Source organism: Cervus canadensis, chromosome 27, assembly GCF_019320065.1.
Source record: "Cervus canadensis isolate Bull #8, Minnesota chromosome 27, ASM1932006v1, whole genome shotgun sequence".
Classification (NCBI taxonomy): domain Eukaryota; kingdom Metazoa; phylum Chordata; class Mammalia; order Artiodactyla; family Cervidae; genus Cervus; species Cervus canadensis.
The window spans coordinates 49,287,203-49,359,291 of NC_057412.1; positions in this window are offsets into that span (position 1 = coordinate 49,287,203).

The window sequence follows — 72,089 nt, forward strand, 5'->3', positions numbered from 1 at the left end:
GCCCAAACACAGAGAAATGAGAGGAGCCCAGGGGAATGCTAGGAGGGAAAATAAAGGAACGGAGGAAATCAGCTGAGCATGAAAAACAGCTGCTGGCCACACACTGTGACTTCTGGGCAGTAATTTTCAACCTTGGAGAGATGAGTGGTTTCCAAAGTCCGAAGTGCCCTGGTTGCAGCTCCCACCAGTTACAACAGCCTCTCTGGAAAGAGGCTGCAAACAGTTTCTTACATCCCCACCAGGTGATTCCAGAATACAGTCAAGGCTGAGATCCGTAGGTTAGACAGCACTACTCCAGCTTTAATCTGCTCATGAATCCCCTGAAAGTGAAAGTCACTCAGTTGTGTCTGACTTTTTGTGACCCCATGGACCATACAGACCATGGGATTCTCCAGGCCAGAATACTGGAGTGGGTTGCCGTTCCCTTCTCCAGGGGATCTTTCCAACGCAGGGATCAAACCCAGGTCTCCCACATTGCAGGCAGATTCTTTACCGACTGAGCCACAAGGGAAGCCAAAGAATACTGGAGTGGGTAGCTGTTCCCTTCTCCAGGGGATCTTCCCAACCCAAGGATAGAACCCAGGTCTCCTGCATTGCAGGCAGATTCTTTACCAGCTGAGCTACCAGGGAAGCCAAGGGTGCCTAGGGAGCTTATGAAAATGCTTTCCAAGTGCCGCTAGAGGTAAAGAGCCTGTCTGCCAATGCAGGAGACACAAGAGACACGGGTTCAGTTCTGGGGTTGGGAAGATCCCCTGGAGGAGGGCATAGCAACCCACTCCAGTATTCTTGCCTGGAGAATCCCATGGACAGAGAAGTCTGGCGGGCTACAGTCCATAGGTCGGAAAGAGTCGGACACGACTGAGCGACTTTGCAGGCACGCAGGATCCAGTCTAGGGCAGGGCCTGACAGGAGTCGGGCATTTCCAGCCCAGTCCTGGGGAGTTACCCATACTGGGAGGGGGCCCCCGGCTGATTCTGGGCCGTGACTTGACGGTCCATCATTAAACCAGGGCTCAGTATTTGAGTGCCGGACCTTTTGAAATAGAAATCTTGAACATCCCATTAAATTTAGAGTACATTCTAAACTTGTGACTCTGGCTTAGGAACATTTAGTGCGGTGGCGAGGATTCAGTCCCTGGACTCGCCTCCCTCTCCGGACTCAGCCGGCTCCAGCGGCTCTAGGGCGCGGTGACTTTGGCAGCTCCTCCCACGTCTGACCTCTCTTTTCATTCCTGCTTTTCTCTTCACCTCTTGGAGAATAGTAGCCAGGAGAGAAAAAGCTGCTGTCTGGGCCACCACTGCTACACGCCCAGCCCCAAGAAAAGAGCCTCCCACACGGAGGAATATACACACGAGGCGCCAACGGAGGGTAGGACTATGGGGCGGGGGCAGGGATTTTCAGTAACTACAAGCAGTTATTGAAGAGATCTTAATCTGAGTCTCACTGACAATGGTGATAATATAGTAGAAGTGTGGTTGAAACAGCACCATCGTGAGCCTAATCTTGGCTCATGGGACTTCTAATCCATATTTTTAGGAAAAAGAAGTTGCAATTCACATTTGCATCAAGGAAGAACACTACATAGTTTTTTTTTTTTTTTTTTTTTTTTAAAGACTGCAAGCATAAACTGAAGCAATATGCTTTTGTATTTTTCAGGCCTTTTGTCTCAGTGAGAACCATAGTCCTGGGAAATGATTGCTGAGCCTGGCTTCTTGGTGTGAAAGCTTTGGCTCTTAGACCAACTGGATACTCAGGAAACAGTCACTTTGGCAAATTACAGGTAATAAGCAAGAAAGACATGTCTGTGATTAGACTGGAAGGTTCAAATTTTTTAATGGTTTTTTATTGCTTTTATTTCTACTTGGTCTTCACTCAATTACTTCTAATTGAGTAAGTGCTCAATTGTACTTAATGTACTAGAGTTTGTGCTCTTAACACTGTGGTTTTGCAGTTTGTCTCTATTATTTTCATAGTTATACCAAAGTGGTTAACAGACGACATATTCACACTGTGATAAATTCAGTCTGTACAAAGAGATACACAATGAGGAATAACCTCCTTCTCATTCCTGACCCTAGTTAAAAATGGTTAAAGACAATTTAGGTGCTGCAAACACTTTAACACGACCCAAAGCATGCAGGCTGTGTTCCCAAGGGTCCAGAGAATGGCGAAGTGGGGTCAAAGGTAGGAAGCTTTTATGGGAAAAGAATAAGGAGCAAGGAAGTAGGTAAATAAGAGTTGGCTTGGTGTTTGGGGGTTGGCTGATTGCACACGCTTTGTTCCTGGTAAAGCAGGGCGTTTATAGTACAAATAGCATCTACCTTTTGGTTTGCCAAGCTGCGGCAGGAGGGGTGCCATCTCAGGGCGAGGCATTTATTTCCGTGTCTTAGCCCCTGATTCCTCCCCAGGAGGCCCCCGCTGTTGACAGTTTCCTGTGTGCGCTTCCGGAATGTTCTGTGCAGCGTCTGTGCTTCAGTTTATCAATCTGCAAAATGGGGTGGTCACAGGGCCGAACTTACCGGATTCATATAATTAAATGCACTAACACATGAGAAGCACAAGGGTACCAGACATACACCGAGAATTTTACGATTTTGAAAAATTGTGACGTGTATTCTAGCATGAAGTATGTCATTGTTGCCAAGATAGAAATATGAAGTGACCCACATAGGTAATTTTAATTTCCCAGTAGCAAGATTAAAAAAATAAAAAGAAACAAGTGGAAAGGTTTTAGTAATGTATTTCATTTACCTGAATATCTCTGAAACAATACTTCAACATGGGATCAAGGTAAACATATTTTAATATGATAATCTACAGTCTTTTTTGGTATTAATTCTTTGACATTTGATGTGCATTTCATGCTTACAGAATACCTCAGCTGGGACTAGCCCCAGTTCAAGTAACCCGTAAGCTGCGTGGAGCTGGTAGCTACTGTATTGGAAAGAGGAGGCCTATGCATATTAATCTATAAACTTGTCAGTTTTTTTTTACTCTCCAAATAATACCATTCCTTGCTCACTTGAATTCCATTGCAAAATATTAATATTTTGGATGAATTTGGAGAGAAGGAATATAAACTAATGTGGTTTTAGAATTTCAAATGCCTGCAACAAAAAAAGATTTCTAAAAATACTTAATGTGGTGCAAAGAACAAGGGCTTCTCATTATTCTTAGAGAAAAGACTAAATTCCTTACGCTGACCTGCTTCAGGGACCTGTCTGCCTGGCCTGCCCCCTGCTGGTTCTGCGTCAGCCTTGCTCCTGGCTGCCCAGGAGTTCTCCTGTGGGCACTTTCTCTCCTGTGGGCACTTTCTCTCCAGCGAGCCTGCTCAGCTCCACGGGGGGCTGCTGCTTCTCACTGACCCCCAGCATGCACGCACACTCCCTCCTTTCCTCATGAGTAAAGAAACAAGTCACTTCAAAGGAAAAAAAACCCCATATATTCAGGTGTCCAGCTATCAGTTTAAATTATTTTATTACACAATAAAATAGTGCGCACATAAAATTAGATAAACCGGGCTTCCCAGTGAAAGTTACTGGGTCGTGTCTGACTCTTTGAGACCCATGGACTATACAGCCCGTGAACCTCTCCAGACCAGAATACTGGAGCGGATGGCGTTTCCCTTCTCCAGGGGATCTTCCCAACCCACGGATCGAACCCAGGTCTCTGCATTGTGGGCGGATTCTTTAGCAGCCGAGCTATGAGGGAAGGGCTTCCTAGGTGTCTTAGTGGTAAAAAATCCACCTGCTATTGCAGGGCAGGCAAGAGACGCCGTTTCAATCTCTGGTTCCAGAGGACCCCCCCTGGAGAAGGAAATGGCAACCCATTCCAGTATTCTTGCCCGGAAAATCCTATAGACAGAGGAGCCTGGCGGGGTACAGTCCATGGGGGTCACAAAGAGTTAGATACCACTCAGCGCGCACACACACAGACACACACACAATTATAACTCTTTATGTCATATAGAACATCACATCTAAAATAAAAACTAAAAAAGAAAGATATTAATAATTGCTAAAAAACATACAAAAGGGTATGTAATAAAAATTAATTCTTGGGCTTCCCTGGTGGCCCAGCAGTAAAGAATCTGCCTGCCAGTTCAGGAGACGCAGGTTCAAGCCCTGGTCTGGGCCACGTGCTGCGGAGCAATTACACCTGCACGCGGCAACTATTGAGCCTGCGCTCTAGAGCCCCCGAGCCGCGCCTGCCCAGCCACCTGCTGCAGCTCCCGAAGCCCCAGCGCCTGGAGCCCGAGCTCCTCAGCGAGAAAAGCCACCGCGCTCTCGGCAACCAGAGGGAACCGCGTGCGGCAGCAAAGACCCAGCACAACCCAAGATGAAAACTGAATCAGTAAATCCGTGGCTGATTCATGTCAATGTGTGGCAAAAACCACTACAATATTGTAAAGTAATTGGCCTCCAACTAATAAAAATAAATGGAAAAAAAAAAAAGAAAACTGAATCAATAAAAGGATCAAAAAACAATTCTCCCTCCTACCCAGTCTCAGCCTTGCAGTCCACCTTCCCAGTATATATGTATTTATGTATCTCCAGAGATATATAGGGTATGTAGTCTGAGCTTATTTTTACAGAGTTTTTGCATTCTTTTGCAAGTAACAATTCGCATTACTGACTTAGGGGGGTAGATGATGGCTGTTGAAATCCTACTGGCACCGCGCCAGCGTCTGATCCCCGCGGCCCAGGTTTTTGTGAGCTCGGGTTGAGGGATGCTCAGGCGCTGCGCCAGGACCCGCTTCACCCCCCACTGCCCTGGGGTACGTGAACGACCGCGAAACCTTCATTCTCGTGGTGTTTGCGGGAGGCATTTGATCTTCATTTGGCAGGGATGCGGCATAGACACATGAAGGCAGTCTGCCTGAGAAAATTAGAGCAGTACTCCTTGTGGCCAGCTCAATCAAAGACCACACGTCCAGAGGGGTTTTGAAGCTTTGGGCAGAACTCAAGCATTTAAAAAAAATGCAGAAAATGTTCCTTTTTTCTTTTTCTGCCATTCCACATGGCTAATGGGATCTTAGTTTCCCAACCAGGGAATGAACACTAACCACGGTAGTGAAAGCACCACATCCTAACACTTCACCCCCAGGGAACTCCTGGAAAATGTTTCTATTAATCTTTAAGGTTGTCATCAGAATGAAAATAGGAAATTAAACAAAGTCTTCCAGAGGACCTATGGGCCCAAGAATATCTTATGTTGAAGAACACAAGTCTAGTTAGTTCTGTATGTGTACTCTTCACCCAAATAAGATTTATGCGACAGCCCTCAACTCCCTCCAGACTAAAACATGTCCCCCAGTTATTTGAGTATATACCACCAGATTCTCTTTTAATACAATCTGCTGCTAAGTTGCTTCAGCCATGTCCGACTCTTTGTGACCTCATGGACTGTAGCCCACCAGGCTCTTCTGTCCATGGGATTCTCCAGGAAAGAATACTGGGGTGGATTGCCACTTCCTTCTCTAGGGGATCTTCCCCACCCAGGGTTAAGCAATTAATTATATGGGCATGTGTTTAATCCTATCTTTCCTATTACAATGCAAGCTCGTGTCTACCCACCACTGTATCTCCAGTTCAGTTCAGTTCAGGCGCTCAGTCGTGTCCAACTCTTTGCGACCCCATGAATCGCAGCACGCCAGGCCTCCCTGTCCATCATAAACTCCCGGATTTTACTCAAACTCATGCCCATCGAGTCGGTGATGCCATCCAACCATCTCATCCTCTGTCGTCCCCTTCTCCTCCTGCCCCCAATCCCTCCCAGCATTGCCTAGCAAAATGCTTTTCACATAAAAGACACTTACCAAGTAGTTTTGAGTGATCAAGTAAAGCAGCTATAAGTCAAGAGACTAGGGTTCAAGTCCTATCTCTGTCAGTGTAGATTTGACCAGTAATTTAATGTCTTTAGGTCTCAATCTCCATATTTCATGAAGTGAGACATGTAGAATAGAATTCTCAAACTTGGCACCACTTGGAAAGCCTTCTGAATAATATAGAATGTATAGTTCCACCCGTAGCCACTCTGATTTGTTCTTGGACAAGGCTAGATAACCTCTCTTAAAAGTTCCTGCAGTTACTATATGCAGCCAGGGTTGGAAATCCTGAATTGGTTCTAACATCCTTAAGTTCTTTGTCTGTATTTGTCCTTGCTTGAATGTAGCATATTGTGACTGAGGGGCTAATGTATACTAAATATTACTAGCACTGGGGCTAGTATGAGGGCTATTTAGATTTCCTGTCATTGAGGACTTGTTGGCTGAGAGATACTTAGGCGGTTTAACAGTTTTTGAACACATTGATAGCACAGGATGGGAAAACAGCAGGTGAAACACATTCTTTTCAGTCTGAAGTTTAGGGAGTGATAGCTCAAGAGGTGAAGCGTGGGTTTATCACTGAAGGTTGGGTAAGAATTAACCAAGAGGGGAAAGTATATAAAGAGAGGTGACAGAATGTGCAGAAGTTCGAGAACATGAGAAAATCCAGATCTCTAGTCTCCTATAAAAGATTCCCGAAGTTGTAGCAAAGTCAGAGGTGGTGGAGTTTAGGAGGAGTCTCTGGAGAGAAGCAGCTAATGGGTTCAGCTCAGTGGCTGAGAGCAAAGGTTTCTTGAACTAGAAAAATTTGGTTTATATCTTGGTTTTGTCACTCTTTTTCTCTCTCTGTGACCCAAGAAGATTAACTTGTTTACACTCTATTTCCTTGTCTGTAAAGTGAGGACAATAATACCTGTCTTGTAAGATTTCTACAAAGGTTAAATGAGGCAAAATGAGGCAAGATATGTACAACTGTTAACACACTGTCCGGTAGATTTTAACCAAAAAATGTGCTGAAGAAGGGACGTTCACTGCAGCTTTACCTTTGTGCTTGACAACACAGTACCAATATTGTATTCAAAGCTTTTTAAAAAATAAACATTGTAATTGTTATTTTCACATACAGAAAATTCGAATAGTATAAAATGATGTTTAGGGAAAAGTAAGCTTCCTTCTCAAAGCCAGATGTCTACCCTGTGATTTGTACGCGACCAGGATATACCAATTGTTCATGTGCCCTTCAGAGATCGTCTAAAGCACATTTAAAACAGCCAAGAAATGAGAAATCAAAATACTCATCAGTGTGGGAAATGTCTGTGGAATAGACACCCTTGGGATACTATGTAGCAACTTAAAAAAGCAAGTTGCAGAATGATGTGCTCCTTGTGATATCTTCCTTTTAAACACACATAATCACGTTACATATAAATGCATATACAAATACATATAAAATTTCCTGTCTACAATCAATAAGTAATGATTATGAATTAGGTGCTCTTTGTTGTGGTATTTCCACAGTCTAACTTAACCTTTTAAATATTTATAGCTCAGTGATATACCAGAGTGCTTAATGAATAAACGTATTTTCTTGTCTGCTAACTTGAGGTGTTGCTCCGAAAAGTAATTTAGCCACTGTGACAGGATTTCTGACTAGGTCTGTATAAGTCAGTTCTCATAACCTTAGACACCAGCACATCATTTGAAATTCTATAATCGTCTCGACAGAGTTATAGAGTGGCTATGGATATTCTGTAATTTTATTGAACATGCTTCACGAGCAGAAACAGGTGAATGCTTTAGGTATGACAAGACATAACCTACTTCCTTTGATATCCGTGATTGCAATGTTCATCTCTGATTTATACATAGCTGTTTTTCTTACATACTAAACATACATATCAACTGTAAGATGCATTTGGATTTAGAAATGATCAAATGTGAACAAAGTCTTAAAATGATATCTAAAAGACATTTATGTTTACTTTGGTAGGGAGAAATGATGAAAGAGGGCGGCTTATTATACTATGGAATCTCACAGATTTTCCGTTTAGTCTGGCTATTGTTTCACAGTGCCATATTTTTATTTTTTAGTCACTTTTTAGTGGAAGAGAGCGTTGTTTGCATGACTTTTCTTTGCTTTAATAGGTCAACAGTCCTTAATTTCCTTCAGGATTTTTCTTTTTAAAAACATCAAAACCCACATGTGTTTACTATATTGCAGATTTGTTATATATGCTACACTACATGCATGACACATCTAGGAGGTCTGGGATCACACAACTTATTCAAACACTTTAACATTTCACCAGCAAAATATATTTATTTATTATGTTAACATAATAAAATATACTTGCATAATAAACAAAGACTATATTTAGGCTCATACAGGTTTTCGGCAGCTCTTACTACCAAATAAATGTGTCAAACTTAGAAAATATATTTTATTTTCTTACAGATATAGGTTTCTATGACCATAATATACATACATATATGTGTTTGCATACACACAGACATACGCACACCTATATATAGTTCTTATATCAATCCAAAGATGTAAGATTTAATAGCTTCACTGTTTAATAAACAATTAGATTTAACTCTATCTTCATTCACATACTTTGCTTGACTGTGTGGAAGGCATTTTTTTTCCCTGTCAGGGTGCAGTGTGGGAACCTCTGTAATTTGAAGAAATGACTGTTTTCTTTTTCTTAGCAATTTTATGATGTCAGTAGGGAATGGAAACAACAGTTAGGCACATTCCGAAAACATAGGCTTTGTATATAGAGTTCAATCTGAATCCCGGCTCCACCATTAGTTGACACAATAATATCAACATGAATTCATGTAAATCGAACTTGGATTCATGTAGACCACAAATTGTTAGAGGTTGGGTAGTGGGCAACTTTGGGGCAGATAAAAGAAGTAGTGGACTGTAAGGGCAAAAGGAGGCCATTAGATGCTAGTATTTTATTTCTTATTTCTTTTTTGATTTTCAGGTTTCACCACACAGCTTGTGGGATTTTAATTCCCCAATCAGGGGTTGAACCCAGGCCTGGGCCACTGCAGTTAAAGCGCTGAGTCAGGGAATTACCAACATTTTATTTCTTGTTTATGGTGGTTGCTACGTAATTGTGTTCATTTTGTGAGAATTCTTCAGGCTGTACAGTTATGATGCCTACATCTTTCTGCATGTACTACTTCTGTAAGTATATTTAAGTGCTTATCAGTAAAGAAAAAAGTGGGTTCTAAAATGTAGTGACAGACTAACTTCCATAATCCACAAATCCAAAGGGGAAAATATTTTATAAAATCCATGCATACAATAAAAAACATTGAATAATGTCACAGATATTATTAAAATTAGATAGAAAATGCAAAAAATTAGTGATTATTAATATGATGATATATCTAGGCAGTAGTTAGTAAATGTTGTTTAGGGGCCAATATGCAGGATTGAATAAAACTCTTTGATTAGGAGAATTTTTCTGCTACCTCTGGAGTTCTGAGGTATAACTTACCAATCCTTTGGTGTGATTATCCTAAAATTATAAACATGATTGTGTAAATGGCTTAGTATTTTTATTACATAAGAATTTTAAAAATAATTCAGAGGAAAACTTGCATCATATTTTTTCTACTCTGAAGACTAGTGTTTTATGAACACAGTTTGGGAAATGTTGGCTTAGATTTTAATATTGTGGTCAATGGAAGCCATTTAGTATTTTAGGAATTTAGTATGTTAGTCTCATCTCTAGGAGTGGAGGATGTGAAGACCAGACTAGAAGAGAAATTAACAGGCATGGGACTGTTTCAGTAGTTAAGGCAAGATGATGAGAACTTTAATTCTATTGATTAGAGGGGTCACTTGTGAAGAGAGAATGGATACGAGAAATTTCAAGGTGGTAAAAATGGACAGGCTTGGTTACTGTGGTGGATACTGGGACCCAGGCCCAGATGCCTCATGAGTGATGTTCAGTTGATTGCTTTGCTGGGAGTGCCACTGGAAAACAGCCTTCAGCTGCCAGCCCCTTCAGGGATGATCTCAACTGCAGAGAGACCTTGCCTCCACGCGGTGACGAGGACCAGTCTCAGCTTCGTGAAACTACAGTGCCTCTCAACTGCAGAGAGACCTTGCCTCCACGCGGTGACGAGGACCAGTCTCAGCTTCGTGAACCTACAGTGCCTCTCAACTGCAGAGAGACCTTGCCTCCACGTGGTGACGAGGACCAGTCTCAGCTTCGTGAACCTACAGTGCCTCTCAACTGCAGAGAGACCTTGCCTCCACGTGGTGACGAGGACCAGTCCCATCTTCGTGAACCTACAGTGCCTCTCAACTGCAGAGAGACCTTGTCTCCACGCGGTGACGAGGACCAGTCCCAGCTTCATGAAACTACAATGCATCTCAACTGCAGAGAGACCTTGCCTCCACGCGGTGACGAGGACCAGTCCCAGCTTCGTGAACCTGCAATGCATGCAGTTACACGGCACCCTGAGCACAGTGCTTGGTTTAATGTTCCGCTGTTACCCTCTTGGAAACCTTAATTTTTAAGTAGAGTCTTGCATTTTCATCTTGCACTGGACTCTGCAAATCATGGTATTGATGATGGGGCATAAAGGCCTTGCCATCTAAGTCGATCTCAGGTAACTCTGAAAAGTCACTTCTAAGTATCAGAGCTCCCAGTGGAGTCAGCTCAGGCCCTTGTTGGGACTGCGTTAAAGCCTGCCTCCTCCTGCTTAATCCTGCCTGATTCCCCTTCTACAAACTTGAAGGACACTGCTTCATTAGCTTCCTACCCACTAACCTCCGCCTCAGAGCCTGCTTCCTGGAGAACTCAGCCCGCACGAGCGTGCCATTTTGAACGTGGGAGAGCGGGGAGTCAAGGCGAAGTCTAGGCTGGTTTCCTTGTCTCAGTGGATGAGGCTGCTGCTCATAGGCGGGGGCTCCCAAAAGGGGAGGAGCAGTTTGAAGAGGACACGTTTAACGAGATATTGTCACATTAGAGTCTAAAATTTCAGTTTTGTACTTTTAATTTTGATGTGATTGAAAGACATCCAGAAGGAGATGACTGTGCGATATTAACCTAGAGCTCTGCCCAGAGGCGGGCTGGGGTGATGGGCTAACTCGACAGAGTGAATGCCACTGTCCAAGAAGAGTGTTGTTACATGGGGAGAGGGCTAAAAGGAGACAACCACTGTCTCAGAGCTGGGCAAAAAGTCTGGCCAAAGGGAGGAGAAAGAAAGACCTGGGAGAAAGGAGAATCAGGAGAGCATGTGTGTGAATCAAAGCCTGATGGAGGTGAGCTGACATGTGCGATGTTTGAAGGTAAGACAGGGGAGATCAGTGACACAAGCCATTTCTTCCTGAAATGTAGTTGTGAGAGGAAGGCAAGAGATTGGGACAGCTGGTGGAGGTAAAAGCTCAATGAGAAGATTTTTTTTTTGGTAATTTATTTATTTTTAATTGAAGGTTAATTGCTTTACAGTATTGTGTTGGCTTCTACCAAACAGCAACTTGAAGACTTTTTTTTCAACAATAGAGAATATTTATTTTGCTAAAAAAAAAAAAAAGAATTTTATTTTGCACACTTTTTTCGGGAAGAAGGATGCTTAGGTTCTAGAATGACTGACATAAAATACAAAGGAACTGTAAGGGGCTAAAAATAACTGCATGTGCAGTTGGGGAAAATTATGGACAAAAGATACAGAAAGACCAAAAAGTGCCCAGAGCAAAAACAGAGTGTTGGGAACAAAAGCAGGGTATTGCGCATGCCCCCTGCACTCAGCATTGTTGGAGGGGTGGGCACAACACCTAAGTCACCCGTCTGGCCTGACCCCCGGCCATACCTCTGACCTCACCCCACATAAGGAACACGTTCATCCCTTCCCAGGGAACAAACAAGCAAGGAAGCCTGTTCTTCCTGCTCCCCCTTGCTGCAGCAGCGGCCCCAGTAAAGCCTTGGTTGAATTTCTTATCTGGCCTCTAGTCAATGTCTATTGATTGGGGGCGGCTGAGAACCCTGGTTGTCATCAAAAGGAGGAGGAGAAGGGAAGATTTTAATGCTGTGCCTTGGCGTTTCGTCTCGATCAAGGGCAACGAGTCCCCATGAATCACTTCTTTCTTTGGTCTATCATGGTAGGACATTATTGACAAGCCAGGGTATGACAAGAACATCTGCTTTTTGCCTTTATTGTTTTCATTTGATCTGCTCCATTTTCCCCTATAGTTTCTCCAAGTGTTTACTGAGCACTACCATGAAGGTTTGGGTACACTGGATGCTGGTGACGCACACCAGTGAACAAAACAGACCGGAGCCTCGCGATTATCCATCACGAAGCATATACTCTAGTGCGCAGAGACTCCAAAGAAACAAAGGAGAGTTCCTCAAAGTCCCCCCACCCCCCAGCACGCCTCTGGCAGGCGCTGTCAGAGGGCAGGGCGGGTGGAGATGCTGCTCATCTTCTCTGCCTCCCGCCCAGTGGGGGAGACCCCAGCCCGCCCTGCCACTCAGAGCCGCACTGACCAGGCCTGGAACTGAGCAGCTATCTCAAGAAGCTCAGTGGGAGTGTATTCTCTCGTCATGAACATTTCCTGAATGGGGGGCTGCCCTGCCGGCTGGGTTATGGTGCTGTGCATTGCCTTTCTTTTACTAAGGGTTGGACCACGCTGGACATTTCGTCCATTTCATGGTCCATGGCCACACTATCCCGCTCGTCACTCTCCTCACTTTCCCAGGGATTTCACCTCTCATGTCCCAAACAGGTAGCATCATTTCCCAGAAGTTGCTGTTTTTTTTTTTTCCCCCTGTCAGATATAGGAAGCTCCAAGAAGACTTCTCTCTGAACCTACTGAATCTCAAACGTTTCAGCTTAAAATAATCTTCATTTCAACTCTGGAATTCTGAGTGGGCCCCCACCATTTACAGCAGGCTGGCTTCCTAGGCTGTTTATTGTAGAGAAGAGGGGTCGTGAGTCACAGCTCTATTTGTACACACAGTCCAGCTGTTGTCCACCGTATATTCATTCTCTCATGGTGATGTGCAACGCCACTTTGCAGGCAAGAAAGGACAGAACCTTTTCTCCTCCTTTTCTTACGTGTTATCGTCATAAACGTAGGCGTGCGTGCCTGGAGTATAAAGGGATTCAGAATGAATATGGGATTCTTTCAGCAGTCAGGTTTCCTCTTTGTTCCCACTTTAACTGTGCTGCGTTTAGACTATATTTGAGGAAGAACTGCATCTCTCCACCCATAGACACAAATAGAATGTAATGAAGATGAATAAAGGGGAGAGAAGTGTAAAGGTAAATGAAGATAGATTCAAAAGAATGGGTTGGTGCTTTCACTGAGAAGGACTCTTGCAGGGATTCGTCCCCTGGCTTTAGCCCAAAAGAAGTGTCATGGGGGATGCTTGGCAAAGTGATGAAGAGAGACAGAGGCAGAAATAGGACAGAGAAAGACAATGAGGCTTAATAATTATAATTAGCATTTAACTTTCTTACTGTCCAAAGTGGTTAGAATGAGCTTTATCTACACAGATCAGCATCCTTCTCTACGAAGTCTAAATTAGATTTTCCTACTATTCTGACAAGGTCTCATTCTCATTGACAGAGCGTACAGAGACTTACAGAACAAAATCAGTTGACCCGAGCCAAATAATAAATTGCAAGGAAAATAGAAGGTAGAGAGAAAACAGTATAAATGATATTAGGAAAAAGAAGTGAAGTGAAAATGCTGTCCTCTTTTTACGTGAAATATTCCACCATTCTGATTTGGGGTGGGTTCATGTAGCTCACGCAGGGTTATGGATATTTGAACCTAGGTACCTCTATTCTGGAAACAGAAAAATCACTCAAAATAGAACCAACCCAGTCACACCTGGGATACGATGTGGATATCACTGGAACTATGTAATCATTCTGTCCTGTTAAAGGATGGAGGCTGGTTTGGCACTGACTGGTCCCACTTCGCAGGTGTTTATTGGCTATCCCTAAATAGGTTGCCGTGGCTTTCACCTGGGAGGCTGGGCTGCTGCACCCTGGGAGAATCCACCCACGGTAACAAAAATCGCCAACCTCCTTCTCAAGGCCAGGTGATGATGCTTCCCACTGGTATGGTCATCTGGCCGCTGGTTCTTGTCCTCCACTGGCCTGGAGGACATTATACCACCACAGACACCCTTCCTAAATTTACCCAGCGAAACTTAATGGTAGCTGGCAAAGCCTATCTTTACTGAACACTGCAGTTCTCTTGGCATTTGGACATGATGCCAAGAACACCATGGCCTTGAACATTATTACTGCCTCACAAGGAGGCACCATTATCCAGAGTGGTGTGGATACATACATACCTGATGAGTCTGCTGAAGTGTCGTCTTTATTAAATCACATGAAGACAGAAATGAATGTCTTGACTGATCTGACCCTCAGCTCAGGAGATTTAATAAATCAGTGGTTCAGATCAGATGGCTCTTGGTGGAAAAAAAAATATCATTACTAATTTTAGGAATTATTTCTTTTTATTTTATTTTGGAGTATAGATGGTTAACAATGTTGTGATAGTCTGAGGTGGACAGCAAAGGGGCTCAGCCACACATACACATGCATGCATTCTCCCCCAAACTCCCCTCCCACCCCAGCTGCCCCATAACATTGAGCAGAGTTCCCTGCCGGGAATCATGTTGATCTGTGTTTTCTCTTGTATGTTCCCCTACTGCTGCTGGGTTGTCGCTTCCAGCGCAGCCAGAGAACCACCCGAGCCGCTTCTTACTGGTGCAAAGCCTGGCGGAATGCCCAGGGCACAGCGCAGAAGGCGGAGCGTGCGCGGCTGCAAGAGCCCTTCGGATGGTGTGAAGTCTGAGCAGGTCAAGACCTGGAGAGGACAAGACCGCCAGTTGACCCGCGAACCGGATCCGGGACATTAGAGGCTCCCTCGCTCGCACCCAGCCCTGGACTGTACGTTCTGCCCACCCTTTCCGCTGCTGGAGCCACGTTCAAGGACGCAGCTTGAGGCGTTGAGCCCATCTCTTCCGCTTGCGTGGCTGAATCCAGGTAAGGCTTCAATGTAAACTTCTAAAGTTCTCATGGCGGGTACGGAGATCTGTTAATAAGATACCCTTGCGAGCGCTCCGGACAAGCCTGATAAGTAAGTTCTGATGCCTTACCGGCCCCCCCGGTTGCTTATTAAACCTGTGCTGCGCCTAGCCAAGTCTCTTCAGTCGCGTGCAGACCCTGGACTGTAGCTCGCCAGGCTCCTCTGTCCAGGGGATTCTCCAGGCAAGAACACTTGAGTGGGTTGCCATGCCCTGCTCCAGGGGATCTTCCCCACCCAGGGATCGAACCCACGCCTCTTAAGTCCCCTGCATTGGCAGGCAGGTTCTTGACCATTAGCGCCACCTGAGAAGCCCTATATTATTAAACCAGCTGCTGCTGCTGCTAAGTCGCGTCAGTCGTGTCCGACTCTGTGCGACCCCATGGACGGCAGCCCACCAGGCTCCCCTGTCCCTGGGATTCTCCAGGCAAGAACACTGGAGTGGGCTGCCATTTCCTTCTCCAATGCATGAAAGTGAAAAGTGAAAGTGAAGTCGCTCAGTCGTGTCTGACTCTTCACAACCCCATGGACTGCAGCCCACCAGGCTCCTCCATCCATGGGATTTTCCAGGCAAGAGTACTGGAGTGGGGTGCCATTGCCTTCTCTGATATTATTAAACCTACTACCTACCAATCCAGAGTGGGCTGCCTCTTTCTTCCTTCTCTCCTTGCCCACCGTGTTTGGGGCTTAGTTTCAGATCTTACCTGCTAAGGTCCCAGGTTATTTGAACCATCGCTCTAGAAAGCTCCTAATGGGTGGCTTTTCCTTTCCTCCTTTGGTTGGTTTTGGTTTATTTCCACAGCCAGGTGTTACATTCATACTATTTAGAAGTCTCTGGAGTAAGTTGCAAAGTAAAATAAAGAAAAATATTTTTTCTGCTATGATATTTTCTATATATCTTTTGTTTCTTTAAGTTCTCTACTGAGGTTTTTTAAATTCTCTCTGGTGCAGGTAGTACAGAAATCTTATTTGAGGCAAATTGGTTAATCCTAAAGATGACAGAAAAATCAATATGAGATAGCTGCAAATAAACCTACTATTCTCTAAGCTCTTGAAAAGCCTCAAACAGCAAATCTTATGCATTTTAATAAAAGTATTTGCACACTGATTCTAGCTGTAAAGAAAATGAGGAAATTCAAGTGTTAAAAGCCTGGGACTATGAAAATGAAGTGTTTTGTGTAAAGGACCTTTTTTTGTTGTTGTTAAGAAAAAAGATCTTCATAATTTCATAAACTGTTAGATTGGAAGCATCCTTTGTTAGTAGCACCGCCCTGCCCCACCCCGGCCAGGTTACCTAAACCTAGGGCAATTAAAGGATCATTAGATTCTAGATAGATTAATGTTCACATTAACTCTTTACACAATGAGATTTGGGAACTGAACCTTGCCCCCAACTACTCAGAAGTGGGCTGGTGCAAATGGACTTGGACCATGGAGTGGGAGGTGGGGGTAGGGGTTGGAATATGTGGAGATACTGTATTTGATTTTATAGTTAAGTTTCTAGTTCAGTGGTGAAAACCTGAGACTCAATTGAGAAGAAACTGGTGACATTTCTCTCTGGGAATGCTGTAAAGGACATTAATAATTCGAGAAGCTGATGCTCTTCGTAGAAGGCCACAGAATGATCTTTTGCGTCTTTCCTGATTCCAATTCTGAAGTATTCTGGTTTGCTTTCATTTATGGATTTCCAGGCATGTCTTCTTTGCTGCCAGTACTTCTGTAATTTTTAGAACTGAAACACATTTAAGCGGAAGCCTCATGCGGCAGTCCTTGGAGCTGCCAAGTCGGACATGACTTAGCAACTGAACAACAACACGTATATCCCAAACGGTGTTAGTACAGGCTAACTTCTTTTTCGTCCCCTGAGTAGAGTTCGTTAAAAACAACAACAACAGAAACACTCAGCATGCAGAGTGGAGAGAGGGGGGTTTTGAAGCCAGACAGACTGTCCACTTCCCCTGGACATGGGATTAGTATACGGTTTCAGCTTTGGTTTGCGTTGTGTTTGTGTGTTACCAAAGTCAGCGCCTTTGTCCATTCTGTTTTCACCATCCTCCAAAGTGATGCAAAATTCTTATTTCCTAAAGGGTTTGGTGAGAGTTAACGGTAAAGCATGTGGACTTGCTCAAAGCAAACAGTCGTAGAGAAACCTAGTTGCCTTATCTCTCTCTGGTCCTACAAATGCCAGGCCGACTTTCAAAGCAGGTCTGCTGAATTCAACTTCCAGTCATCTAATGTCTCCATTATAATTCCTCATGAACATGAGGGAAACTGCTTGGGAAACTCACAGTTACTTTTTGAGGTTTGGTTCTTTTTTTCTGGCAGGATTGGGAGGAGATGGCAGCACCTGGTTATATGCCTCATATCCCCAACCAACCCGCTGGCCAGAACATAAGCTTGTTCACAATGAGGTATTCTGAGACCCCTGTCCCTCCCGGCACCCACCCGCAGACACTTCTGGTCACGGTTATGAAACTTAACTAGGCTATGAGTTTCCAGCTTTCTTCTGCGATAAAGCTAATTAAGCAACAGCAATAGAGAAAGCAGTCTTTTTCTTTTTTTCCAGAAGTTATCTCTTAATTAAAACCATTCTCATTTTCTAGATAAATGAGTTGAACCTGTTGATGAAGGTGCGCGCCTGCTTTTAAAAGTGTGGGAATTACCATCTTAAGCATTTGCTCTATTTCTTTGGCGTTAAAGCATGGCTACTTACCTGCTTTATCACAACAGGAAGTTGAGTACACTCCAGCCAGCACAGGCACTTTCAAAGGAGAGTTTCAGCTTGAATCATGACTCCCCCAGGCTCAATTCTTTTGGAATTAGCAGCTTAAATGTGCACAGCACAGAGAGAAGCTTTCTCTGGAGCCTGGAAAAGAGTAAATCATTCAGCATCTTTAAAATGTCCGGAGTGGTTGAATAAAGGCCACTGCACTGCAACTTGCTAATGTAAAACATTAGGTGCACCCTAAGTAACAACAACAGCTTGGGGAGACTCTAATGGTCCCGCTTTAATTTTGTTGCTGACACCTGGCAATATTTGGAACTATAAATAGAGTAGTGGGAAGGAAGGAAGGAAGCCAAAGAGATTTCCTGTTGCTGTCTCAATGCATGCAATGAGAAGGTCTTCAAAGAAAGAAGGAAAAAATAAAAATTGCCTCTGGAAAAGAATTAGGGATCCTCATTGGAGAATGGTTCTATTGGAGAATGGTTGCTGCAGGGCCTAGTGGAGTATATTGTACTTAAAGCGCTCTGAATTCTAGTTGGATTTGCAAGACTCCTCCTAATTATGGGTGAAGGGCAGGAAGCTGCTTAATCTTTCCAGGAATAAGCCTAATTGTATGTCCCCAGGACCCTAGACTCTCAAGTTAGGGGGCAGTAGCACAGTCTCCTCTAGCAGGTTTCCTCCCGGGGTGGAGAAGGCAGAGGGGGCAGACAAAGAGGGGAGTGCTAGAGTGAAGAGGGGCGGTTGAAGGTTCCCAAGGGATCTTGATTCACTCCTGGGAGAGGAACTGTCAGCAACGTAGCCTACAGCCAGGGAACATTTTAGAAACTGCGCAGTAACTAGACTGTTGAGCGTATTAGCCAGTGGACAGAAACAGAAGCTTTGTCTGTGTCTCCATATGGATTGAGTTCTTTTTTAGTTACTTCTCTTTGAGAAATCTAGGATTCTGTGGAGGCAGAAAGAATCACTTTTGGTAGACTAATAATCTGTTAGCAGGTGTGGGAGTATAAAGACATACCCTGAGAACGAAGGCTAAGCAGAATGGGCTCCAGCCTCAGCCCTGCTTCCATTAGCCCCCTGATCTTGGAAGAGAGATCCAGGCTTCCCAAACCTGGGTTTCCAAAATCTCCCGTCTCGTAGATACACTGTGAGAATGAAATGAGTTCATCCCTGTCAAGAGCCCAGAAGGAAGCCCTGACAGTTATCTTAGTTTCTCCCTTTCCCCTGGAATGCAAAGAAATGCTTCTTTGTGTATCAGATAAATGCATTTAACTATGATTTCTTGTTTTATTATTTATTTAGTAAAAATACACATTCATTATTTTTATTGCATTATTATTATGCTATAAGGCCAAAAAAAAAAATAAATAAAAAGTACAAGTGCTTTCTTCCTCAGGGAAAACTCTTGCAAATCTCAGATTTAAGAGTAAGTTTAACCATGCACAGGTCTAAAACATTCTCAATAGTCAGGTTTCTAATCCCCTTTTTGTACCAAAGGAGTCTAAGAGATTTGAACATAATATCCAGCTATTTTAATGGGTTTCTAAGAGTGTGGATTGACTTATAATACAGACAGCCCCATCTTTTCATGCTAGAGTTGAAAAGGCCAACATTTTTTCCTAAGGATTATAGGATTACTTTTAATACTGTATTTCATAACCTGTTATAAGGCCTGAGGAACTCAACAAATGCTAAATAATGATATCCAATGTGAAATTTTTTCTTTTTTTTAGCACAAGTCTATTAAACTTTGAATTCTTAAATTTCTCTAGTTAAGCTGTATTATAACTTAGTTCTGTAGGGAAAAATCTGGAAGAGTCACAGAATATTATAATTACAAGTGATCAGTCTAAACCAAATTGACCCATGACATTCCTCTTAACTGAACTTAGGACGTTCTCTCTGCATGTTGTTCAACCTGAATGGGGTTTCTGTTTCTATTGATCTTAGCTCTTTTATATTAACATCTGATAGCAACATCCACTTGAGTTTAAAGGTCTCTTACCTAAACTAAAAGCTTCCCATGTTAATAAAAGATAGATTCCGTGGGTCACAGTGCTTAGCAAGGAGAGTTGCAGTGCACTCATACCAAAACCAAATGGTGATTTGGCTACTCAGTTCAGTTCGGTCACTCAGTCGTGTCCGACTCTTTGCGACCCCATGGACTGCAGCATGGCAGGCCTCCCTGTCCATCACCAACTCTCGGAGTTTACTCAAACTCATGTCCATCGAGTTCGGTGATGCCATCCAACCATCTCATCCTCTGTTGTCCCCTTCTTCTCCTGCCTTCAATCATTCCAAGAATCAGGGTCTTTTCCAAGAAGTCAGTTCTTTGAGTCATGTGGCCAAAGTATTGGAGTTTCAGCTTCAATATCAGTCCTTCCAATGAATATTCAGGACTGATTTCCTTTAGAATTGTCTGGTTGGGTCTCCTTGCAGTCCAAGGGACTCTCAAGAGTCTTCTCCAACACCACAGTTCAAAAGCATCAATTCTTCAGCACTCACCTTTCTTTATAGTCCAACTCTCACATCCATATATGACCACTGGAAAAACCATAGCCTTGACTAGATGGACCTTTGTTGGCAAAGTAATGTCTCTGCTTTTTAATATGCTGTCTAGGTTGGTCATAACTTTCCTTCCAAGGAGCAAGCGTCTTTTAATTTCATGGCTGCTGTCACCATCTGCAGTGATTTTGGAGCCCAAAAAAGTAAAGTCTGTCACTGTTTCCCCTGTTTCCCCTATTTGCCATGAAAGGATCAGATGCCATGATCTTAGTTTTCTGAATGTTAAGTTTTAAGCCAACTTTTTCACTCTCCTCTTTCACTTTCATCAAGAGGCTCTTTAGTTCTTCACTTTCTGCCATAAGGGTGATGTCGTCTGCATATCTGAGGTTATTGATATTTCTCCTGGCAATCTTGATTCCAGCTTGTGCTTCATCCAGGCCAGCATTTCTCATGATGTACTCCGCATATAAGTTAAATAAGCAGGGTGACAATATACTGCCTTGACGTACTCCTTTCCTGATTTGTAACCAGTCTGTTGTTCCATGTCCAGTTCTAACTGTTGCTTCTTGATCTGCATACAGATTTCTTAAGAGTCAGGACAGGTACCTAACAAAAGCAAGATGAATTTTGTTACCATATGTTATGTGTCACATTTTTGAACATTTTAAAGTCTTGAAATTGAGGTCTCACAATCTAGGGCATCTTACAATGACTTGTCAGCCAGAGGGGCAGACGTGACCTTGTTACCATTGCTGGGCAGTGGGAGTCTTTGATTATTTCTGTTAGCATGATTGCAAAACTGTAACTCAAAGTTTCAGTCAGGCCATTTCAGGAGCATTTGAGAAAGGCTATAGAAGTCCTATTCACAGCTTGGAAACCATACATTAATGCTTTACAGTAAGATCAGGAAAGCACCCAGAGGTCAGGGTGGAGAATTTTTTTTTTTTTTTTTGCTCTGAAAATATTGCAACCCCATGCACTATATAGTCCATGGAATCCTCCAGGCCAGGATACTGGAGTGGGTAGCTGCTCCCCTCTCCAGGGGATCCTCCCAACCCAGGGATTGAACCCAGGTCTCCCAAATTGCAGGTGGATTCTTTACCAGCTGAGCTGCCAGGGAAGCCCTGATGTTTTTTTATAGCTTTTTTTTTTTTTTTTGCTTTACTGGCAAATTGATGGAAAAACATGGACATCAATGAGACCAAGTTGAGAAGTAATTCAGATGAGTCAGCCTTTGAGTGTGAAGTACTAAAAACACCTTGACTGATTTATTTCACTTATATCATGCTGCTTTTATAAGTGCAAAAACTCTGTTTGACAGAAATTCATGTCTAAGTAAGTCTGAAAAAACATTTCCAGTAGGTTTAAAATAAAAATTTTAGGTGATAGAAAAGCATTTTGTTAAAATTAAATAGGTGGTAATTTTTCTTTTTATTTCTTCAATGGCATCCCACTCCAGTACTCTTGAAAATCCCATGGACGGAGGAGCCTGGTAGGCTGCGGTCCATGGGGTCGCTGAGAGTCAGACATGACTGAGCGACTTCACTTTCACTTTTCACTTTCATGCATTGGAGAAGGAAATGGCAACCCACTCCAGTGTTCCTGCCTGGAGAATCCCAGGGACGGGGGAGCCTGGTGGGCTGCCGTCTGTGGGGTTGCACAGAGTCGGACACGACTGAGTGACTTAGCAGCAGCAGCAGCAGCAGTGCTGGATAAATCACGCTGAGCTACACTACCAATGACATGTTATTTTGGAGCATATGTGGATTATTCTATGGATTATTTTCTTGAAGAGATTTAAACAATTCTCCAGATTTCACATCCAGTTAGTTTAATATGCATATGTTTTACATCACCAGAAGCCACTGAAATATAAATATTACCATTTTTAATGCATTTCACAAAATTTCATCACTTTTGATGGGCAATAATGAGAATGTATTAGTAAAAAGTATCTCTTGATTACTTCTTTTATGGCCTGCCAAATGCATTATAATTTGTTTTTATAATTAAAGATGTGACATGGAAAAAAGGAACTCTTCAATTTTAAATGGCTTACAGGCTACATGAAACAATTCATTCCTGAGCAGAAGTTCTATTTGATATGTGAATACTACAATGAATATTTGGCAGCATCCATTCATTGAGAAAATATTTTATTGTTACTGATTAAAGTACTTGGGAACACAGCAGTAAAGCCCTGCCATCAAGGAGCTAACTTAGATTTTAATGGAGTAGATAACAAATAAATAAGTAAATTTTATTGTATGATAATTAATAAGTGCTAAGGGGAAAAATAAAGAGGGAAGGCAGTTAGGAATTTGGGGAAAGAGCTTAAAAATTTTGGACGTGTGGTCAAGAAAGCCTGTTTAAGAAAGTGGTGTAAGAGCCAAGTCCTAAAGAAACTGAGTTTACCCATGTAGATATCTGAAAGAGAGGAGCACATTCCTCTTTTTTTTTTTTTTTTTTTTGGCCTATTCTTGTCTTGCAGGATCTTAGTTTCTTGACTAGAGATTGAACCCAGGCCTGGCAGTGAAAGCCTGGAGTCCTAACCATCAAATCACCAGGGAATTCCCAAGAAGCAAATTCTAGGTGGAGGGAAGAAACTCAAGCCCAAAGGCTCATCAGCAGAAACATGCCTAGTGTGTCCCAGGAATGAGAAGTCAGAGCAGTTGGCATGGGGTGAACAGATCTGAGTGCATCAGACTAGAACAGAGAAGTCAAATCGGCAGAGCAAATGCTGTGAATGTAGGGGGCCAGAGATGGGGTGTCGGCTCTTCCCTGTGAGTGAGGTGGAAAGACTCTGGAGGCATTTGCTTGAAGATGTGTGCTAATCTGACTGACATTTTATGGGGATGTTCCAACTACTGTGTTGAGAATAAACTAGAGGAGTGGAAACAGAGGGCTCAACTAGCAAGTCTGTAATAATTCAGGGGAGAGATGATGTGTGTATGTGCTCAGTCGTGTCCGACTCTTTGTGACCCCATGGACTGCTGCTCGCCAGGCTCCTCTGTCCATGGAATTTTCCAGGCAAGAATACTGGAGTGGATTGCCATTTTGACTTAAAATCAGATAAGAGTAGGAGGTACTGAAAAGAATTGTGGTGTTGGAGAAGACTCTCGAGAGTCCCTTGGACAGCAAGGAGATCAAACCAGCCGATTCTGAAGAAAATCAACCCTGAATATTCATTGAAATGACTGATGCTGAAGCTCCAATACTTTGGCCACTTGATGTGAAGAGGTGACTCATTGGAAAAGACACTGATGCTGGGAAAGACTGAAGGTGGGAGGAGAACGGGATGGTAGAGGATGAGATGGTTGGATGGCCTCACTGACTCGACGGACATGAGTTTGAGCAGGCTCCAGTAGATGGTGAAGGACAGGGAAGTCTGGTGTATAGCAGTCCATGGTGGTTGCAAAGAGTGGGACATGACTGAACAGCCAAACAACAAATTGAAAGGACCTCCAGATTATGGATATATTTGAAAAAATGTGCTACCTTGATTACTAAACTGAATATGGGGTGAGAAAAAGATGAGTTCAGTGGTGACTCTTAAGATTTTTGTCCTGAGCCAAGAAGAGCTACCATTTATCAAGAAAAGCATTGTAAAAGGAGTAGATTTTTTTGATGTGGACCATTTAAAAAAATGGTTTATTTTTGGCTGGGCTGGGTCTCTGTGGCTGCATGTGGACTTCCTCTAGTTGCCTAGAGCGGGGGCTGCTCTCCAGTTGCCGTGCACGGGCTTCTCATTGCAGTGGGTCCTCTTGGGGAGCTTGGGCTCTAGGTGTGTGGGCTTCAGTAGCTGCTGCCCGAAGGCTCTAGAGAGTGGGCTCAGTAGTTGTGTTTCGTGGCCTTAGTTGCCTCATGGCTTGTGGAATCTTCCTGGACCAGGGATTGAACCCATGTCCCCTGCATTTGTAGGCAGATTCTTAACCAATGGACCACCAGGGAAGTCCTGATGTGGACCATTTTTAAAGTCTTTGTTGAATTTGATCCAGCATTGCTTCTATTTTGTGTTTTGGTGTTTTGGCCGTGAGGCACATGGGATCTTAGCACCCCCTGCCCTGGAGGGCGAAGTCTTAATCATTGCAGCACCAGCAAAGTCCAAAAGGAGTAGAATTAAGGGAAGGTGAGGAGTATTAGATATGGGATCCTGGGTTTGTTAAATTTGAGAAGTCTTTGGACATATGCAGAGAGGTATTAGACAGATACACAAGTGAGGAATTAAGGCAGAGATATTAGTTTCGGAGTCATTAGCATATAGATGATATTTAAAACCTTGGGACTAAAGGAGAGCACCAGGGAAACAGAGCTTGTGGTCTTGAGAGCCAGGTCAGAAAGCGTCTCATGGAGAGAGGTGTCGTGTAAGTGAAATGGGGCCTGGAAACTGACCACTGAATTTAGGCACATGAGTGTCCCTGGAGGCCGGATGGGAACAGTTTGGTGTGAGGTTGGCTTGATTGTAGTGGGGTCTAGAGAGAATGCAAAGAGAGGAATAGGAGACAGAGAACATAGACAATGATGTCAAAAAAATATTCCCACAAGAAAAAGGGAAAGGAAGCACAGAAATAGGTGAAGGAAATTAAAAGGCACAAACTTTCAGTTATAAAATGAATGTCACAGGGGAATTTCCTGGTGGCCCAGGGGCTAGGTCTCTGTACTCTCACTGTGGGAGCTAAAAATCTCACAAGCTATGTGGTGTGGTCTGAAAAAAAAAAAAAAAAAAGACTAAACTCTCTTCTAGCTTGGAGAGTTTATTTACAAAAAATGAGTCATGGATATGAAATGTACAGCGTGGGGAGTAGAGTCAATGAATAATAACTATGTAATATCTTTTCGTGGTTACAGAGGCTAACTAGACTTACCATGGTGATTATTTTGAAATTTATACAAAATCAACTCACTGTGTTGTGTGCCAGGAACTATTACAGTGTGTAGGTCAATTATACCTCAAAACAAACTCATAGAAAAAGAGATTAGATTTGTGGTTTCCAGAAGTGGGAGATGGGGGCAGGGGGACTTGGATGAAGGTGGTCAGAAGTTACCATAGAAGCTTCCAATTATAAGATACATAAGTAAGGGAAGTAACGTTTAACACGATAAATATAATTAACACTGCTGAATGTTTTACATGAAAGTTGTTGCAGGAGTCAATCATAAGTGTTCTCATGACAAGGAAAAAATTTTTTTTTCTATTTAATTCTGACGTGTATGTATATATATGATGGAAATTCACTAAACTTGTGGCAATCATTTCATGATGCATTTAAGTCAAATCAGCATGCAGTGTACCTTAAACTTATACAGTGCTGTATGTCAATTTGTTATTGTTTGGTCGCTAAGTCATGTCCAACTCTTTGTGACCCCAGGGACTGTAGCCCGCCAGACTCCTCTGTCCATAGGATTTTCCAGACAAAGATAATTGAAGGGGTTGCCAAGCCCTTCTCCAGGGGATCTTCCTGGCCCTGGTATCAAACCCTTATCTTTTGCATCTCCTGCATTGGCAAGCAAATTTTTTATCGCTAAGCCACTAGAGAAGCCCTATATGTCAATTACATCTCAATGAAACTGGAAGAAAAAAAGGAAAAAGGAGAGAAATGCCGCAATAGCTATAGCAGCAGTAGTTTTGGTTTAGTGTTTTAGATGAGAGAAAGCTATATCGATGGAATTATCCAGTGAAAAGAGAAGAGGAAGAAAAAATGGAGGAGTTTTGATGAAGCTGGTGCAGGTTCTGATGGAGAAGTGAATTGGCTTTAGCAAAGGGCCTCTAAAAATGCATTTTTAAGACATTTCAGTCATGCTTTATGTTATTTTCTTCAGCTCTACCCTTTGCCCAAGTCCTCTCTCCTTTCATTGATAAGACTCTACTATTTTATCTCCTTAGTGAAGTGTTTCCTTTCTATTGCAGCTTATGAATTCATTGAAACCTGTCCCTTCTCTGCATTCATTGCTCTTATAATCTTTTCCATTAAATTGATTACTAGTCATCTTTTTATGTGCAGCTGTCTTTCCCATTAAATTGTAAGCCCCTTGATAGTAGTGATTATGCCCTGCCTATGGGAAGTGCCTAATAAAAGCTACCTGACTCTGTCTGTACCACTTTCCCTGCAAATGATTTCCTCCCTTATAACTCCCTAAGGAGAAGAGCCTATTATTCTCCATGTAAAAGTCCTTCATGTACTAAACATATGACTAAACTGCCTTGTCGTTTCATCCTTTTCACTCTTTATTTTAATACTATCTTTTTATTTCTAATTTTTGTTTTCTTTCTTTTGGCACCTCCCCAAATGCATCCTTTTTCTTTTCTTTGTCTCATTTGTTTTTTTAAAGTTCTTTTATTCTCTTGTTCCTCTTTGAGTTTAATTAGGGACTCTGAGATGTGTGCTGAAGGTAGGAATCCAGAATAGTTGGAGCAATAACAGTTTTACTACACGGAGTGGGAAAAGTGAGGAATGACCAGACTACAAAGCACATGTGTGTGTGTGTGTGTGTGTGTGTGAGAACAGGTACATTCTCAGCAAAAGGAGCAGCAGGTGAAAAGGTACAGCGGTAAAACCATACAATTTTGTCTCATCCATAGCTGCATATTCATCCTCTAAAACAGTGCCGAGCCCTCAAATATATCTTCAATAAATGTACTGATGAATTACTCCCATGATGATCAGAAGCTGCCATTACTTTTCTTTCTTTGTAAACCTCAAGGCCTGTGTGCTCTGCTTAGTCACTCGGTCGTGTCCGACTCTTTGCGACCCCATGGACTGTAGCCCACCGGGTTTCTCTGTCCTTGGGAATTCTCCAGGCAAGAACACTGGAGTAACCCAGGGAATCTTCCTAACCCAGGGATCGAACCCAGGTCTCCTGCCCATCTTTAGCTAAATATCAAGCCCATCTTTAGCTAAATATTTCTGTTATAGCCTGACCATTATCCTAAATTCCCAAGCAGTAAAATTAATAGTAACTGAAGTCACTGCAGATGGTGATTGCAACCATGAAATTAAAAGATGCTTACTCCTTGGAAGGAAAATTATGACCAACCTAGACAGCATATTAAAAAGCAGACACACACACACACACAAAAAGGCAGAGACATTACTTTGCCAACAAAGGTCCATCTAGTCAAGGCTATGGTTTTTCCAGTGGTCACATATGGATGTGAGAGCTGGACTATAAAGAAAGCTGAGTGCTGAAGAATTGATGCTTTTGAACTGTGGTGTTGGAGAAGACTCTTGAGAGTCCCTTGGACTGCAAGGAGATCCAACCAGTCCATCCTAAAGGAGATCAGTCCTGGGTGTTCATTGGAAGGACTGATGCTGAAGCTGAAACTCCAGTACTTTGGCCATCTGATGTGAAGAGTTGACTCATTGGAAAAGACCCTGATGCTGGGAGGGATTGGGGGTAGGAGGAGAAGGGGACGACAGAGGATGAGATGGCTGGATGACTCGATGGACATGAGTTTGAGTAAACTCTGAGAGTTGGTGATGGACAGGGAGGCCTGGCGTGCTGTGGTTCATGGGGTCTCAAAGAGTCAGACCCGACTGAGCGACTGAACTGAAGTATATGAAACCACAGAACAGAAAGTTTATGCCCAGGAGCCATGTACCTCAGCCATGTGCCTCCAATCTCAGGCTGCTGTTTTGCAGCTGTGTGACTTCGGGCAGGTTATGTATCCTTTTGGTGCCTGTCTCCTTATCTGTAAAATGGGCCGGGTGATACCTACTTTGTGGGGTTGCAGTGAGGATTAAATGAAGTAATGTAAAATCTTAATTTTCTTTAATGTTTATTTATTTGGCTGCACTGTGCCTTGATTGTGGCATGTGGGATCTCATTGTATCTTGTAGGATGTGGGATCTAGTTCCCTGACCAGGAATCACATCTGGGCTGCCTGCCTTGGGAACCTTGAGTCTTAGCCACTGGACCACCAGGGAAGTCCCTCTAAATCTTAACCTTATCCTCATCTTTTTAGATGAATTAACTGAGGCTTAGACTTATTTAACCAGCTAGTCAGCTAGTCACAGCTAGCCAGCTAGTCAAGGACTGGGGTTCATATTAACTGCATGGTCTATCTACTGTGCTGACATGTGTACATGCTTAGTCGTGTCCAACTCTTTGTGACCCCTGGGCTGTAGCCTGCCAGGTTCCTCCATCCATGGGATTTCCCAGGCAAGAATACTGGAGTGGGTTGCCATTTCCTCCTCCAGGGGGTTTTCCCCACCCAGGGATGGAATTCCTGTCTCCTGCATTGGCAGACAGATTCTTTACCACTGAGCCACTTGGGGCAGATGAGGCCTAAACAACTAATAAAAAGTTTTATGTTAAGGCTTTCTGTTAACATAAAAAAGCTAGGCTGGACATTGAGAACCCAGAGGGAGTAACAGTGAATGTGTTTGTGCCTGAGGAGATGACTGTAAAGAGCAAATCTGAGGTGAAGGGAAGTAATGGAAAAGTAACTGGAGCGTCTGAAGGTTGGTGTTTGCCCAAGTTAAGGGGTGGCTGTCTATGGTAACCCATGTTCTCACATTTGCGGCACAACCCACTCCTAGTTCATGAACTTGTCCTTGGTTGCTGCATTTTTGAAAGCCCAAAAGACCATATTCACATTAGGATATTACTTCCAGGTCTTCCTCGTGGAGTTAGGACTCAGCTGGACATTAGTGAACACGGCGGGGCAGTTGCGTTTGTTCGTAAACCCATGTGGAGGGATTTGCTGCTGTCATTTCTCTTGGAAATTGTGTTTTTAAAATTAAGCTCTCTGAGAATAATCGCACCATACACTTCAAATGAATGCGTCAACAATTTCCTCTTTTAATGCTGCTACTTGGGCAATATTTTGATGATCTTTGGGAGCTATTTCACATCTTTATCATTTCTGTGTTCTTCTCCCTTCCTTTTCCACAGTCCTGAATGAGGAATTCTAGAACAAACCCCAAGGAAGAAGACAAGCTGTCACACAGAGACACGAGTGCACCCTTTGAAAACTAGGAAAAAACTAGGAGGAATCGGGAACAAGTAGTGGGGAGACGGTGCCGTGAGTGGAACATCCTGTCCTACTTGGGCACTTCACCTGCTGGAATGGAGGGGCTATCACATGGAAGCCTTGGAGGGCTGTGTCTCCCTTATTTCTTACCTGCATCCCCCACTTTTGGGATGAGTGTGCTCTGAGAGCAGCATTATCCGGTCTCAAGTGGAGAAAGCTGCAAGATGGTTGAGATTACTGTATAATGTAATATAAACAGTGCCTTTTTTTTCTGGGTGAGAATTTGTACCTCTGTCAGTGCTAGAAGTACAGTTGACACTTCAACAATACAAGTTTGAACTGTAAGGGTTCACTTACACGTGGATTTTTTTTTCAATAAGCATTGTGCCTGTATTTTCATTTTATAAATCTTTAAATGTGTTGGGAAAAGTTTGGGTTCTGTTAGAGAACACATTACGTAGAGCCACAAGAACTAGGATTTGAGTCTTGATTCTGTCCAAACTCTTTCAACTTCCTGCCCTTGGGTGAGTCATTTACCAATTTCTTTGTTTTCAAGGTAGAGAGAATAGTATGCAGATTTTCCATTCCGGGGGAGGAGTTGCTGCCTTGAACCCCCATTTGGTTCAAGGATCAGTTGTATTTACTGCTTCCTCTTCTGGAAGATGATTGTCTCTGGATCACCAGAGCAGGAAGCTGTGGCCAAGTCGAGGGGAAGGTTGATGTGGGCTTTGGATTTATCCAGGGAGGGTCTGAACTCCAACTGGTCTTCTGATTCCACCTAGAGGTGAGACCTGAATGTGGCTAATGGTACTCTCGGAATCACCCTCTTGGCTACAAGTTGGCAGGCTCCAGAGTTTACTAAGCTACATGAAAGAATCCAGAGTGTGTTTATACAGTAAATACATAGCCATTGTTTTTTTTTTTTTCTAGTGACTTTTTGTTGTTGTTCAATCACTAAGTCCTGTCCTAGTCTTTGAGACCCTGTGGACTGCAGCACGCCAGGCTTCCCTGTCCTTCACTATCTCCTGGAGTTTCTATTGACTTATATTACATATACAATAAACTAGCCTTTAGTGTCCATGAGATTTTACATATGCACCCTTTAACTACAACCCAGATAAAATTAAGAGTGTTTCCAAAAGCTCAGAAGGTTACATGAGGTCTGTTCTCAGTAAATATCATCTTCCAAAGGTAACAAGTGTTTATTTTTCTGTTGTAATGTAGAAGGACATTGTATTGTTTCCTGGTGTGGGCTGCCGTGAGTCAAGCTGCTTTAAATACACTTGAGTGTTTCAATGACCTTCTATTTCTTCTTGCATTCCTCTTCAACTCTACCAACCATCTTTCTAAAGTGGCTGTTGGCATTGCCACTTCTGTTTTGCTTTTGAAAAAGGCATGTGGCAGAGGCATTGACACTTTCTTCCTCCCATAATCCTTCTCACCACAATGCGATTATATTTTTTAAAATTAGAAAAGTATCATATCAACTCATTACAGAACAGAAAATGTTCTACCGCATATAAAGCATAGTCAGTTTTTTCCTTATGTGTGTCTACTCCATTTCCCACAGGTTACCAATACTAACCCACTCCAGTATTCTTCCCTGGAAAATTCCATGGACAGAGGAGTCTGTGGACCACAGTCCATGAGGTCACAGAGTCGGATGTGACTAAGGGATTAACACTTTTACTTTTTACTAATACTAAAAGTTCAGAGCCTAGATTCACGTGTGTGGTTTGTTTTTTTTTTTTTTTTTTTAATATTTGTTTATTTCTTTGTCTGCACCAAGTCTTAGTTGTGGCACATGGGATCTTTTAGTTGCAACATGTGGCATGTAGTTCCCTGACCAGGGATCGAACCCAGAGCCCTTGCACTGGGGGTATGGAGTTTTAACCACTGGACCACCAGGGAGGTCCCTTACAAGAGTTTCGAATGGATGGCTCCAGTGTAGTCTTGAAACTGTTAAGTAAATATTAACTTTTCTACTTTCTCCTCCATACTGATTTCCTAGACCAGGCTTTATGTGTGAGCTTTCCTGAGAAATGAAGGGGAAATCCTTGGTATTCATTAGATAACTTCATTGGTGCCATTTTAAATACAAAACTTAGGGATCAGTTGAGTGTCCCTAGAAAATGGATTTAAACATTTTCCTCTCCTGCTCTATTTACCAGACTCTTTAGTTACTAGGTAATTGAAACTGCATTTATCAAAACAGAGAGGTATTAGATTCATTTTTCACTGTGAGTGCTAAATTGTATTGGAATGATGGGCTATTTACCAAAAGCTGTTATCAAGGAGCTTGAAAAGCACTTAGCAAAGAGAATTTCAGTGGCCCAAAGGAGTTGGGGAGAAGAATTAAGGTAAAAGGCATAGATTTGCTTTTTAATTTATGAAATAAGGGGTTGTTGGTGTAAATTTTTATATCATACCTGTAGTGATAGTCTTGTGGCCTGCAACCTTGTGAGGTCTTTTATTTTTTTCTCTTCTTTTTCTTTTGATAGAAAGCCATTGTATTCTTTTTTTAAAAAAAATTCTTATGTGTTTGGCTTCACCAGATCTTAGTCACAGCACATGGGATCTTTGCTCTTCATTGTGGCATGTGGGATCTAGTTTCCTGATCAGCGTGGAGTCTCAGCCACTGGACCCCGGGAGTTAATAGATGAAGAATGCGACACCTTTACCGCCACGATTTATGCTGGATGGAGGAATGAGTAGCAAGCATCAGTGACCATCTCCACCCCATCCCACCCCTCCCAAAGTAACATTCCTTTCAGGAATATCCAAACTGTCATTTAGAGAAATCTTCAAGCCCTCCAAATTTCTATTCAGCTATCACTTTGTCTCTTATCCCACACAGATACTTTCATGAAAATCACACTACAAGAATGTCCTAGAGAACTGGGGAGTTCCAAGTACCCTAGAGAACGTATACAAATTACTTTTGCTCCTGTACTCCATCTATAGACTCTGGCGACCTTGGGTTCAGATCTGCCAAGGAAAATTGTGACTTATTACATTTTATGCTCATCTTTTCAGAGTATTCTGCTCCTTGACCGCCTGATAGAAGCACATCTTTTTTTTTTTTTTTTTTTTTAATTTATTGATGTCTTTCCCCACTTACTACCTGTACTGGTTTCCCAGAGCTGCCATAACAAATTACCACAAACTTAGTGGTTTTCTTTTATTTGAGTGACATCCCATTTCATTCAAACTTTTGAACTATTTTAGCACCTTAGAACTTAGAAATTAATCCAGACCTGACTTTGTTGGAGCATCCAAGATGTCTGCTTTAGTGCAAGGGAATATCTAGAACGAGCTTTGTCTGTTTTCTTTTGCTGGGCAGGTAAGCGATGGTAGTGATGGCTGCTGATGGCAGCTCTACACATGTATTAGTCAAGGTTCAGTCAGGGGACAGAAGCCACACTGGTTATTGGGACAAAGAGAATTTAACACAGAGAATTGTTAGCTAGGGAGTAAACTTGGTAACTAGGTATGTGAAAAGTGAAAGTGAAAGTGAAGTCACTCAGCCGAGTCTGACTCTTTGTGACCCCATGGACTGTAGCCTACCAGGTTCCTCCGTCCATGGGATTTTCCAGGCAAGAATACTGGAGTGGGTTGCCATTTCCTTCTCCAGGAGATCTTCCCGACCCAGGGATTGAACCCGGGTCTCCCACATCGTAGGCAGATGCTTTACCCTCTGAGCCACCAGGGAAGTCCCTAAAAGGGTGAAAAAAAAAAAAACCTCTAAGATAAAATTTGTCACAGTTTATAAAATCGTATACTTTAAATATCTGATGTACAGTTTATGATGTCATTTATACCTCAATTGAGCAATTATCTTAAAAAGGCTTTAATTATTAATAGGAGTATTTAAGAGTTTCAAAACTGACTCTTTCTGGAAGTTGTTACACATTAACCTGTACTTATAGTTTATGGGCTTTCCCGGTGGCTCAGTGGTAAAGAATCCACCTGCAATGCAGGAGACATAGGAATGTGGTTTTGACCCCTGGATCAGGAATATCCCCTAGAGGAGGGCAAGGCAACCCACTCCAGTATTCTTGCCTGGAGAATTCCATGGACAGAGGAGTCTGGTGGGCTAGAGTCCATAGGGTTGCAAAGAGTCGGACAGGACTGAAGCGACCGAGCATGTGCGCGTACTTAGTTAAACTCTTAAACAGTAACTCTGCAGTTGCCATATCAGTGACTTGCTTTTTAAAAATTATTTTTTATTTTTATTTTTGACTGCCCTGGGTCTTCATTGCTGCACACAGGCTTTCTCTAGTGAGTGGGGACTACTCTGTTTTGCAGTGCTGGGGCTTCTTATTGCGCTGGCTTCTCTTGTTTCAGAGCACAGGCTCTAGGTGCTCTGGCTTCAGTAGTTGCAGCTTGCAGGCTTAGTTGCTCCGTGGCATGTGGAATCTTCCTGGACAGGTATCCAACCCGTGTTCCCTGCGTTGGCAGGCAGGTTCGTACCCACTGTGCCACCAGGGAAGTCCCGGTGACTTGCTTTCACGTGGAGTTTTTCTACGGTCTACTTTTAGGTAGGAATGCTCCCTAGCATTGGTCTTCAACTCTGTTTCCAGTGAATCTTTTCCTCCTGACAGGATTTTTGCAGCCCTTGTAGCCTCATATGATGTTTAGAGGGTGAAGCATTTTGTTAAGTCCTAGCATTCTCACCAGCCAGGTCAATGGAAAGAAGGATGGAGAAGAGAATAGTCTGCTATGCTACACTATGACTAAGTACACGACCCGCAGGGTGATGTCTGCTCTCAGCTTTCCAGCACTGCGTTCTTTGTAACCGTGCAGCATCTTGTACCTGAAAACCTTCCAGATCTCTCATGAAATATTTGATTTTATAAAATCCTTATGGAGAAAAGCTGTAACAATCAAGACTTGCTGATGAAAAATGAGGTCAACAATAGAGTTTTAGAGTCTTTTTTTTTTCTTTGTATTTGTTAAATAATTCAAAAAGTATCTAGTGGACACCTATATGCCAGGTACACTAAGTTGTTTTATACTTCTAGAGCTTTTTTATTCAAAGTGTGTTTAGCAGAACACAGCACCAGCATCACCTCGGAGCTTATTAGAAATGCAGAATCATAGTCCTCCTCCAGACATACAGAATCAGTATCTGCATTTTAACAAGATCCCTTAGTGACTTGTGTGTATATTCGAAAGGCACTATTTGAGAGAGTTCTCCTTAGCTCTGCTGCTTAAATACTGCTATGACTTTGAGAAAGTAACTTCACTTCTCTAAGATATTAACAAATGAGAGGTTGGAAGTAATGGAAACCTCTTCACGTATTATTTGCTGTTGTTCAGTTGCTAAGTCATGTCCGACTCTGCAACTGCATGAACTGCAGCACATCAGGCCTCCCTGTCCTTCACCATCTCCCACAGTTTGCTCAAACTCATGTCCATTGAATCATTGATGCCATCCAACCATCTCATCCTCTGTCGCCCCCTTCTCCTCTCGCCCTCAATCTTTCTCAGTGAGAGGGTAACAGGAAGGAAGGCCAGGGGGTCTCTGAATGGAGGAAATATGCTGCAAGTGTCAGACATTTTTTATCTCTCCCTTAAGCTGCAGGAGGAAACAAACTACAAGTGTCAGATATTTTTTCTCTTAAAATTCTGTTGCTGTGACAAAACCTGTTTCCACCTGAACTTAACTTTTCTCAAACCTTGAACTAACCAATGTGTTTTTCCTATGGAAATATTTTTCTTAAGCTATGTTAATCCAACTTTTCTCAAACTTTGGGCTGATAATAGCTCAACAAACCAGAATTCATATCAATTGTTTTATGGCTGGGGGATGACACACCTCCTGCTATCCTATCTCAAAAAGGCAGACTGTGGGAGAGGGGCCTGGTGAAACTCCATCGCCTTGAGGTGTCTCTCTTATCTGGGTAATAGCTTTCTAACAGACATAAAATATCCAGCTAAAGACTAGCAGGGGGGCACTCTTTCTGCCTGCTTCTGATGTCTATGTCAGAAGCTTTCTCTATCTCTTTTATGCTTTCAGTTCAGTTCAGTCGCTCAGTCGTGTCCAACTCTTTGTGACCCCATGGACTGCAGCATGCCAGGCCTCCTTGTCCGTCACCAACTCCCGGAGCTTACTCAAACTCATGTCCATTGAGTCGGTGATGCCATCCAACCATCTCATCCTCTGTTGTCCCCTTCTCCTCCCACCTTCAATCTTTCCCAGCATCAGGGTCTTTTCAAATGAGTCAGCTCTTCACATCAGGTGGTCAAAGTATTGGAGTTCCAGCTTTAGCATCAGTCCTTCCAATGAATATTCAAGACTGATTTCCCTTAGGATGAACTGGTTAGATCTCCTTGCAGTTCAAGGGACTCTTAAAAGTCTTCTCCAACACCGCAGTTCAAAAGCATCAATTCTTTGGCTCTCAGCTTTCTTTATAGTCCAACTCTCACATCCATATGTGACCACTGGAAAAACCATAACTTTGACTAGATGAACCTTTGTTGGCAAAGTAATGTCTCTGCTTTTTAATATGCTGTCAAGGTTGATCATAACTTCTCTTCCAAGGAGCAAGCCTCTTTTAATTTCATGGCTGCAGTCACCATCCACAGTGATTTGGAAGCTCAAAAAAGTCTGTCACTGTTTCCACTGTTTTCCCATCTACTTGCCATGAAGTGATGGGACCAGATGCCGTGATCTTGGTTTTCTGAATGTTGAGTTTTAAGCCAGCTTTCTCACTCTCCTCTTTCACTTTCATCAAGAAGCTCTTTAGTTCTTCACTTTCTGCCATAAGGGTGATGTCATCTGCATATCTGAGGTTATTGATATTTCTTCTGTCAATCTTGATTCCAGCTTGTGTTTCATCCAATTCAGCATTTCACATGATGTACCTGGAGAATCCCATGGACAGAGGAGCCTGGTAGGCTACAGTCCATGGGGTCGCAAAGAGTTGGACATGACTGAGCAACTAAAATACATGCATGCGCGTGCATGCGCACACACACACACACACACACTGCATGTAAGTTAAATTAGCAGGGTGACAATATACAACCTTGACATACTCCTTTTCCTATTTGGAACCAGTCCATTGTTCCATGTCCAGTTCTAACTGTTGCTTCCTGACCTGCATACAGATTTCTCAGGAGGCAGGTCAGATGGTCTGGTATTCCCATCTCTTTCAGAATTTTCCACAGTTTATTATTATCCACACAGTCAAAGACTTTGGCATAGTCAATAAAGCAGAAATAGATGTTTTTCTGGAACTCTCTTGCTTTTTTGATGATCCAACAGATGTTGGCAATCTGATCTTTGTTCCTCTGCCTTTTCTAAATCCAGCTTGAAAATCAGGAAGCTCACGGTTCACATACTGTTGAAGCCTGGCTTGGAGAATTTTGAGCATTACTTTGCTAGCGTGTGAGATGAGTACAATTGTGCGGTAGTTTGAGCATTCTTTGGCATTGCCTTCTTTGGATTGAAATGAAAACTGACCTTTTCCAGTCCTGAGGCCACTGCTGAGTTTTCTAGATTTGCTGCATATGAGTACAGCACTTTCACAGCATCATGTTTCAGGATTTGAAATAACTCAACTGGAATTCCATCACCTCTACTAGTTTTGTTCGTAGTGATGCTTCCTAAGGCCCACTTGACTTCACCTTCCAGGATGTTGGCTCTAGGTGAGTGAACACACATCATGATTATCTGGGTCATGAAGATCTTTTTTTTGGTTCTTTTGCGTATTCTTACCGCTTCTTCTTAATATCTTCTGCTTCTGTTACGTCCATATCTTCTCTGTTCTTTATTGTGCCCATCTTTGCATGAAATGTCCCCTTGGTATCTCTAATTTTCTTGAAGAGATCTCTATTCTTTCCCATTCTATTGTTTTCCTCTATTTCTTTGCACTGATCACTGAGGAAGTCTTTCTTATCTCTCCTTGCTATTCTTTGGAACTCTGCATTCAAATGGGTATATCTTTCCTTTTCTCCTTTGCTTTTCACTTCTCTTCTTTTCATAGCTGTTTGTAAGGCTTCCTCAGACAATCATTTTGCCTTTTTGCATTTCTTTTTCTTGGGAATGGTCTTGATCACTGCCTCCTGTACAATGTCATGAACCTCCACCCATAGTTCTTCAGGCACTCTGTCTATCATATCTAATCCCTTGAATCTATTTGTCACTTTTACTGTATTGTTGTAAGGGATTTTATTTAGGTCATACCTGAATAGTCTAGTGGTTTTTCCTACTTTCTTTAAGTCTGAATTTGGCAATAAGGAGTTCGTGATCTGGGCCACAGTCAGCTCTTAGTCTTGTTTTTGCTGACTGTATAGAGCTTCTCCATCTTTGGCTGGAAAGAGTATAATCAATCTGCAAAGAATATAATCATTTTTATACTTTAGTAAAGCTTTATTACATGAAAGCGCTGAGCAATCAAGCTTTGTCACTGGCCCTGGATTCAATTCCTCTCCTCCGGAGGCCAAGAATCTCACCGTCTTTCATGGCTCAACAGCAACCTATCTTCTTTGGGACTCATCCAGGATCTTCAGGACAAGGTAAGAACACTCAAGACCTCAAGCCTCTCTGCTTTCTCAGTATACGCATTTTCTGCTTTACTTTAATAACTCTATGGTGTGCATGTGTGAGTGAATGAGACACCCTGCACGAAGCAAGTGTTGAGCCCTGCTCTGTGGTTTAGAGGTTTCGTAATGACTGAAGGCAGCCCCCAAAAGGGGAAGCTTATTGGGGGTTTATACCAACCTGCCAATGCCAAGAGACACCCAATGTCCCTGTGAGGGCAACAGCCAGAGATGGGCAAAGCATGTGGACTGAACTTTCCTTTCTCAGTCATCTTTTCCTGGTCTCTTTGACCATTTCATAGTTGCATGGGGAATTAGAACTACTAGCCTAATCTGTTGGATCGTAGACTTTCAAGGGAATTGTGATCCATGCTGTTACTATGTACTTTTACCTAAACCTCAAGGATGGAAGCACCTAGCCTTGCAAGGAGCTGAAAGTTACAAAAGCACATTTGGGAACTAGCTGGAACTCTAGCTCCAGGAACATCTCTCAGGCTAGAGGTCATTCTCTTGGCTGCCTGTCTCAGGGGCCAGCGACCTGAAAGTGAGTCTTTGTTGTGGCTGTGCTTCTGATCTATGTGGATAGAAGCATTGCTGGTGACCATGACGTTTTTGAGAACACAGATCCGGAATTGCAAGATGTGGTTAGATTGGGATTACAATGGGCTTCTTCTTTTGGTAGTGCTAGTTCTTAGCAGACCAGAGAAGGCTCTCTGATGGCTTTTGTCTCAACTCCCTAGATATTCCTTTTATGTAATCTGTGGAAACGAACTGGAAGGATTGGCCCTAATAACTTGAGGACAAAAATCACTTTTTCCTCGCTGACCATCCCTCCACAACTTTTCTTTACTATTACATATTCTGGCATGGTGGCACTCAGAAGGGACATCTTGGTTGTTGTTCATCTCTTTACGATTCACCACATCTACTGCGGTCAGGACTGTACTCAGGAATGTATAGAGGCACACAGAACATGGATGCGTCCCCTAGGAGTCCTGGCTTAGGAAACACTCTGGGAAAACTACTCTGCTCCACCCCAGGTGGCATCAGAGGAAGTGGGAAAATCAAACACAGGTCTTGGTGGTAAGGAAGTGGACATCAGTCTGGGACGCCATGAGGTCTACCCCTGGTGCATCTCCACCCCACCTCGGTGGTAGAACCGGGAGGGACAAGACGCCTGCGTCAGTAAGGGACAGGCCAGGGAAGGAAAGCTTCAGTGGAGAGTCTGTCTACATCCCCATCTAGAGCAGGGAAGGATACAGCCACGGCTGTGGATGCCGCTTTTCTCTCTTTTACAGATGGGAGCTAGCAGTTCCAGAACCACTCCTTTAAAATGTGTTTAAAAATAAAAGCTGGGACAAGTTTGATCCCCAGAGTTTAAAAAGACATGCCTGATTTTCTTCTGTGATACTGAATGGCCATGGTATCCTTTGGAAGACGGGGAACGCTGGCCTGTTGAAGGGCCTCTTAATTATGACACTGTTTCACAACTAGACCGGTTCTGTAGAAAACAAGAGAAATGGGTAGAAGTGGCATAAGTGTTGCTCTTTATCTCTCTGAGAGACATGCAGACCTGTGTCCTAAGGGCACACATGTGGGTGTGAAACCAGCACAGCTGCTTCCTGCTCTCTTATTTTGCCAACTGAACAGGCTGAGGATCAGGGCACTCTTCTAGGGGGGATTGCCTCAGTCTCCGTAGACTATTTACAGGATCCAAAAAGTACATAGAAGGCTTTATGGGACTGATTTTACTTTCTGACCTTACTTGGAGAGATGTAATGCATGTCTTAGGACAGACGCTGACTCCTGACTTGAGAACTCAAATTTTGGGGGAAGCTACTGCTTTTGGAGATGAATGGCTTGAACGTGAGATAAGAGGAAAGAGGGAACACGAAATAGCCCTCCTTCCTACTGGGAGCCAAGCAGTTCCTGTGACAGAGCCAGACTGGGACTATAACATGGCTAAAAGAGGGCGGGATCAGAATCACTTTGTCAATTGCATTATTGTAGGGCTCAAGTGAGCACATGCTAAAACCTTATGCTAAATTGGCTGACATAGAACAGGGACAGGAGGAAACTCCTGATAAACTCCTGGAAAATTCCTAGATAGACTCTGGGAGGCTCGCTACCAGTTTACTGATGTTGATCCCAAAAGTGCAGAGGAGAAATGGTCTTAAAGATATATTTCCTCACTCATTTGGCTTCTGATATCTGCCATAAATTATGAAAACAGGTGTTTGGACTAAATCAGTCTTTAAAAAAAACTGTTGCAGCTGGCTCAGATGGTGTATTACAGTAGAGAATACGAGGAGGAAAATAAGAGACAAGAAAGACCAGGGAAAGACTGAAGCCCCAACAATGACTGTTAGACCTGCTCTGAAACAGCCTGAGAAAAATGCCCAGAGGGACCCAGGTGAAACAGGACAGACTTGTCATTACCGTGGAAAGGAAGGGCATCTCAAGCGGGATTGCCCTCAGGCATCTAAGTTACCCCAGGCTCCATGTTCAGTCTGTAAAGGACCATAGTGGAGAAGAGACTGCCCTACGAGATGTAGGCCCCGGGGGTCAGACTCTCAAGACAAATGGGACTGACATGCCTGGGGGTCCCCACACGAGCTCCTGTCCTAATTACACCTGAGGAAACCCGGGTATTAATAACCGTGGGGGGCCAATCAGTCGGGGACACTGGGGCAGATCTCTCTGTGCTCACTGAAGCCTGCTCTGCTTTCCTCCTGATCCACTGCTGCAATGGGACTGTCAGGACGAGCCAAAGGCTACTATTTCAGTCATCCTTTAGGCTGCGACTGGGACTCTGTGCTGTTTTTCTCATGAGTTTCTGATCGTGCTGGATTCTCCCTCACCCCTTCTGGGGGGAATATACTGAGCAAGGTCCAGGCCTCTTGTTTTCATAAATATGGAGCCTGCTCTTTCTCTCCCATTAACTGAACAGAATGTAAATCCTAAAATGTGGGCTGATGGAAAGACTGTGGGTCAAGCACAAAATGCTGTTCCTGTCTTTGTCAAGCTCAAAGACGCTTGCCTATGTCCACACCAAAAGCAGTTCCCACTAAAGCCTGAGATTAAGGAAGGGTTAAAACCCATCATTGAGAATTTAAAGGAGCAGGGGCTATTAATTCCCTGTAACAGTCCATGCAACACTCCTATTTTGGATATAAATAAATCAAATGATAAATGGAGACTAGTTCAAGATATATGAATGATAAGTGCCTAATCCTTTTACTTCATTGTCTGAAATTCCTGAAAGAGCCAGATATTTTTCAATCATTGATTTGAAGGATGCTTTCTAGAGTTAAGCCTAGATTAAATCATCCTCTACCTATGACTTTAAGACAATTGAGAGGATTCTTGGGCATTACAGGCTATTGCTGCATTTGGATTCTGGGTTATGGGGAACTTGTCCAGCCTTTACATAAACTTATAACTGAGATTCAGCAGGCCCAAACCAGTCTGAGTCCCCAGAGACTCAAAAGGCTTTTAAGACTCTTTAAACTTCTCTCTTGCAGGCTTCTGCTTTGAGCTTGCCCACAGGATCAGAGTTTAGTTTGTTTGTTGCTGAAAAAAGGCTATAGCCACATTGCTTAAGGGTAATTTCTACTACTGTTTTGCTAATGCCTAAAGCTCATAAGTTTACTAATTGGCAAAATTTTACTGTACTGACTTCTCATGATATAAGATGGATCTTAAACTCTAAAGTTCAGAGTGACAATGTCTCCACCTTTAAAGCTGCTGTAACTCAAGGGGTGTTGAAAACTCTAGGAATAGAATATCACTTACACTGTTCCTGGAGACCCCAATCTTCAGAAAAAATTGAAAAGGCCAATGACATTGTTAAGAAACATCTGTATAAGCTAACTCAGGAAACATAAGACAGTGGGTTTAAAGTTTTACCCATAGCTTTAATGAGGGCTCAAACTGCCCCTAATAAGGGACTGTCTCTAAGGCAGACTGCTTTTGTGCACAGATATTGTCATAGGCCCTGAAGCCTTAGAATTAATGATGTGACCCAGCTTTCAGCTTTTCAACCTCCTCATCAATTGAAGGCTTCCCATGGTGGGTTTCTCCACTTCAAGGAAAGGACTTTCTTCAACTCTGCGAATACCTTCACCAGCAACAATCATATGCAACGCCTCTTCTTGGTCTGATGATATCTAACAATCCTAAGATTGACTGTTATAACATATTGTACTTTAACTATGAACATAATGTGACTTTTAATTTTGATTAGGTTTTAACTTGGTTTAATGACTATTTTGCCTTATGTTTGTAACTGTAAAAATGGGGTTTGTTTCTAACCATCTGAAAGCTCTTAAGTTACAAATGGTTGTGCAAGCTTCTATGAGTGCCACAGCACCCTCCAACTATTACTTGGGGCTCCTGGATCAGAGACCCTCAATATGAGGGTTAGGAGAATATATTGCCTCAACAATTTAGGGACCACGCCTCTCAACAGCAGGAAGTAGTTATGGAATGAAAACGACCTCCTTTTCCCTTGGCAACATAATTCTCCTATAAGAAAAGGGGGAAAATGAGAGAGTCAATTCCTAGGCAGGTTGATAAGAAGTCTGGGGTCCCCGAGGAGGAGAAAGGAGTCTGGGGCTCTCAAGGAGGAGATAGGGGTCTGGAATTCTCAAGGAGGAGGAAGGGACAAACAATTTTTTCCACATTTCTTAGTAAGGATTATATAACATAATGTATCCTGCTTGAGGACATTTTTTTCCTTCCTGAAAATCTTCTGACTAATCCTGTTATCTTAAAATGTATATAATGGGAGTGGGTCTAGTAAGATCTTTACAACCTTGTGACATTCTTTTGATTTATTTTAATAACCAATTAAAAAGCATATAATTCCCTTGCTAAGACTAGGGAAGGGGGCACTCTCCATCTCCCTTCTGAAGTCTATGTCAGAAGCTTTCTCTGTCCCTTTTTCACTTTAATAAAACTCTGCTACACAAAAGCTCTTGAGTGATCAAGCCTGGCCCCTGGACCAAAGCTAAATCTTTTTCGGAGCTCATGAATTCGGCATCATTCACTGTAAGCTATCACCAGCTTCAGGGTTTTTTCCAGTGAGTCGGCTCTTCACATCAGGTGGCCAAAGTATTGGAGTTTCAGCTTCAGCATCAGTCCTTCCAATGAATATTGAGGGTTGATTTCCTTTAGGATGGACTGGTTGGATCTCCTTGCTATCCGAGGGACTCTCAAGAGTCTTCTCCAGCACCACAGTTTGAAAGCACTAATTCCTTGGCACTTGGTCTTCTTTATGGTCCAGTTCTCACATTTGTACATGACTATTGTATTATTGGGGGCATATAATTTAGACAGACTTCCTAAAGCACCTAGCACACTGGCTGGTATCTAGTCAGTGTTTTTAGAAGAGTTAGCCTTGGCGTTGCAAATCTGAAGGCAGTCAGTAGACCCAGGACTTGGTCTTTGAGTTTCTGGCAGAAGCAGCCATTTCCCGGCCTTTCTGTTGCTCGTATTTGCGTCGTCATTCCCCTCTGCCATAGCTTTGTCCCCAGCTGTTCTGCACTGAAGTTTGCTAACTTAGAGTTTGTCATTGTGTCAGGGGAGAATCAGTTCCCTTCTTTCACATTCGTGACATTTAGACTTAAATTTGTTTTCTTTTTGCCCACAAAGTAACTATGGAATTTGAGAAACAAACAAACAAGAAAAAAGAAAGCTAAAAAAAAACATTAGCCATTAAATCTTTTTTGTGAAATGTTCCTTGTAGCCACTTCGCTTCTAGTTCACTTATTTGTCCATAATGCTGACAGATATTATATTAAGAGATAGAACAAGCACAGTACTGTATCTGGGATTGGATCCTGAGTTGGAAAGTGAAGAGGAAAAGTGAATGTCTTAACTCCAAATGCCATAATAAAATACCGTCTGGGTGACCTAAACAACAAAAGTTTATTTTCTGCTAGTTCTGGGTGCTGGAGTTATCGAGACTAGGGTGGCAGCATGCTGGATTCTGATGAGAACTTGCTTCAGGGCTTGCAGATGGATGCCATCTCACTGTGTATTCATAAGCCTTTTCCTCTCTCTTCCTTGTTTTATAAGGTCGCTGATCTCATCACGAAGCCCCTACCTTCATGATGTACTCTAACCCTTATCACTTCCCAAAAGCCCCACTTCCAGAATCATCACATCGATGGTTAGAGTTTCAACATGTGAATTTCAGGGGGACACAAACATTTAATCCAAGAAGGGAGTAAAGTTTATTTATAAAGTTGTTATTTATTTCAATAGGTGACACTATTGAACATTGAATTTTATTTCATTTTTCTTACTGATACAAATTTAGATTCATTATGTTAACGATTTACCCAAATAATTAGGTACTCAGATGTGTTTATTTCTTATTTTCCTTAAAGCTAGCTCGTGCTTTAGTAAATTTTATCGTTAGGTCATTTTTTAAAATTAAGTTAAATTTGTTTATTTTTGACTGTGCTGGGTGCTCCTTGCTGTGTGAGGGCTTCTCTAGTTTCAGTGAGCGCGGGCTTCTCCCTAGGTGCAGTACCCAGGCTTGCAGCTTCTCATTGCTGTGGCTTTTCTTGTCTCAGGGCATGGGCTCTATCTAGGATGTGTGGGCTCTGACGGTAGTTGTGGCTTACAGGCTTTCTTGCCCCGAGGCATGTGTAGCCTTCCGGGATCAGGGATCAAACCTGTGTCCCCTGCATTAGCAAGCAGATTCTTCACCTCTGGACCACGAGGGAAGTCCCTTAGAAGTTTTTTAAATTGGAATATAACTGTTTGACAGTGTGGCCTTAGTCTCTGCCGTACCACAACATGAATAAGCTGTAAGTGCGCATGTATCTGAGCCTTCCTCCCACCCCCTCCATCCCACCCCTCTAGCTGGACGCTGGGTTTTAAACGATGTGGAATTAAGTGATGATGAAGCCCTTCTAGATAAAGTGATATGCGTAATTTTCAGAGAAGAACTGGGTGTATGTAAGGGCTTTAAACAACAACAGTGCTGTTATCCAGAGATTAAAATAGGATGATTTCTACTGCAGACTCTCCTTTCCTTTTGTTGGATTTCATGAAGAATCTTAGTACAGAGGTGGCTGGACTCCCTAATTCTAACACCCTCCAGATCATGCCCGTTCCATCCATGTCTATATCATCAGACGCAAGCACAGCTCCTGGTGCGGGACAGGCACCCCATACATCTGTGCTGAGCATGAGTGGCCGGGTTAGGCCAGACCCCAGTGAAGCAGCTCTGCTTCATCTTTCCAATGTTTCCATTACCTGTGTTTTTCAGGGAAGGGAAATTGATTTCAAACCTACAGAAAAGATGCAAGAATAATAAAAAGACCTGTCATGAACCCATTACCCAAATTCATTGATATTTTTCAATTTTTAGCAGTTTATTTTAAAATAATTTCATCCTTTAAGATTTACAAGACAAATACAATCTAATAATGATACAAAGAACTACCCTATACACTTCACCCAGGTTTCCTAATTATGAACATTTGTCTTCATTTTTCTCCCATATATCATTATTTTCTTTTTGACATGTTTTGAGGTTAAGTTGTAGACATGTTTCCAAATTACTTCTGAGTACTTTAGTGTATGTATACTAAAACAATGACACTTGCATACATAAATTCAATATCCCCACTGAATTCAGGACATTAACATGGTAACAATACTTTTATCTAATCCACAAGATCCATGCAAATTTCTCCAGTTGTCTAATATAGAAAGGAATAGAGGACTTCCCTGGCAGTCCAGTGGTTAAGACTCTGTGATTCCAATGTAGGGGGTACAGGTTCAATCCCTGGTTGGGGAACTAAGATCACTTGTGCCATGTGGTATGGCCAAAAAAAAAAAAAAAATAATAATAATAATAATAAGGAAAGGTAGTAACAAAATTATTGCCCTTCCCTCCTTTCCTTTCTGGTTCAAAATCCAACTCAGAAAATCACGCATTGCATTTCATTGTCATGTCTGTTTAGTTCTTTTCAGTCTGTACTTCCTTAGGGTTTGTCTTTCGCAATTTTGCATTTTTGAAGTATATGTAGGTCAGTTATTTTATAGAATTTCTTTCAGTTTGGATTTCTCTCATTTTTTTTTTCATGGCTAGATTCAGGATATACTTTTTGGTGTGGATACAATGCCTCATGTCAGAAGGCACACCACATCATTTTTTCTCATTACTAAAGATAGTCAGTGGAGGTATTAATAGACTCTGGGGGAAATTTATTTTGAGGCTATGTACATACATATTCTTTTTCTCATCAAAATTTTACCCTGTGAACGCTCCTACACTGTTGGTGGGAATGTAAATTGGTACAGCCACTAAGGAGAACAGTATGGAGGTTCCTTAAAAAACTAAAAATAGAAGCACCATATGACCCCGCAGTACCACTCCTGGGCATGTATCTGGACAGAAACGTGATCCAAAAGCATCCATACACCCCAGTGTTCACTGTGGCACTGTTGAGTCAAGACATGGAAGCAACCTAAACGTCCATTGACAGAGGAACAGATAAAGAAGATGTGGTATGTATGTTTGTGATGGAACATTACTCAGCCATTGAAAGGAATGAAATAATGCCATTTGTAGCAACATGGGTGGAACTAGATAGAGATTGTCATACTGAATAAGTCAGACAGAGAAGGAGAAATATTGTATTGTTGCTGTTTACTCGCTAAGTGGTATCTCTTTTGCGACTCCATGGACTACAGCCTGCCAGGCTCCTCTGTCCATGGGATTTCCCAGGCAAGAATACTGGACTGGATTGCCATTTCCTTTTCCAGGGGATCTTCCTGATCCAAGGACTGAATCTGCGATTCCTGGATTGGCAGATGTGTTCCTCACCAGTGAGCAACCAGGGAAGCCCAGAAATATCGTATGACATCCGTTATATGTGGAAACAGAAAGAGACTCAGAGACTTAGAATGAACTTGTGGTTGCCAGGGGTAAGGATGGGTGAAGGGATAGTTAGGGGGTTTAGGATGGACATGCACACACTACTAGATTAAAATGGATATTAGCCAATAAGGACCTACCGTATAGCACATGGCGCTCTGCTCCATGTTATACGGCAGCCTGCATGGGGGGCGGGGGGAAGGCTCGGGGAAGAATAGATAAATGTATGGGTATGGCTGAGTCTGTTCACCGTTCACCTGAAACTGCACATTGTTAATCAGCTATACTCCAATACAAAACAGAAAGTTAAAAAAAAGTAAAAGAAAAGAAAGAAAAAAAAATTACTCTGTGATTATAATATCCATTGATATCTTTTGCCTGAATCATTTATTGCAATGGTGATTGATGAATTTATTTTCTAATTCTATCATTCCGTCTACGTTTTTTAGTTGGAATTCAACTTTAAGATAGAGCTTTCTGTTTGTATTTTTTTACTTTTATCAGAATGGGCTCAAATTCTTATTTTATTGAATTAGTTATACTCTATTGTTGATTATTATTTTATTGAAGCTTTATTGAGGTGTACTTGACACATAATAAATTGCATACGTTTAAAGCATACAGTTTGAGGAGTCCTGGTGTGTATATACAGCGAAAAAACCACCACCACAATTAATAAAATGAAGCCCTAACTTTCCTATACTTCTTAAAAATCCAGTCTTTCTTACTTCCTCTCCCCCTGTCCTCAGGAAACCACTAATCTGATTGCTGACGTTGTAAATTTGTTTTCACTTTATTCTATTATTTTACATAAATGGGATATTGTGCAGAATGTTTACTTTTTGCTGGGGTCTGGTTTCTTTCATCCAGTGTAATTACTTAGATTCATCCAATGATATTGAGTATATTAATAGTTCATTACTTTTATTGTTGAATAAGTATTGCATTAATTTGCCACGGTTTGTTTACCTATTCACTTACTGATGGACATTTGTTTTTTCCTAGTTTGAGATTATCACAAAGTTTCCATGAACAAGTACAAGTCTTTGCACAAATCTATGTACATGTCCTTGTATGGACATATTATTTAATTCTTTTGGAAGGGCTGGATCATACAGTTGATACATATTGAGTTTTAAGAAACTGCTAAATTATCAAATTGTTGTAGTATTAATATTTAGATTCACCCAGGCCTGGGAAATCCCATGGACAGAGGAGTCTGATGGGCCACAGTCCATGGGTTCCCCAAAGAAGTGGACATGACTTAGTGACTAAACAATAACAAAAAAAGCTGCATATAAATGCTTCCATTGTTTGATGGCCTTTGGATTCGTTAGGAAGTGAGCTGAGGAAGCTCACCGTTTACATTGTTTGCTTACCTTCTCTTGGGAGTCATTGCCCTGATTTCCAGTGTCTGAAAACCATTGTTTTACTTTTTCTTATTTTTAATACAATAGATTTTATTTTTTAGAATGGTTTTAGATTTACAGAAAAAATGAAACAATAGTACAGAGTTTCCTTATACCCACACCTTGTTTTCCTTCTTATTAATATCATTCATTAGTATAAGATATATGTCATAACTAGAGAACCAATATCAATACATTATTACTAACTATTGTTCATGGTGGTTCTTGGTCACTCAGTCGTGTCCGACTCTTTGTGACCCCATGAACTGTAGCCTGCTAGGCTCCTCTGTCCATGAAATTATCCAGGCAAGAAAGAATACTGGGGTGGGTTGCCAGTCCCTTCTCCAGGGGATCTTCCCAATTCAGGGATTGAACTTGGGTCACCTGCGTTGCAGGAGGATTCTTTACTGGCTGAGTTACCAGGGACGCAGCAGCTATTGTTCATAGTTTATTTATATTGCTTTAGTTTTTTACCTAATGTCCTTTTTCTAGGACCCCATTCGGGGTTCTGCATTACATTTAGATGTTGTATCTCTATAGACTCCTTTTAGTTTCAGCAGTCTCAAATTAAAATAAAAAGTAGGGTGTTCTATCTCTATGGGACTAATTTTTTTTTTTCATGATAAGACTGGGTTTATGGGTCACTGGGAGAAATACCATAGGGGTAAAGTGCCATTTTCATCTCCTCCTAGCAAGAGTACATCTTATGGACATGATTTATGCCTGTCGATGTTGACCTTGATCACTTGACTGAAGTAGTACTTGTCAGTTTTTCCACTGTAAAGTTATTCTTTTCCCCACTTCATTAACATGTATTTGTTTACTCACTGGCTGCCCTGGCCCTTCGTTGCTTTGAGCAAGGCCTGCTCTTTGCTGCAGTGCTTGGGCTTCTCATTGCAGTCGCTTCTCTTGTTACGGACACGGGCTCCGGGGCGTGCAGGCTCAGTGGTGGCAGCACACGGGCTTAGCTGCTCTGAGGCATGGGAATCTTCCTGGACCAGGGCTCAAACCCGTGTCCCCTGCACTGGCAGGCCAATTCTTAACCACCGGACCACTGAGGAAGCCTCCCACTTTCCATGTTGTACTCTTTGGAAGGAAGTTGTTATTTACACTCCTCACCTACAGAATGGGGAGGTTTATTCCCCCTCCTTGAGGGCAGAATATCTACATAAATTTTTTGGAATTCTGCACAAAAGATTTGTCTCTTCTCCTCCATGTATTACTTTATTCAATCATTTATTTTTGTGTAGACTCATGGATATTTATTTCATACTTTGGTTTATAATCCAGTACTACCTTATTTTCTTGATCAAATTATTTCAGCTTTGGCCTTTGGATGTTCAGCGGTTTCTGTGCCCACCTGATATATTCCCATCTGTGTGGCTTTTTTTTTTTTGAGTACTTCCTCACTTATTGACACTACAGAATGCTCCAGGCTCATCATCTGTAATTCTCGCCCTGGTCTTAAAATCAACCATTTCTCCAAGGAGCCCTTTCTTTTTATTGGAAAATCATATTAGAAACCAAGATGTGGACTCTAGGTATGCTTGCTTCTATAGGAGTATCTTTACTTTTTTAGGTACTCTAAGTTGACAGAGCAAAAAATAGTCAGATATGTGTATATAGTAGGCTGTGTATATATACATATCTATAAATATGTCTATAGGTAACCATCTGTACCTATATAAAGTCAAATGTGAATTCATACTGATGTCTCAAGCTATAATCTATTACTATAAGGATCATTTGAGAAAATAATTTCTAATTAAATTTTATTTATTTATTTGATCAGATGACATAGTTAATATAGTTTGGAAGAGTAAAAGGGCATGTAATAAAAGTCTTCCTTTCTACCCTTTCTTAACATCCACCTGGTTCCCCTCCTAAAAGAAACTAATCTTACCTGTTTCTGTAGGGCAATGGAGATGGGTAGAAGACCTTCATAAGACCTGCAAAAAATCTATTTTTTAAAGAAGTTTTACATATCTACTTTAATTCTAACCTACATGTGAATCAATCAAGGAAGGCAATACCAGTACCATTTTATTTTATTTTGAAGTTTTTTTCTTTTTCTTCTTTTGGCCATGCCCTAGGTGGCCTGTGGGGTCTTAGGTCCCTCACCAGGGATCCAACCTGGGCCTCCTGCCGTGGGAGTGTGGAGTCCTAACCATTGGGCTGCCGGGAATTCCCCCAATACCATTTTAACAGTGAGAAAACTGGGGAATAAAAATCTGTTTTCCTTCTTAAAAAAAAATTGTGTAAAAGCATGTTTTGTGGACAATTTAAGAAGCAATACAGGAACAACAAAACAGAGTCAGGATTTGACTCTATTATAGATCTCTTCTCTGCTGGTTTCTAATGATTTGACCATGCCATATGTTTTAAACTCTGAATCTCAATACTTTTTTCTGAATATTGAGATAATAAAAACCATCTAATACAGTCATTATTTGTATATGCAATGCATTCAATGTTGTGCCTGACATAAAATAACTGCTCGATGAATGAGAATTATTATTAAGTTGTAGTGGTTGAGCAGAAGACACTAAACTGTTTCATTATATGGCAGTGATATTTATTTAAGTTAGCCTCAAATATTAGATGGCAAAACTCTAGTTATTTCTTTTCCCCCTGCCATCTAGGCAGGTCAGTTGGCAGGAAAGTATTATGTTCTGTATTTTGACAGCAAACCTTTGGGGGAAGGTTCTTGCTTCCATCTCTTGATAGAAATGCAAAGTCAAATTTTTATGAAATAAATTGCTAAAATTTATGCCACCAATAACTACATACTGGAGTTCCCTTCAAGTATTTTAAACATTTAAGGGGAGACTTTTAGTTTATGAATTTAAAATATGCTTGTCCTTGAAAGGAAAGCTATGACGAACCTAGATAGCATATTAATAAGCAGAGCTATCACTTTACTGACAAAGTTCTGTATAGTCAAAGCTATGGTTTTTTCAGTAGTCATGTACGGATGTGAGAGTTGGACCATAAAGAAGGCTGAGCACAGAAGAACTGATGCTTTTTTTTTTTTTTGAATTGATGCTTTGGAACTGTGGTTTTGGAGAAGACTCTTGAAGTCCCTTGGACTGCAAGGAGATCCAGCCAGTCAATCCTAAAGGAAATCAGTCCTGACTATTCATTGTAAGGACTAATACTGAAGCTGAAGCTCCAAAACTTTGGCCACCTGATGAGAAGAGCTGACTCGTTGGAAAAGACGTTGAGGCTGGGAAAGATTAAAGGCAGGAGGAGAGGGGCAGGCGAGGATGAGATAGACAGCATCACTAATTCAATGGACATGGATGTGAGCAAACTCCAGGAAATAGTGGAGGACAGAGGAGCCTGGGGTGCTGCAGTTCATGGGATTGCAAAGAGTTGGGCATGACTTAGCACTGAATAACGTAACAACTTTAATTTATGCCCTGAAGTGAGAACTTTAAATGGGAATAAGATTCTAAGTAAACCTAAATGCAGTAAGTGAGGACATTTCTCTCTTCCTAAGCTACTCTTGACAATGGACGCTTAACAAGGCTAATCAAACATGACTTACAGTGTCAAAATTAGTAAGGCATGAAAAACCTTTTTCATATCATTCCTTACATTGCCCATTTGAAAACATGATACCTTCTTAAGAGTGTACCTTCTTAAGAGTCATCACTTTGGTGTTCCTCCTGTAAAGTGAGAATTTTAGGTTTTTCGGGACAATGTTTAACAGACCAGAGTTTACCAGTCCCTATGGAAGTCCTTTTATGTTCAGGTTTGCAAAAGAGCTATTGGCTTCTTGCATAATTAGAGTTCTTTATCTTCTACTCTTTTTAACTTGGGCAGTTTGTAAATAATTTAACACTACTTTCTCCAAAAGTCATACCATTTCCCAAGTTTGTAACCTTGGTGGTCTTATATAGTCCTTGTTAAGAAGAGAGAACTCACCAATACCCTTTGTAAGGAAGAGTTAATTAAGGCAAAGAGGATAAGCAGGTATTTCCACACTTACTTATAGTCCGACCCATTTTTTCTTTTTGTATATGAAAAATACAGCTTTTATATACACATATATCCAAATTATTATTTTCTTCTATTTTAAACTTTGTTTTGTTTTTCATTTCTGGGTGAGGTTTCAAATTAACCTTTTATTTTGTCATAAAGTCATTCACTTACAAAAATTATTTATTTGACTTCTGATTGCACTGGGTCCTCGTTGCTGCACGTGGCCTCCTCGGTGGGTTGACTTCTCTGGTCGCAGAGCACAGGCTCTAGGGCTTTCAGACTCCAGTGGTTTGGGCATATGGTCTTAGATGCCCTGTAGCATGTGGGATCTTCCTGTGCCAGGGCTTGAACCCACACCCCCTGCACCGGCGGGCGGATTCCCTTTTATTGGACCACCAGAAAAATCCAGTCATTCACTTTTGTAATTAGTGATTATGCAATGGTGCTTGCCCAGTTTATGTCTCACTTTTTATCATTTACCAAGGGATTTCTAGCTAACTAAACCTCACTCAGCTTGTTTTATGATTGAGGATAATGCAGACTGCATCTAACTGGTGAACCAAATTAGATAACCTCATGAAGTGTAGACTTTAAGGAATACTTTTTGTACCAGAGACTTTCCAGTTTGAGTAAAAATTCTTCTATGGGCATTTAGAAATAAAATGCAACTTTGCTTGGTAATTGCAGTGTGACAGATGTATTACTGAATCCCGGGACACAGCCGATTTTAAAGGTGAGTTGTCAAATTTTTACAAGATTTTCAACCAGGGTCTGTAAACAGGTAGATGCAAATCCACAAGTGTCAGGATTTGGCAGATATTGCTTGATAAGATTGCATTGGGTTCTGGAAAACTGTATACAAATACATGATAATATATGGTTCTCATGTTTCATGGTGATTGCTAGAAATACATGTGGAAAATTATCTTTACTAACTTAAATAAAAATACATTTGACCCTTGACCAACGTGGATGGGGGGTGCCCACCCCTTGAGCAATCAAAATTTTCAAATAACTTAAAAAAAAATTTTTATTTATTTATTTTTGGCTGTGCTGGGTCTTCCTTGCTACACGGGCTTTTCTCTAGTTGCAGAGAGAGGGGACCACTTTCTAGTTGCAATCTGTAGGCTTCTCCTTGTGGTGGCTTCTTTTGTCGCCAAGCTCAGGCCGAGGACACCTGGGCTCAGTCACTGGGGCTCCAGGCTCTAAAATACACGCCCAACTGTTGTCCATGGGCTTGGTTGCTCTGAGGCAGATGGGATCCTCCCTGATCAGGGATTGAACCCACGTCTCCTGGATTGACAAGCGGATTCTTTACCTCTGAGCCACCAGGGAAGAACCAGCATATAACTTTTGACTCCTTCAAAAACTTAACTACCAATAGCCACTGTTGACCAGAAGCCTTACTGATGAACTGTCTATTAACACTTATTTTGTATGTTATATGTATTACATACAGTATTCTTACAGTAAAGTGAGCTAGAGAAAAGAAAATGTTACTAAGAAAATTACAGGAATAGAAAACACACAGTCCTGTATTGTATTTACTGATACCATAAGTTTATGTCATCTGTTTATAAGATTAATCATCTGTTAGAATTTACATCAATATTACCTTAAATTATACAAAACACTATAGATGTTATATGTATTACTAGACATCAACAGTGAAAAAGATTGGAATTCCCCAATAGACCAGTGGTTAGGATTCCTCGCTTCTACGTAGCAGGGCACAGGTTTGATCTCTGGTTGGGGAAGTAAGATCCAGCATGTCATGTGGTGTGGCGAAAAAACAAAAAGAATGTGAAAAAGAAATTCATCTTTATTTACAAATATAATGACTCATGCATTGATAACAAAGAAGCAGCAATGTAGATTGCTTTATGGTAGTGTAGTAATTTATACAATTGCTTCAGAGTAGCCTAGCACATACACCATGAATGAATCATCTGTAAGTGTGTGCATCACTTCATGGCAAATAGATGGGGAAACAGTGGAAACAGTGGCTGACTTTATTTTTCTGGGCTCCAAAATCACTGCAGATGGAGATTGAAGCCATGAAATTAAAAGACACTTACTCCTTGGAAGGAAAGTTATAACCAACCTAGACAGCATATTAAAAAGCAGAGACATTACTTTGCCAACAAAGGTGCCTCTAGTCAAGGCTATGGTTTTTCCAGTGGTCATGTATGGATGTGAGAATTGGACTATAAAGAAAGCTGAGCACTGAAGAATTGATGCTTTTGAACTGTGGTGTTGGAGAAGACTCTTGAGTGTCCCTGGATTGCAAGGAGATCCAACCAGTCCATCCTAAAGGAGATCAGTCCTGGGTGTTCATTGGAAAGACTGATGTTGAAGCTGAAACTCCAATACTTTGGCCACCTCATGCAAAGAGCTGACTCATTAGAAAAGACCCTGATGCTGGGAAAGATTGAAGTCAGGAGGAGAAGGGGAAGACAGAGGATGAGATGGTTGGATGGCACCACCGACTCGATGGACATGGGTTTGGGTGAACTCTGGCAGTTGGTGATGGACAGGGAGGCCTGGCGTGCTGCGGTTCATGGGGTCACAAAGAGTCGGACACGACTGAGTGACTGAACTGAACTGAAGTGTGTGTACAAGTTTTGATACATTTTAACTTTTTGATAATAGATATGAGTATATTTTATGGCAGTAAATGATAGAATAGGTTAGTATCTAGGTATATTTTATGGATTTGTGACATACTTAATTTTTTTCATAGTTTAGGTGATACAGTTTGTCTGTGAGTTTTTTTTTTCAAATTGTCTCAGATCTCTGAGAAATTTTCCAATGCATTTATTGAAAAAAATCCATGTATAAGTAGGCCTACATAGTTCTAACCTGTGTTATTCAGGTTCAGTTGTATTTGGGAGGAAGTGAGATTTATCAGAAACAAAATTGACTTGGCTCCTTTAGATGCTGAGTCGATACAGAATGATTTAGCTGTGTATGTGTGTGCGTGTGTGTGCACTGTATCTTATTTCTCTCATTTATAAAATTCTGGCTACTTTTATGTTTTAATGTAGCATGGTGTGGAAGAGAGCTATATAATTGAGTTTTCTAGGATAATGGTAGCCACTAGACATTGAACTGTGGCTAATGCAAGTGAGTAACAGAATTTTAAATTAAATGTTAAGTAGTTTAAATCTGATTAGGTGTCTGTGGCTAATGGCTACTGTATTGGGCAGTGCAGTTTTAGATTCTGACGAATACCAGCAAAACTCCCAATACATTCAGGATTGCTAGGTTAACATATATTGTAGGGAAGTGTCTACTGAACCCTGCTACTAAACATTTCAGGTGTGAAACAATAACATTCTCTCCTTTCTTGCCCAGGGTAAACCTTACCTGTATCATTGATTTGATTAGTATCATGTGTTATATCAGCTTTTTGTCTTTTCTCCATAAGAATTGATAGCCCTTGACGTCCCTGTATTTTTTCTTCATTCAGCACATGTTTAATGAGTCTCAGTGCTGGATATGCAACAGTGAATAAGAATGACAGGTCCCTGCTCTCACAGGGAAAGGCTAGCCTGTCCACTCCCTCATCCTAGCCTTTATCTTCCTCATGTGTCCAGCCTCTGGGACATTGCTAAATAAACAATAAAAGTACTTCTAGACTATTCCTTTGAGATCTTTGTTTCTAGACTGTATGAGGAACTTAACTGATCTTTTATGCTTCTGCAGTCCTTTTGATGTTTATTTACTTTTTCCCTTTAACTGGTTAAGTGCTTCAGGCAGGGCCTGCATGCCCACTCAGTCATTCAGTTCTGTCCCACTCTTTGTGACCCCATGGACTGTAGCCCTCTAGACTCCTTGGTCTATGGGATTTCCCCAGCAAAAATAATGGAGTGGGTTGTCATTTCCTCCTCCAGGGGATCTTCCTCACCCACGGATGGAACCCGGGCCTCTGGCATCTTCTGTATTGGCAGGCAGATTCTTTACCACTGAGTCTCCCGGGTGTTCTATAGATAGGGCAGTTCAGTTCAGTTGTTCATCTGTCCGACTCTTTGCAACCCCATGGACTGCAGCATGCCAGGCCTCCCTGTCCATCACTAACTCCTGGAGCTTGCTCAAACTCATGTCCATCAAGTCAGTGATGCCATCCAACCAATTAATTCTCTGTCATCCCCTTTTCCTCCTGCCTTCAATCTTTCCCAGCCTCAGGGTCTTTTCTAATGAGTCAGCTCTTTGCATCAGGTGGCCAAAGTATTGGAGTTTCAGCTTCAGCATCAGTCCTTCCAATCTAAAATATTCAGGATTGATTTCCTTTAGGAATGATTGGTTTGATCTCCTTGCAATCCAAGGGACTCTCAAGAGTCTTCTCCAACACCATAGTTCAAAAGCATCAATTCTTCAGCACTCAGTTTTCTTTATGGTCCAACTCTCACATCCATACATGGCTACTGGTAAAACCATAGCTTTGACTAGATGGACCTTTTTCGCAATGTAATGTCTCTGCTTTTTAATATAGCTAGGGCAGCCTTGTCCAAATAGAAGTGGCTGAAAATAATAATGGAATTACCCTTTATCATGCTGTTAATTTTCTTGTTCACCTCTTGGTCTGTTTTCATGTGAAATTTGAGATAGGAGATGAGGAAGGGGACAGATGGCCAAGCAGAAGACTCATGGACAGAGGTCTAGAGTAGTGAGGTACAGGACTCTAGTCCTTTTCTCTCTAATTTCCTCCCTTTTCCCTTCAAGTCATGGATACATGACTGACTTTTCCCTTCATGTTCTTTATATTAGAAGACTCTCTCCCAATATTCCCAATACTTGCCTCTTTGTACTGTAACAAATTGTCTCACTTTTTTTTTTGAAGGGCAGGTCAACATAAAAGAAAACTAACAGTCAACCTTGAAGTTGTTCATTATAAAGTTCACTTTCTTGATTGACCACAAGTTGGTAACTGTCTCTTCCCAAAATGTATTTAAATCTTTTTCAGTTTTTCTGCTGTCTCTTCATATATTAGTGGTCGATAGTTATTAATTTATTTGGCATTTATCATGCCAATGTTAATTCATAAATATCTAATATGCCTTACATAGGGTTGGGAGGAATTTTCTGATATGATGGGCTACATCTAATGCAGTATTTATTGAGAGAAAATGAATATTTTCACATGAATCCCACTGTTCAGTTCAGTTCAGTTCAGTCGCTCAGTCGTGTCTGACTCTTTGCGACCCCATGGACTGCAGCATGGCAGGCCTCCCTGTCCATCATCAACTCCCGGAGTTTACCCAAACTCATGTCCATCGAGTCGGTGATGCCATCCAGCCATCTCATCCTCTGTCGTCCCCTTCTCCTCCCACCTTCAATCTTTCCCAGCATAAAGGTTTTTTTAAATGAGTCAGCCATTTGCATCAGGTAGCCAAAGTATTGGAGTTTCAGCTTCAGCATCAGTCCTTCCAATGAACACCCAGGACTGATCTCCTTTAGGATGGACTGGTTGGATCTCCTTGCAGGCCAAGGGGCTCTCAAGAGTCTTCTCCAACACCACAGTTCAAAAGCATCAATTCTCTGGTGCTCAGCTTTCTTCACAGTCCAACTCTCACATCCATACATGACCACTGGAAAAACCATACGGTGGAGTCCCACTAGTTTATTAATAAACTCTAAGTCTAGGATACACAGAGTGACATTGAAATCTACACTAAGTTAGCAGCAGTTTGTAAGTTGGTCAGTATTTATGTTGGTACTTGATCCCTCTCAAAAGCTGTATGTAAGAACAAACTACCCAGCAACCACCAGGTTTCCTTATAAACCATATTTAAAAAATTTATTTGTTAATACATTTTAAAATGATTTTATTTACTTATTTTTGGTTGTGCTGGTGTTTGTAGCTGTGTGGGGCTTTCCCTCGTTGCCGTGAGTGAGGGCTGCTCTGGGCTGTGGTGCTTGGGTTTCTCATTGCGGTGGGTTCTGTTTGTGGGGCACAAGCTCTAGGCGCTTGGCGTTCAGTCGTGGCAGCCTGTGGGCTCAGTAGTTGGGGCACATGGACTTAGTCGCTCTGGGGCAAGTGGAATCTTCCCGGACCAGCGATTGAACCTGTGTCCCTTGCGTTGGCAAGTGGATTCCTATCCATTGCGTCACCAGGTAAGTCCTTTTATTTGTTTTTTTATAGTTTCTTTCCTTCTTCCTTTTTTACTGGAGTATAATTGCTTTACAATGTTGTGTTAGCTTCTGCTGTCCCACAAAGTGAATCAGCAACGTGTTTATGTATATCTCCTCCCTCTTGGACCTGCCACCCGTCTAGGTCATCACAGAGCATCGAGCTGAGCTCCCTATGCTATTCAGCAGGTCACTACTAGCTATTTATTTTATGCCTGGTAGTATATTTGTGTTTTTATGTTGATTGGAAATCTTACAAGTTGAGCTAGACTTCAGTTAGCGGCGAGATGATAGTTGGAACGCACGCACATCCTCTTGGTCATTGTTATGTGGACTCTCTGCTCCTTCTCATGACCATCTTCCCCACACTGTTCCCTGCCTCTTGTTCTTCTTTCACTCTAGAATCTCAGCATTTGACCTTTCTTCAGTTTGAAATTTAAAATTGTATAGTTTAAGAACTCTGCAGAGTCAGAGTTGAGTTTAAAGAAACTAGTGCCCACATTTTTCTGTGATTGTCACACAAAGCTTGATAAAGTCATTATTTTCTGCCTTTGGTACAAATAATTACTTCCTCTATGTTATTTCTATGAGTTGACTCCATTTTTAATGCTTGGGCAGAATTATTTAGAACTCAGGGTTCCATGACCATGTTTTTAGGCTGTATAATGTGTTTCCATCTTTGCTATTACTAATGAAATTTCTTATTCTATTTGTTCTTTTACAAAAAACATTCTGATGACTTGAACAGGTTTTAGGTGTGAGTACAGCATCAATTTAAAATCAAGAGTTACATACTGAACATTGTAGTCAAGGGGAACAAAATAAGATGGATCTGCGTTTTATAACCCAGCATTTTATTATTCAAGAAAAGCAGAAATATTTCCAAACTGACTACCTGAATTTTTAAACACAAATTTATAAAACATCACATAACCATGTGAAAATGTAAATTTACTGCTAAATATGCTATCAGATTGTAAACATTTTAAAGGTTGAGATTATGTCTTTTTCACTTTTTTTTTTGGCCAAACCTACAACATAGCCTGCACTTAGCAAAATTTTTAAGGGAAATGGGTAACTTTTGATATTAATTTTTTCATCAGATTAAAACATATAAGTAAAACATAAATGAATTTGTGATCCATTTTCAACATATTCCCTAATTTTCTCATTTGAAGACTCTAGATCTTCACTGATTTAAAAACATTTAAAAATTATAACAAATCTACCTCTAAAACTTTAGGTAATACTATGTGTTAATAACAAATTAGCTTAAGTCAAGGGTGGAACAGCAAACAAGCCTATTATTTTAACATTTAAGTAGACTTACCCAATGGTTTCAAACTAGAAACTATTTTTTCTGAGTATCAGTAAAAAATCAATCACATAGTGCATAAAGTTGAATAACTGTTGTATTATGTTTTCCTTTAAAGATAATTATGTAGTGACTTAACAGTACCAAGTACTTCCTAAGGTTATGGAACATAGCAAATACATAATTAGTATTTAGATTTTTTAAGATTTCAATCACCACCCTTGTCATTTGTACTTAAAAAACAATTGCTTTTTATTACCCAGAAAACGTTACTCTCATTTTGCTATTCATTGAGAAATAGAGGTTAAATTCAAAGACTGAATCGAATTGTCCTTTTCAAAGGACTTGATTTGGCTTCCAAGGTGACTCAGTGGTAAAGAATCCGCCTGCCAAGCAGGAGACACGGGTTCCGTCGCTGGATCGGGAAGATCCCTTGGAGAAGGAAATGGCAACTCACTCCAGTGTTCTTACCTGGGAAATCCCATGGATAGAGAGCCTGACGGGCTACTGTCCATGGGGTCCAAAAGAGTCAGACACGACTTAGCAACTCAACAACAACAACAAGGAAGGACTTGAATAAACCGCTGCCGGCAAAATTGTCCCTTTCTCTCCAACCCCAACATGGCTGACTTAATCAGGCCCATTTCTGGTCTCCTGGAATAAGATGTTTATTTCCCTATAGTAATGAAATTGATGGTATTAGAGGCTACCATTTATTGAGCAGTTATTAGTGCAGGAATCTTTACTAATTATTTTCATATATTATCGCTCCTTCAGCCCTTTCCTAGTCCTAATTTCACATAGAGTAAATCCAAAAGATTTACTGATAAGATGTTCTCTTTTGAAGCAGGCTGCTGGTAGCCACCAAGTTGAATAATATTGGAAGTTGCAGGAAAAAAAAATGCAACCAGTTGAACTATCAGTATAAAGCTGCCTATCAGACAATCAAAATGCAGATGTGAGTATTTAAATGCTTTTTGCTATAGCAGAACAAAAAAGAAACAGTTCAATAATATACACTGCAGGAAACTGGGGTGACAAATGCCTTTTCAATTTTCTGAAAGTTGTATAGGAGTAAAAACATACTCCAGTAAATTAGGCTTTTACTATAACAGGTTTGGTATTTCATTTAGGGAGGCAAAAATAAGATCAGACTTCAAGTTTCTACCCATTTCATCCATTCTGACAACTTTAAATGAAGTAAAGTAGTTTTTTGACTATAACCTTCCGTCATAATAATGTTTTTCTCATACTTCTCTGGCACACATGACTTATCCTTTGCTTTTGTCAATATGTCATAGCATTTCCCTCCTTATTTAACTTGCTTTGTTCTAAACCAACTGTATCAAGTAGATATAATTTCATGAAGCTACTTTTCTAGCAGCATAACCTGACATGTGAGTGGAAACACCAGGTAAACAGAATTTAATTTTCTTAGACTTTGTGGAAATTCAGACTTGCATTTTCTTTCATTTTCCACTGAGTTCTGTGCTCACAAGATAAGTGATCCTTTCTGGGAACTGAGGTTTATTTAGACCACAGGAGCACCCTGGTTTATGAAAACCAGTATAAGAGAATCTACACACACACAAAAGAAGTCGAAGAATTGTTTTTCAAAAGCGATCTTTAGTTTCCTGAATGGATTTGCCAAGGGGTTGCTTCCAAAAGCCAGCTCTAAAAGTACATCTGCTTATTTTACACACCATTAGCTATTTGTCAGAGAAAGCAGGGCAGAGAAAATTAAAGAATTAGGAATCCACTGCCAATTACAGAGCAATTAAAAATGAAAGCCTTTTATTTGAAATTATAGTGGAAATAAACATGAACACATGCTTGCCACACCTCATGATAGAAAAGTCAGCTTAAGAACATGACATTCTTGATATCTTGAGTTACTGGCTATCCTGAGCTGGGCTGTGTTTGAAGGCCATGAAGTTGTTATAGTTTAAAGCAGATTTTTGTTCTCAAAGGATTTACAATGTAGTGAGAAGGATCAAATTCATGAATGCTGAGATAGTGGGGAGTAAGCTGCTCTGGAAATGAGATTTGATAATATAGTTAGCAAATTCTTGGTTAACCAGAGAAATCTTCCAGAAAACAACTTTTGATTTGTGATCCGACAATTGAAGGGGAATATCGCAAACCCTACAGGACAAACTGAGGTGAGAAAAGCGTGCAATTTTACAACCTGAAATGAGATTTGTCTCTTAACTAGCCATGTGCTTTGGGGGAAGACACTTTACTTCTCTGAGCTACACTTTTCCTCATCTTGAAACAAGACCGATAATCTTTAGCTACCTCATAGCGCTGTTGGGAAACCAAGTGAGATAGAGTTGTAAAGTGCTTCACACAGTCCTCAGTGCAATTTCCCTGAGAATTAGGCGGAATTCTCCAACTTCACATGAAAGGTATCAAGCCTCAGTCTGATTTAGTCAGATTTAGTGCCTCTAAGCTGAACAGCCCCAATCCACAGGCTGTTCTTCATTAGTGGCAATCATGTTCTCAAAGTCTCTCCTCTCAGCCTCCCAAGGGTCACCTTTCCACTTCTGGCTGATTTCCCACTAACCTGGACCAGGTACTCCAACTCAGGGTCAGATGTGGATTTATAGGGAAGCCCATTCACTAAGAACTTGATTACTTACTTACTAAGTGCCCAACCGGGCTTCCCAGGTGGTGCTGGTGGTAAAGAACCCACCTGCCAGTGCAGGAGACATAAGAGATGTGGGTTAGATCCCTGGGTTTGGAGGATCCCCTGGAGGAGGGCATGGCAACCGACTTCAGTATTCTTGCCTGGAGAATCCCTTGGGCAGAGGAGCCTGGCAGGCTATAGTCCATAAGGTCTCAAAGAGTTGAACATAATTGAAGTGACTTAGCACTCACATGTAAGTGCCCAGCAGCCATAGTGTAAGGACCACAGATAGTCTAGTAGTCTATAAGTATAGACAGACATCAGAGATATTTCAGCTTTCAGTTCCAGACCATAATAAAGCATAGATGGCAATAAAGTAAGTCACACAAGTTCTTTGGTTTCCTAGTGCTTATGCAGCTTAAGTTTATACTACATTGCAGTCTAAGAAGTGGACAAAAGCATTATGTCTAAAAAAATAATGTATGCACCTTGACTATTAATAAAAATATTTTATTGCCAAAAAAATGCTAACCATCATCTGAACCTTTAGCTAGTGGTAATCTTTTTGCTGGTAGAGGGTATTTGCCTCAGTGTTGATGGCTGCTGACTGATCAGGGTGATGGTTGTTGAAGATTGGGGTGACTGTGGCAGTTTCTTAAAATAAGACAACAATGAAGTTTGCCACATTGATTGACTCTTCCTTTCATGAATGATTTCTTTGTAGCTTGTAATGTTTGATAGTATTTTACCTACAGTTGATCTTTCAAAATCAGAGTCTGTCCTCTCAAACCCTGCTGCTGCTTATCAACTAAGTTTATGTCATATTATAAATCTTTTGTTGTCATTTCAATAGTCTTTATAACATCTTCACCAAGAGTAGATTTTATCTCAAGAAACTGCGTTCTTGGGACTTCCTGGTGGTCCAGTGGTTAACACTGTTCTCTCAATGCAGGGAGCATGGGTTTGATCCCTGGTCAGGGAACTAAGATCCCTCATGCTGCCTGAATAAATAAATATACATGGATCCCATGGGGAAAAAAGAAGCCACTTTCTTTGCTCTATAGGAAGCAGGTCCTCATCTCTTCCAAGTTTTATCTTGAGATTGCAGAAATTCCATCACATCTTACTGTGACTGTAAGTCTCCACCTCTGAGTCTAGTTCTTTTGCTGTTTTCATCTGCAGTTACTTCCTCCTCAAAAGTCTTGAACCCCTCAAAGTCACCCATGAGGTTTGGAATCAACTTCTTCCAAACTCCTATGGATTTTGATGCTTTGACCTCTTCCCATGAATCGTAAGTGTTCTTAATGGCATCTAAAACAGTGACTCCTTTCCAGGAGATTTTCAATTTATTTTCCCAGGCCCATTAGAGGAATCACTATCTATGGCAGTTGCAACCTTACAAAATATATTTCTTAAATACTGAGTCTCTAAAGTTGAAATGACTCCTTGACCCATGGACTTCACATTGGATGTTGTGTTAACAGACATGAAAAACAACATCAGTCTCATTCTACAACTCCATCAGAGCTCTTGGTTAATCAGGTTCATTGTCTATGAGAAGTGATATTTTGAAAGGACTTTTTCCAGAGTAGTAAGTCTCAACAGTCAGCTAAAATAGTCAGTAAACCATATTGTAAACTGATGTGCTGTCATCTAAGCTTCCTTGGTATGTTTTAGACCACAAGCAAAGTAGATTTAGCATATTTAAGAGGCCTAGCTATTCCAGAATGGTGAATGAACATTGGCTTTCACTTAAAGTTGTGAGTTACATCTTTTTTTGAATTAATTAATTTTTTTAATTGAAGCATAATTGCTTTACAGAATTTTGTTGTTTTCTGCCAAACCTCAACATGAATCAGCCATAGGTGTACATATGTCCCCTCCCTTTTGATCCTCCCTCCCGTCTCCCTCCCCCTCCCACCCTCTAGGTTGATACTGAGCCCCTGTTTGAGTTTCCTGAGCCAGAGAGCAAATTCCCGTAGGCTATCCTGTAGGCCATCTATTTTACATATGGTAATGTAAGTTTCCATGTTACTCTTTCCATACAGCTCACCCTCTCCTCCCCTCTCCCCATGTCCATAAGTCTATAGAATGAGTTTGGAAGTGTTCCTTCTTCTGCAATTTTTTGAAAGAATTTTAGAAGGATAGGAATTAACTCTTCTCTAAATGTTTGATAGAATTCTCCTGTGAAACTATCTGGTCTTGGACTTTTGCTTTTTGGGAGATTTTTGATCACAGTTTCAATTTCAGTGCTTGTAGTTGGGTTCTTCTTAATTTCTATTTCTTCCTGGCTCAGTATCGGAAGATTGAACTTTGCTAAGAATCTGTTCCTTTCTTCCAGATTATCCATTTTATTGCCCTATACTTGTTCATAATAATCCCTTTTAATCCTTTGTATTTCTGCATTGTCTGTTGTAATCTCTCCTTTTTCATTTCTAATTTTGTTGATTTGATTCTTCTCTCTTTTGTTCTTGATGAGTCTGGCTAAAGTTTTGTCAATTTCTTCTCAAAGAACCAGCTTTTAGTTTTATTAATCTTTACTATTGTTTCTTTCATTTATTTTTCATTTATTTCTGCTCTGGTCTTTATGACTCCTTTCCTTCTACTATTTTGTTGTTGTTGTTCTTCTTCTTTTCCCAAGTTGTTTTAGGTGTAAAGTTAGGCTGTCTATTCGATGTTTTTCTTATTTCCTGAAGTAGGACTGTATTGCTATAAACTTCCCTCTTAGAACTTCTTTTGCTGCATCCCATAGGTTTTGAGTTGTCATGTTTTCATTGTCATTTGTTTCTAGAAATTTTTTGATTTCCCTTTTGATTTCTCCAGTAACCTGTTGGTTATTTAGAAACGTGTTATTTAATCTCCATGTGTTTGTGTTTCTTACCATTTTTTTTCTTGTCATTGATATCTAGTTTCATAGCATTGTTGCTGGAGAAGATGCTTGATGTGATTTCAATTTTCTTAAATTTACTAAGGTTTGATTTGTGACTCAAGATGTGGTCTATGCTGGAAAATGTTCCTTGTGCACTTGAGAAGGTGTATTCTTCTGCCTTTGGATGGAATGTCCTGAAAATATCAATGAGATCCATCTCATCTAATGTATCATTTAAGACCTGTGATTCCTTATTAACTTTCTGTTTTGACGATCTGTCCATTGGTGGTGAGTGGGGTGTTAAAGTCTCCTACTATTATTGTGTTACTGCCAATTTCTCCTTTTATGTCTGTTAGTGTTTGTCTTATGTATTGAGGTGCTCCTATGTTGGGTGCATAGACATTTATAATTGTTATGTCTTCCTCTTGGATTGACCCCTTGATCATTATGTAGTATCCTTCTTTATCTCTAGTAATCTTTATTTTAAGGTCTATTTTGTCTGATGTGGGGGCTTCCCTGGTGGCTCAGATGGTAAAGTGTCTGCCTGCAATGCTGGAGACCCAGGTTCGATCCCTGAGTCAGGAAGATCCCCTGGAGAGGGAAGTGGCACCCACTCCAGTCCTCTTGCCTGGAAAATCCCACGGACAGAGGAGCCTGGTAGGCTACAGTCCATGGGGTCGCAAAGAGTCGGACACGACTGCATAGATATTTACAATTGTTATGTCTTCCTCTTGGATTGACCCCTTGATCATTATGTAGTATCCTTCTTTATCTCTAGTAATCTTCTTTATTTTAAGGTCTATTTTGTCTGATATGAGGATTGCTACTCCATCTTTCTTTTGCTTCCCATTTGCATGAAATATGTTTGTCCATCCTCTCACTTTCAGTCTATATGTGTCTTGAGGTCTGAAGTGGGTTTCTTGCAAATAGCATATATATGGGTCTTGTTTTTGTATCCATTCAGTCAGTCTGTGTCTTTTGGTTGGAGCATTTAATCCATTTACACTTAAAGTAATTATTGATACATGTGTTCTATTGCCATTTTCTTAATTGTTTGGAGTTGATTTTGCAGATCTTTTTTCGTTTCTTGTATTTCTTGACTGTTTTATTCCCTTTGTTATTTGTTGTAAAGCCAGTTTAGTGGTACTGAATTCTCTTAACTTTTGCTTGTCTGAGAAGCTTTTTATTTCTCCATCAATTTTGAATGAGATCCTTGCTGGGTACGGTAATCTTGGTTGCAGATTTTTCCCTTTCAGTACTTTAAATATATCCTGCCATTCTCTTCTGGCCTGCAGAGTTTCTGCTGAAAGATCAGCTGTTGAGCATATGGGGTTTCCCTTGTATGTTACTTGTTGCTTCTCCCTTGCTGCTTTTAATATTCTTTCTTTGTGTTTAGTCTTTGTTAGTTTGATTAGTATGTGTCTTGGCATATTTCTTCTTGGGTTTTTCCTGTATGGGAGTCTTTGTGCCTCTTGGACTTGATTGACTATTTCCTTTTCCATGTTGGGGAAATGTTAACTCTAATCTGTTCAAAGATTTTTTCATACCCTTTCTTTTTCTCTTCTTCTGGGACCCTTATAGTGTGCATGTTGGTGCATTTGATATTGTCCCAGAGATCTCTGAGACTATCCTCCATTCTTTTCATTCTTTTTACTTTATTCTTCTCTTCAGAAGTTACTTCCACCATTTAATCTTCCAGCTCACTGATTCGTTCTTCTGTTTCAAATATCCTGCTATTGATTCCTTCCAGAGTATTTTTAATTTCAGTAATTGTGTTGTTTGTCTCTGTATGTTTATTCTTTAATTCTTCTAGGTCTTTGTTAATTGATTCTTGCTTTTTCTCCATTTTGTTTTCAAGGTTTTTGATCATCTTTACTATCATTATTCTGAATTCTTTTCAGGTAGTTTGTCTGTTTCCTCTTCAGTCATTTGGATTCCGTGTTTTTAATTTGTTCCTTCATTTGTGTAGTATTTCTCTGTCTTTTTTTTTTTTAAAAACTTTTTGTGTTTGAAGTCTCCTTTACCAAGGATTTAAGGTCGAATTCTGTCTTTATTCCTTTTGGTTTCTGCCCTCCTAAGGCTGGTCCAGTGGTTTTTTTTAAGCATCATATAGGGTGAGATTTGTGCTGAGTTTTTGTTTGTTTGTTTGTTTTTCCTCTGATGGGAAAGGCTGAGTGAGGTGGCCATCCTGACTGCTGATGACTGGTTTGTATTTTTGTTTTGTTTTGTTGTTTGGATGAGGCTTCCTGCACTGGTGGTTGGGTGATGTTGGGTCTTGTATTCAAGTGGCTTCCTTTGTGTGAGTTCTCATTATTTGACACTCCCTAGGGTTAGTTCTCTGGTAGGGTCTTGGAGTCAGTTCTCCCACTCCAAAGGCTCTGGTCAGGAATGAAGATTTCACAAGTGATCTGTTATGGCATTAAGTAATATTAAAACAAATACCCCAAAACAAGAAACCAAAGTTGAATCCCAGACAAATGGCAGTTACAAAATCAGGCGAATAATAATTAAAGTAATGGAATATGTACATATACATATACACCCATGAGCAAAGTCAAAACAGTCCATCAAAAATAAAGTACAGTAGATTTATCTGGTGAAGAAAGGAAACCATAAAGTTTATCTACCAGTTAAGAACAAAACTAACTAAAGCACAAACGAAAACAAAACTAAAGCAAGTTGCCAATTGGGGAATAAACCAATGAAAATACAACTAACAAATATGTTGAGAGGGAAGGAAAAAAAGAAAGAATAGATATGCAAAGTTAAATAGAGGTAGATGAAGATTTATATACATTAAAGATTAACTGCAAGGGGAAAATATCAGTAGGAATAGAAAACAAAGGAATAAATGTAGAAAAAATAATAGGTTTAAAAAATTAAAAATTAAAATTAAAAAAGAAAAAAAAAAAAAAAGGAAAACTCCACAGAACTGCAAAAGCTGAACGTAGAGGCAGAGGTTTATAACAACAACAAAAAATGTGACTGAGAAAAAAAATAGCTCAAAAGGTTAATTAGATTTCATAGTGCCAATAAAATTGACAACTACAACAGAGGGGGAAAAAGAAAAAAAATAAAACCGAAAGAATCTACAGAACAAGTCAAAACAACAGAATAACAAACGTTGTTCTTGACTCACTGCTGTCAGGGTCCTCACCCTCGCTGGGTCACAGCCCACCTCCCCTCCCCGGGATGCCCTCCAACACTGCGCTGACCTCTGGGCCTGCCGTGGGGGCAGCTCAGACTCTAACCTGGTCCTGCTCCTGGGTGTTCTTGCCTCCCATGCCCACAGCTATCAGAGTGGTGCGTTTTCTTTTGTGGGAGCTCTCAATGACCCTTTATATATTCCACAGACACAATCTGCCTAGTTGACCCTGTGGATTTAATCTGCATCTTGCGCAGCTGGTGGGAAGGTTTTGGGTCTTCTTCCTTAGCCACACTGCCCTGGGTTTCAATTGTGGTTTGATTTCTGCCTCTGCATGTGGATTGTCCACTGGGATTTGCTCCTGAGGCTGCCCTGGAAGACCTGGGTTTGTGCCTATGAGGGCCAGGTGTGGAGCTGGTGCATCTGCTTGGGTCATAGGAGTTCTGGCAGCACCAGGTACCCAGGGGAGTTGGCAGCTAGGGCAGCAGGAATACAGTGCTCTAGAGGGGTGAGGCAGCCAGTACTGGCCAATATGCTCCAGTGTTCCTGCCTGGAGAAGCCCCTCCCTGACAGAGAAGCCTGGCAGGCCACAGTCCACAGGGTCACAAGGAGTCAGACACAACCACAGCGACCCTACACGCATAGACAAGACTTTTTTTTTGCCTGTGGCAGCCCTGCCCCAGTGAGAGTTGAGTGTGAAGCTTGCACAGCTGCTTGGCTTGTGGGGACCCTGGCGGTGCCAAGTGTGTAGGAACTCGAACTGCCTCCGTTGCAGGAGTTATGGCCCGATCAGAGTCTGTTTTCGAGACTCTTGTAGCTAGAGATCAGAAGGTCTCTTTGGCCAGTCTTTCTCCATAGCTCTGCCCATTCAGGCACATAGAGGGGCCCCCTGGCTGGGGCCCAACTCTGTAGTTTGGTGCATCAGTCACTTAAAGGAGCACCCGGGGTGGGGTTCTGCTCTGTAGTTCAGTGTTTGACGGGCCAGCCTCTCTATTGTTCAGCTGCCAGTGCTGGCGTGTGGGGTGAGAGCGGTTATGGTGATGGCTCCACCCCCTACGCATGACTCAGCAGTATTGCTTTGCTTCCATGGCTGCCTGGCTTTCCTCCACAGGCATTTCCCACGACAGTCTCCTCCCTCACATCCCCCTGATCCGTCTCTCTGCAGTCAGCAGCAGCCCTTGCCCTGGGATTGCTCCACAATCCCTAAACTCCAGCTCCCAGCTGTGCCTTCAGGGGACCTGCGTCTCTGTCTGGGGTAAGTATGGCTGCAGCAAGGACTGTCTGATTCTCTTTCCATTTAGGCTACCACAGATCAGCTCTTTCATTGTTAGCCTTAAATGTTTCTCCTCTAACTCAGACAATTGCCTGATGTGGGGATCGGACCCCGGCTTCAGTTCCCCTACCCATTGAGGTTTTTTTTTTTTCCTGTTTTTCTCCTTAGTTCTTTCATCCTATGGAGGTTTGCGTGGTTCTATATATTCTTTTCTGCTGGTCAGGTACACCTGTCCACTTTCAGCTGCTGTTCTGCATGTACTTCTGTCTGAAGGTGTATTCCTCATGTATCCGTGGAGAGAGATGTGCTCCACGTCCACCTACTCCTCCACCAGCTTCTCTCCATGAGCTACATCTTGACAAGGGAGCCAGCCTGTCCTTTGAATCTTTGAAGCGTGACATTGACTTCTCCTCTTTAGCTATGAAAGTCCTAAATGGTATCTTCTTCCAATATAAGACTGTTTTGTCTGCATTGAGTATCTGCTGTTTTGTGTAGCACGTTTGTTAACTATCTTAACTATATCTTCTGGGTAGCTGGCTGCAACTTCTACCCCAGCTCTTGTGCTTCACCTTGCACAGGTGAAGGAGAGACAGCTTCTTTCCTGTAACCTTACGAACCAAACGCTCATAGCTTCAAACTTTTCTACTGCAGCTTCCACATCTTTCTCAGGCTTCACAGATTTGAAGAGTTGAGGCCTTGCTTTAATTAGGAGATTGGATTAAGAGTATGTTGTGACTGTTTCAATCTTCTCTCCAGACCACTAACACTTTCTCCCTGTCAGCAATAAGACCGCCTCTCTGTCTTACCATTTGTTCGTTCACTGTAGTAGCACTTTTCATTTCCTTCAAGAATTATTCCTTTGAAGTCACCACTTGGCTTTTTAGCAAAAGAGGCCTAACTTTTGTCCTTGCTTGGCTGTTGGCATGCCTTTATCATTAAGCGTAATCATTTCTAGCTTTTGGTTTAAAGTGAGAGACCACTTGAACACTTTGAGGGCATTGTGGGACTATTATTTGGCCTAATCTCGATATTGTGCGTCAGGAAATAGGGAGGAGCCAAGAAGAGGGAGAGAGCTGGAGGAACAGCTGGTCAGCGGAGCAGTCGGAATGCAGATAATGTTTGTTGATTAAGTTTGTTCTTATATCGGCATGGTGTGTCATCACCCTGAAACAATTCCAACGGTGACATCAAAGGTCACTGCTTGTACATCACCATAACAAATTAATAATAATGAGAAAGTTTGAAGTGTTGTGAGAATCACCAACATGTGGCACAGAGACACAGGGTGAGCAAGCACTGTGGGAAATGGTGTCATAGACTTGCTCAACAAACAGTTGCCACAAATCTTTAGCCTATAGAAAACACAACATCTCCAAAGCAAAACAAAATGAAGCACAATAAAATGAGGTTTAGCTGTAGTTGCTTACATGTCAGTGGATGTGTGGCCTTTCATATTAACTTTTCTTGGGTATTACCTTTAGATGTGCACTTGACCCAAGAGAGATGGACAGTGGCTGGAGGTCAAATTTTAATGCATCATGTCAGATTTATTTCTGAGAAGTCACTCATTCTGCAGAATCAGAAAATGGTAGGGCTGAAGGGCAGAGTGAAGGGTCACCTACTTTATCCCCCCACCTCTGTGCAGCTCATGGAGTGACCCAAATGTAACACTCATGTTAAGTATACTTACTCTGCTGAGTCTGGTTGTATGCCATTTCCTGCTCCGTCCCTCAGCTGCAAATTCTGTAGCATGACATTTGTTTCACTGATAATTCTGATAACTGCTGTTGTAATGTCATCTCATAAAACATGATCTGGTTTTGTGATTGAAATGGCAGATGCTACAGTTATCTGATTTCTTTCTAAAGATACATTTGGCCTTTGTTTAATCCTCTCTGCTTTGGTTTTCCTGACATCCTAAGGCTGAATGTATCCTGTCAATATATTAAGGATTCTTAGGGACCAGGGAGGAAATTGAAACCCTGGACTTCTGGACCTCAAAGCCTCCTTTTTAGTTCCTTTCAGTAAAATGTGCTCTTTAAAATATATATATATATATTTAAAAAAAAATTAAAAAAAAATATATATATATATTTGACTGCTGGGTTTTAGTTGCAGCACGTGAGATTTTTGGTCTTCACCATGGCATGTGGGATCTAGTTTGCTGACCAGGGATCAAAGCCAGGCCCTCTGAATTGGGAGCACAGAGTCTTAGCCGTAGGACCACCAGGGAAGTCTCTGTAAAATGTGCTCTTGATAATACTTTTTAAATTGGAGAAAAACAGAGGTGGAGCTGGGAGTCAACTTCATTTTTCTTCCTATGATAAAGCTTAGCCTAGACTTAAGATTCCTGGCTTATATTTAAAGTGAACTGAAGAGCCAGGCCCTCCAACATCCTTGCAACCGCCACTGAGATCCCAAAAGGCTGGCTGAGCACTCTGCCCCGGACGGTTAGACAACAGGCACAATTTTCAGCATGATATAGCCTCGTTCCAAATAGACTGCACAAGGCTCTGTCTGATGATCAAGTGTGAGTGAGACTCTCCTGTAGCTCCAGGAGCGCCTGAGACCATATACATAATATACATTCTCATAAATATGTATATCCATAAAACCATTGTTCTCATTTGTTCTGTGGAATAATTACAAATAATACAACACAAAGGAATCCAGGAAGCAGTTATTGAGATTCTCATTTATTCTTTCCAAAGTTTAGAATTAGCTTGTATGTAGCTCTGTTTGTGTGTGTGTGTATGTGAGAGAGA